At 43.1% G+C, this 52,246-nt stretch overlaps 1 protein-coding gene across 1 annotated transcript; it reads left to right on the top strand.

The window, feature by feature from the left end:
• Window positions 1-20,072: 20,072 nt before the first annotated feature.
• LOC112215013 (leucine-rich repeats and immunoglobulin-like domains protein 3) lies at window positions 20,073-45,798 on the top strand. The gene is made up of 19 exons (XM_042311265.1): window positions 20,073-20,650; window positions 24,208-24,279; window positions 24,388-24,462; window positions 30,533-30,667; window positions 32,282-32,425; window positions 32,776-32,919; window positions 33,204-33,347; window positions 34,276-34,419; window positions 38,979-39,059; window positions 39,231-39,302; window positions 39,951-40,022; window positions 40,287-40,450; window positions 40,973-41,311; window positions 41,411-41,692; window positions 41,888-42,346; window positions 42,644-42,805; window positions 42,990-43,130; window positions 43,263-43,535; window positions 45,038-45,798. The coding sequence occupies exons 1-19, from the start codon at window positions 20,448-20,450 to the stop codon at window positions 45,301-45,303; spliced, it is 3,372 nt and encodes a 1,123-aa protein (XP_042167199.1). The 5' UTR covers window positions 20,073-20,447; the 3' UTR covers window positions 45,304-45,798.
• The last annotated feature ends 6,448 nt before the right edge of the window (window positions 45,799-52,246 follow it).

The raw sequence follows: 52,246 nt of genomic DNA, 5'->3' as shown, positions 1-52,246 counted from the left end.
ATATTTCTCTGGTCGCCCCCAAAGCCAATTCCTCCTTTTGCCACCTTTCCTTCCAGTTCTTTGCTGCCAATGACTGAAACGAACTGCAAAAATCACTGAAGCTGGAGACTCATATCTCCCTCACTAACTTTAAGCACCAGCTGTCAGAGCAGCTCACAGATCACTGCACCTGTACATAGCCTATCTGTAAATATCCCATCCAACTACCTCATCCCCATACTGTTATTTATTTTACTCCTTTGCACCCCAGTATCTCTACTTGCACACTCATCTTCTGCACAACTATCACTTTTTTTCTATTGTATTATTGACTATATGTTTGTTTATTCCATGTGTAACTCTGTGTTGTTGTTTGTGTTGCAGTGCTTTGCTTTATCTTGGCCAGGTCACAGTTGTAAATGAGAGCTTATTCTCAACCAGCCTACCTGGCTAAATAAATGTGAAATAAAAATTCAATAAAAATTAGAATTCAGGTGATTGGGATCTGGAGAGTGAGCTGCGTTCAGGGGATCTAGGTGTTTGAGGGTGAGTTGGAAGCAGACGTTACATTGGGTTCATTAAATGTTGTTAACGTAGGGCTCATGAAATGTATTTAATATAGGGCTCATCAAGCTAAAGCAGCATCAGGTTTGAAATTTTCATGATGACCAAAGCTCTTATCAAATCCAGACATTTATATGCATTAAAATGCTTTCGAATGACACTTCTGGTTATGGCGGGAAATACCGGGTTACCAGGGGAAAAAAATATTTATTCTCGGCATGGAACATTTGTAAAATAAAATACCGGAAAAATAGTCAACCCTAGCCAATGGTGACTTTAAAACAGTTACAGAGTTGAATGCCTGTATTAGGAGAAAAATGAGGATGGATCAACAACATTGTAGTTACTTTACAACAAGGCGCTAAAGTAATACTACAAATAAATTGGCAAAGCAATTCACTTTTTGTCCTGAATACAAATTGTTATGTTTGTGGCAAATACAATACAACACATTACCGAGTACCACTCTCCATATTTAAAAACATAGTGGTGGCTGCATCATATTATGGGTATGCTTGTAATTGTTAAGGACTGACGAGTTTTTCCAGGATAAAAAAGAAACAGAATAGATCTAAGCACAGGCAAAATACTAGAGGAAAACCTGTTTGTCTGCTTTGCACCAAACACTGGGAGATGAATTCACCTTTGAGCAGAACAATAACCTAAAACACAAGGCCAAATCTACACTGGAGTTGATTACAAAGAAGACAGTGAATGTTGCTGAGTGGCCAAGTTAGTTTGGACTTAAATCTACTTGAAAATCTATGACAAGACCTGAATATGGTTGTCTAGCAATGATCAACAACCAATTTAAAGAATTTGAGCTGAAAGAATTTTGAAAATAATCAAATGGGCAAATGTCGCACAATCGAGGTGTGGAAAGCTCTTAGAGATTCACAGCTGTAACCACTGCCAATGGTGCTTCTACAAAATGTTGACCCAGGGGTGTGAATACTTATGTAAATGTGATATTTCTGGATTTCATTTTCAATAAACTTACAAACATTTCTAAAAATGTTTTCAAATTGTCATTCCCAGAGGATTGTATGTAGTTGGGTGAAAAGACATTTCTGTAACTCTACGTGTGGGATAAGTCAAGGGGTATGAAGACTTTCTGATGGCACTGTATACAGTATACACTGTATATAATACTATAGTAGTCTATTGATGCTAGGAAAAATGTCAGGGCTGCAGCTATCCATAACTTCGGTTGGGAATTCCTGCCCTCCCTCTACATTCTGAGGCAGTTGCTGAATAAACATGGTTAATTCAGCATTCTCAACAGAGATATGATAGTGATTACATGTAGCCAACAGTGATTATTTCAGTGCAAAAGTCTTAGACCCTTGCAGACAGGCAGTTGCTGCTCTCATTATTCCATATTTATCCTCCTGGAACCAGGTCTGCAGCTCAGTCAGATGATTTATACATTTTTTAATCATATTTAGATATTTAAAATAATTCCAAAAGTTGCTGCCCTTAACCCACTGTTCCTAGGCCGTCATTGAAAATAAGAATTTGTTCTTAACTGACTTGCCTAGTTAAATAAAGGTAAAATAAAATTAAAATAAAATATTAATTAAGGGCCTCTTCACTCTCCTTAAATCCACATAGTGTTATGTCCTGTTTGCTTTGGCATGATCACGATTCCTTTCTACAAATGAATAGTCCATGACCTCCAGGTTAAATTGATTTAAAAGTTGATTTACTCCTGGTTTGATTGCGATGATTTGCACTGTAGCCTTCAAACTGATCCAATGCAAAGTAGTGGGGTTGGCTAGCCTGGTGCTTGACGCATGCCTCGCGAAGGTACTTCCAATCATTATATCTGTCTCTTAACAAATTAGCCTTCCATAGTGGCCTCAGGGAAATGTCTACTCATGTTACAGAAAACAGTGTCCCTTTTCGAACTGCAAATAAAACTGTCCATAACACTTCCATGAGAAACACCACACTTTCCATCAATCACTGTTGTGGGGAACACTCGCATGTCATGGACTCGTGATGACATGCTCACCGTGACGAGGTGGGGCCGGGCGATGGTGAGCTAGATTGGCTGTGGAAGTCGAAGTAGTAGCCATGCTAATATCCTCATGGGCTGCCATTGACATGAGCAAATAATTGCAGAGGTTCAAAACGATTTCCACACAGTTAGCTAGCTAGTAGGCATGTTAGATCAACCAATTAGATCCCAGGAACTGCCTACTGCCTTTTCAAAAAAATAAATAACAGTCAGGAGACAATACAACACATCAAATTTGCCAAGTCTTGGTTGATCTTTGCCATGCGCAATTCAGTCATCATGCACTTTTGAAGGTTATTCCAAAAAACCTTCTCAATTAAATGTTGACTACAAAGTCTACCTGGCAGAATGATATCATGATTATTTGTATCAATCGTGGGGGCATTTGCTTTGCAAACTCTGCCATCACATGTGCACTGTAGGACTACATTGCACAGTACAGAAACACCACTAGCCAAACATCTACACAACTGAATTAAAGAGCAACTACACAATCCCAAAACATATTTTTATAGATTTTTCCCAGTCCTAAAAAATGGTCTCCTGATGTACAGTAGTTTGGGCTTTGTTGTGGACTCACATGTTTTGTATTGTTTCTATAAATAAGTGTGATTTTGAAAGTTAAATCTGAAAAAACTATAGGAAAACAGAATTTTTCACACGTTCTTCGACGGGTAGGCTGTTTGGATTTTTTTTTTGCATAATTACAGTACTGTATACCCACTTCTCCAGGCACCACTACACCACTGCACATGCCAGATAATGACAAAACACCTGATGCCTCTAATCATGCTAATTGCAATAACCTACTACAAGGTACATAACCAAACAGATTATGTTTGCCTCACACAGCGCCTGTCTGAAACTGTAATTAGGCCTACATTAATCCAAGCACAAATTTTACACTGTGCACATGGACATAAAAGTACATTTTATTCATCCATCTTGAGAAGTGATAGTCCGGCGTCCCATTGTGACATAGTTAAGCGGCTCTGAGAGCACCATCCCCAAGGGACACAGACGGACGCCACCTCCCTACAATTCCCAACCAACATGTCTCTGGTACACATCCTCTATTCATTTGAATGTGTTGACAGTTGGAGAAATTGCTTGAGCTGCGCTGAGAATGAGAAAAATATGAAAGCCAATGGTCCAATATTCTAGAACACTGCTGTGTGTACGGGTACACGGTTGGTACTCTGATAGACCCTTTAGGCTTATCCAGAATCTGTCAATGATCTATCTTTCTGTATCTGACTTGGGGAACCCCCTTAGGCCTCATAATCACTCTCAAATGTCCATCCAATCAAAATCTATTGTCATTGTTCCCACTGTTATATTAGACATAGGAACATTCCACACACTATGCTTAGCCTGTAGGCTCATGCATGAGTGAATCCTCACTGAGCAGGATACATTTCTGAAGGCAATGAACTCTAGTTTCTTGTAGTAATAACCAGGCTGTTTTTTTACAGAAGTATCACACAAACTGAGTAAAGTATTGACTGGAATAGAGAGCTACTGGTGCATGACATGTCAGTGACACAGAGATGCTTCCTGCACAGGCCCAGGTGTCACTGTGTGTGGGGAGAGAGAGAGTTACAGTTGGTGGTGGTGGGTGATATAAATAGCCTAGCATCTTATGGTGATTGATGTTTTGCTCTCTGTAGCACCAGTGTCATGGCAGGATAGATTAAATTCATTGAGTGCATTGCTTCCATCATCACTGGAGCTATACGTTAGGCTACATAGACAGTGATGAAATTGCAAGGAGTATGAACAGGCAGGAAACATTGCAGTCAGTGATACAAATCTATGTGATGTTGTTCTTCAGGAAATGACATTTGTCACAAATACATTTTCTGTATTTTGAACTGAAACCAGTCTCTCGAGTGCCATAAGCCAGTCAGCAATTATTAGTTTGGTTCCCAATTTCGTGATAGATGGTAAATACCACAAAACATTGTTTCTTCACAGCAGTTTAAATGTTTCAACGTATCAGAAAACAAAGATTTGCCCACCTTGTCTTGTATTAGACCCAATGTTTCTATAATTAATATTGTTACATAATTATTATTTTCAGTCATCCACATTGTCTTTCGCGACAGCCCATCAAACATCATTTTTGGAGTTGCCCTATCAAATCAAATCAAATCAAATTTATTTATATAGCCCTTCGTACATCAGCTGATATCTCAAAGTGCTGTACAGAAACCCAGCCTAAAACCCCAAACAGCAAGCAATGCAGGTGTAGAAGCTGTTATACACTACATGACCAAAGGTTTATGGACACCCGCTCAACGAACATCTAATTAAAAAATCATGGGCATTAATATGGAGTTGGTCCCCCCTTTGCTACTATAAAAGCCTCCACTCTTCTGGGCAGGCATTCCACTAGATGTTGGAAAATTGCTTCCATTCAGCCACAAGAGCATTTGTGAGGTACTGATGTTGGGCGATTAGGCCTAGCTTGCCGTCGCTGTACCAATTAATGCCAAAGGTGTTTGATGGGGTTGAGGTCAGGGCTCTGTGCAGGCCAGTCAAGTTATTCCACACTGACCTCAACAAACCATCTCTGTATGGACTTCACTTTGCGCACAGGGGCATTGTCATGCTGAAACAGGAAAGGGCCTTCCCCAAACTGTTGCCACAAAGTTGGAAGCACAGAAACGTCTTCAATGTCATTGTATGCTGTTGCAAAAGCCAAACGAAAACATCCAACTAGTATGTGCTTTCTATGAAGTATAGGAGAAGTTTCAAGTGAAAGCCAAGAAAAATAAATGAGCTTTTCACTGCTGTAGTAAGTATAGTTACAACAAAGGACTGTGTGTATTTTAAACGGGACCAAGAGAGAAAAATAGCATAAAAACGTTCAAGATAAGCACCTTCTTTGATGGGAAAACACCATCATAATATACAGTAAACTAGTCGCCATGGTGCATGTAATCAGAAAATAAACAGAAAGTGAAATTCACAGAACAAACATATAAACGCAACATGCAACAATTTCAAATATTTTACTGAGTTACGGTTCATATAATACAATTAAGTAAATTCTTTTGGCCCTAATCTATGGATTTCACATGACTGGAAATTCAGATATGCATCTGTTGGTGACAGATACCTTTTTTCCAGATACCTCTGGAACACGCTGTCGTACACGTCGATCCCAAACAGGCTCAATTGGTGACATGTCTGGTGAGAACTCTGACATTTTCAGCTTCCAGGAATTGTGTACAAGTATCTACTTGCGACATGGGGCCGTGCGTTATCATGCTGAAACATGAGGTAATGGCGGCGGATGAATAGCACGACAATGGGCCTCGAGCGCTCATCACGGTATCTCTGTGCATTCAAAATGCCATCGATAAAATGCTATTGTGTTTGTTGTCCGTAGCTTATGCCTGTCCATACCATAACCCCACTGTCAGCATGCCAGTTACACGCTACCCTCAAAACTTGAGAGAAATAAACTTTTATGCTTATGGAACATTTCTGGGATCTTTTATTTCAGCTCGAGAAACATGGAACCACCTTTTACATGTGGAGTATATATTTTGTTCAGTGTATATTCAAAGAGTGTGTGAAAATAGACTAAAGGCACACTGAAATGAATTATTTCAATAATCAATATTGGCTAATCTAAAATAACGAATAAATAAAAAATCTATGTAATAGTATGTATTGCCATGGGCCATGTTGACATGGGCACTATTCTTTGTATGACTGATGCCAACTGATCACCACCAGGTGGCAATATTGTCAATGAATATGTGTGTTGCCCAGCACATGAAGGGACTGCGTGATGTGTAGTAAATGCTGGAATACAATGTTGTTACTAGTAATAACCATGTAATAACAAATGTATAAGAGTAAATTATAGTAAGTTACCAACTTGGGTTCTGTGTTAACTGAAGACCTATTATTAAAGGATAAGGATTTGTGAGAATGTCAACATGCAATATGTGAGTTTTATTGCGGTGGTTGTATTATATTGGTTTTGGCATGTAGAATTCATACTATGTATCCATATTCATACTCTTCTCTTGTAGTTTTTCTGTCTTGAGGTTTCCAAACCAAGATGTTTTTGCAAGTTGGTCTGTGCTGCTTTTTTAGCAAATTGATTGCTGAACCACAGTGCTTGCTGTGCTAAGCACATACCCCTAAAGACAATTCTTAATGGCTGTGCTTCATATTGACTGTAGATAACTTCTCTTTTTACTTTCCCAATCCATTCTATCTTTCGATCTACTAATCAGTTCAGATGTTAGATAATATCGCTCTTGGTTGATTTTATGGTAGTGTACTACTGTCCCAAGACTTTCAAGTCAATTAATCTCTAACTTCTGCCCGTAGAGGTCACTAGTCACTAGAAACATCCCATGGAGGCTTCAAATAACCAGGAAGAAAATCAAGATCCCAATCAAATCAAATTTCATTGGTCGCATACACATATTTAGCAGATGTTATTGCGGGTGAAGTGAAATGCTTGTAAAAAAATATATTACTGCAAAGTTCCTAGGGAGCTAGAAGCAGAGCTGCCATGTCTATCGGCGTCATCTTCTGTTCAATTGTTGCTTACAACTTGACTTAGACAGTAGTAAAGCAACTGTGCTACTCATGACAAATGTTCTCATCCTGTCAACTCAAAATATGCAAGCCTGCTAGAGTACTGCTTAAGTGCACTGTACTTCTAATTCAAGCTTTATTTAGACACCATTTGATCCGGTGACGGATAAGACCACCGTAGGAAGCGGTTCTCTCAACACCTTAATGTTTACTGCTGTTGTCACGTTGTTCCCACAAAGGCAGGTGTACCCGTGGAAAAGACCTTGGGTGTTTTGGTGACCCTTTTGAGAAGCTGCAGCTGGGGGTATTATAGTGTTGATAGGTGGAATGGGAGATATGGAGGGCTTCCCCTTCCCCCATTCTTACCTCACTACCTCCCCCTGTGACATTGTGGGGGAAGAGAGGAGACAACCAAATCAAATCAAATTGTATTAGTCAGGTGCGCCGAATATAACAGGTGTAGACCTTACAGTGAAATGCTTATTTACTAGCCCCTAACCAACAATGAAGCTAAAGAAAAATAAGAATAAGAAATAACAGTAACAAGTGATTAAAGAGCAGCAGTAAAATAACAACAGCGAGACTATATACAAGGGGGTACCACAGAGTCAATGTGTGGCGGCACCGGTTAGTTGAGGTTATTAAAGTGACTATGCATAGATGATAACAACAGAGAGTAGCAGCAGTGTAAAAGGGGGGTGGCAACACAAATACTCTGGGTGGCCATTTCATTAGATGTTCAGGAGTCTTATGGCTTTGGGGTAGAAGCTGTTTAGAAGCCTTTTGGACCTAGACTTGGAGCTCCGGTACTGCTTACCGTGCAGTAGCAGAGAGAACAATCTATGACTAGGGTGGCTGGAGTCTTTGACAATTTTTAGGGCCTTCCTCTGACACCGCCTGGTATAGAGGTCTTGGATGGCAGAAAGCTTGTCCCCAGTGATGTACTGGGCCGCACGTACTACCCTCTGTAGTGTCTTGCGGTCAGAGGCCGAGCAGTTGCCGTACCAGGCAGTGATGCAATCAGTCAGGATGCTTTCGATGGTGCAGCTGTAGAAATCTTTGAGGATCTGAGGACCCATGACTAATCTTTTCAGTCTCCTGAGGGGGAATAGGTTTTGTCGTGCCCTCTTCACAACTGTCTTGGTGTGCTTGGACCATGTTAGTTTGTTGGTGATGTGGACACTAAGGAACTTGAAGCTCTCAACCTGCTCCACTGCAGCCCCGTCGATGAGAATGGGGGCGTGCTTTGCCCTCTTTTTCCTGTAGTTGCACAATCATCTCCTTTGTCTTGAGCAGGTGTATTCTTACCAAGCCCTCTAACCAAGGCCTTTCCATGCTTTCACATAACACACACAGAAACGGACAGGCACACATACATTCATGCACACGTACACACTCATGTGCACACACATACACACAGTTTCTGTCCTTCTAAGGAAAAAAATCAATGTATTTCTTTGCTAAAGTTCCTTATACCTACACAAAGAGTAGTGCGATTACTACTGAGGTATCCCATGCTGCCCTGAATAAACAACACTAGCCTTGCACGGTCGATCTACAAACAAAAGCTCAGGATGGAGGGAGGGATAGGGGAGGTAGGAAGATAGGAGAGGGAGGTAGGGTGCATAATCAGCACTCCACAGGGAAACCTATAGGTGTTGTCTCTGTGGAGTTCACCCCCTCTCCCCCTTGCTTTCCAGAGGTGGTAAGGCCTTTTGTCTTTTTCCCTGCCCCCAATTCACCAAGCTCCCTGCATCTTCTTTGTATTTGACCTACACAGGGAACTGGGCTGTGAAATGAGTTATGCATGGTTATTTTGTCCCTTTCCATTTACTGATGTATTGTAATTGATAGAACAGTCCTTATGTGTCACCTTGTGGTCGCCATTCACAGGAAATGCATCAGCTAGGCCTATTGTAGGTCCTCTTGCAAATGAGAAATCAGTTACATATTATTAGCTCTACATTGTTTTCCTTGACATCCCTTAACACTGCTGATCACCCTTAACACTGCTGATCACCCTTAACAATGCTGACCTGAGTGTTAGGGGGTTGCATGCCTGTCTTCAAGTCTTTGAAATGCAAATTCTACTAAACAGCAAATATCTAACTGATTTTGTCTTGAAAACCTATAGATAGTATCACATTTATCAGGCTGATATATTTTTTTGAAAAACCTTAGAGACCAATGATTTTGAAGAATGTTCTCCAATGGTCCACCATATAGGCAGACCTGGAATCAGTCTGGACTGAGACAGGGAGGTACAGTATGTCAGGATCAACCTCTGTCATGGTTCTAATATTGGCCTTCTCAGCTGTGACAGCTAGCTGGAGATTTGGTGGATCCATCATGCCTGTCAGGTTCCCTGCAGTACTGTGCTTTGCTTCACATTAAAGACTTTCTAGACCGGAGGCCCTCTATAGCAGCACATGAAGAATCACATTTTCTATAGAGGCACACATCCCGTTTTGACCATGGGCATGTTTGCCACATGTTTGCGCCATTGGTCGTATGTGCTCACAATGGAAAATGGGATATGATTCCTCCTAGACCTATGGTATGGAACAGTGCGTGACTATACAGTTAGGTTCGAGGACTAAAGGGATGATTTCATGTAAATCTCTGTTGTCATGTTAATATAATCTGACTCACATAGATGCAGTTACATTATTTTCTATACTAGGTTGTGGAACAATATTCCAGAATCCTGGCATGCATGGGTGAAATAGTGACATGGATGGATGGATTATGGCAAATCACTAGGTTAGAAAGGTTGCTCAAATATCCTGTTTATTTGAATCGGCCATACCTTGAAGATTGTGGCAGAAAGTCTGCTCCTGTTTCGGTCACGTTCACGTGTGTCAAGAAGAACACCCTAATGATACAACTCTGCCTCCCACAATGCATGTGATGGCTGCAGGGACTTGCTGTGACTATCAAAAACTGCGTGATCTTCCGTCGGTTCTGGTAAAGTTCAGGCAGTTGACATGCGGCTTTTAATACCATAATGCGGCACACTTTCAAAATTCAGTGATCACTGGGTCATTCCACCAAATGAGTAGCCTTTGGGTAGTGTGACTTCGTAAGAAAGAACAAAAAACTTTACATTAAGTTTGCCCTATTACTATGTAACTACACAGTAATTACTGTAATAATGATGTACTAATTACATAGGTGTTACTATGTAATTGCATGGTAATAAGGTTGTAGCGCTATGGGTTATTAGACAAAATGGAACAAGCACTGTGTAATTACACGTCCACTTGGTGAAGGTTATTCCACGTGTGTAATTACTGATGTTATTACACATGTTTTTGTTCCACTATGTAATTAATGTTGTTCCATAATTACACGTTTGAAAGTCACTTGTAAAATTACCATGTTAATAACTCAAGCCAAAATCTGACCTTCGTTACATGTAAATACAAGGTGCAACTACCTGGCAACAACAACTGTAACAAGGCACACCTTGTCATTAACTTCCAGTCATTTTCAATTAGTTTACTTCTATGTTATGACCTGGCTCAAAGGTTATACCGAGTCAAGAGTAAAGTAAGAACAATGTAGTTACATAGGATATAATTGTAATTATAAACTGGGTGGTTCGAGCCCTGAATGCTGTTTGGCTGACAGCCATGGTATATCAGACCGTATACCAAGGGTATGAAGAAACATTTCTTTTTACTGCTCTAATTACATTGGTAACCAGTTTATTATAGCAATAAGGCACCTCGGCGGTTTGTGGTGTATGGCCAATATACCAAGGCTAAAGCCTATATCCAAGCACTCCGCGTTGCGTAGTGTGTAAGAACAGCCCTTAACCGTGGTCTAATGGCCATATACAAAACCCCTGAGGTCCTTCTTGCTTAATTATCATGTACTTCCCCAGGAGCATGTAACTTCATGTAAAGTGAAACCCATGGGGTATAACCTTTATTATTACTATGTGGTTACAATGCAACAACCTTTGCGGACAATAGGCTAACAAGGAGAAATAAGGAGACAGCAGAACATTTGGGATTTAAGTGGGTTAAAATCTTCCTAGAAGTCACAGAGGGTACACAGAGGAACATGTCAAAATGCTGAATTCTGGCACTTTAGCGAGTCTTTATTCATATAAAAAACATATATTTGTTGAATTTTCCGTGTGGTCTATATTAAAGGGCACTTCATGTAATATAACAGGCTTGAACATTAATTTAACATACCAAAGGGATGCAACAAGTACTAATTTGGTGGAACGACCCCAATGCTGATCACTGCTGATGATGACTGGGAAGTTTGGTAAAGTTTCCACAACCAAGTGAGGACTGACCTATTTTCCAATCAATAACAATAACAATTCCATTTTTTTCTTATTTTAGTTTCCTCCTTTCACATCCCTATGTAAGAGAGAGAAAAACATAATGGACTGCACAGAGTACCTGAAGACGTCGAAGGGTTATTAAGTGTCTTGCTCAAGGGCAGATCGAAAACTGGTCCACATGCTAACCGCTAGGCTACCTGCCGCCCATTGTGAGATTGAAGGAAGTTTTAGTCCTACTAATGCTTTCTCTTTGCCTCACCAGAGGCCTGGAACCAGTTTGTCTGTCTGCCAGCCTGACCCCTGCTCTTTGATCAGAGAGCTGGCTGTGCTGAAGGAGAAACTGGGAACCACGGACCAGAAACGGAGCTGTAGAGGAGCTGAGGAGTAGGAACAAAGTTCAAGAGGAAGAACTGAAAACATTGAAGGAGGGTTTAAAGTGTCTGGTTCTGGGCGTTTGTACCGATCTCCAGCGACATCCATTTACAGTACAAGCGAGTATTCTCCAACATTGGCAGTGGCTACAACTCTGCTAAAGGCGTCTTCACAGCCATGGTGAAGTCGGTATATTTCTTCCATTACACCAGCCTTTCCCAAACTCTGTCCTGGGGAACCCAAGTGGTGCACGTTTAGTTTTTTGCCATAGCACTACACAGCTGATTTAAATAATGAACTCATCATCAAGCTTTGATTATTTGAATCAGCTGTGTAGTACTAGGGCAAAAAAATGAAATGTGCACCCCTTCGTGTCCCCAGGACCGAGTTTGGGAAACACAGCGTTACACCATGTACAACCAAGGAAGTTTACCATCTGTCATGTCTACGATGAAGAAAGGCTACCTGCGTCTACCTGGTAAAGCACCAAAGATCGTGACAATGACAGTAACACAGCTGTAGTGAAGCTGGAGGTGGGAGACTACCAGGGTTGTCTTCGATGATACTGGAATCGACAATGGTAATGCAGGTTTTAATCAAATACCTATTAAACAGTCATACTATCATAATGTATTTGTTTGTTGCTCTGCTGCATTTAGTCTTGGATGTCAGGATCTTTACTACCCTTCACCAAAATATTTATTTGGGGGTTAATTTTAGATCGTTTCTTCTTGTCATACTGTTACTGTTAAAAGTATTCACTTAAATAAATGAACAATAAAATGGATAATTAAAGGTGTGTTGCTTAAACAAAAAAAGTAGCATGAATGGGGGCTGGTGTGTAGTTTCTTGAGTCTGTCCTGAGCTGGTGAGGCTGCATTTTTATTTATTTGTAAACACGAAAAAAACTAGCTGTCTATTTACAATTCGAATCAACCCCCTTTTTTCTTCCCTGTGTGGCTCGGATCTCCAGTGGGGGTTAATCTGTGCTGATGGAACAGCTAGTGTTTCTTTATCATTGAGTTTGACTCCACTACTCATTTCTCCTGTTAGGGGAGGTTTCCTCATGTGCGAAGGGCCCAGCAGGAGAGAGATCTTGACTGACTTGACTGACGCCTCCTTGTTTGGCCAAGTGCACCAGAAACAAACAAACCACCACCGTTTTCTGGTTTATGGATAATCCCCTAAATATTGTAAAATGCTCACAATTGCTGTAGCCGTTGTTCTATCTTTATTTGACCAACAAACAAAAAAAGGGTTGTACCTTTTCACTTCATATCTGTCAGGAGACATAACAAACTACAGTAGGACAGATCTTATGGATCACCATCACTGAAGACTATGTTGTCATGGTGATGGATACATGTCTACGCACTCAAAGTATTAGTCTGAAACATGATACATGTATAGTCTCCAGCCACTGAGTGTCCCAGAAGCTATTTGTCAGAAAAACAGGCTCATTTCCTGGGACTGAAAATATTGCCTTTAACCCATCATTATAAGACGGATGAACTGTCAGGTACCTGAGTCTGTATCAAATACATTGTGATTCTATGACCCACTGCATTGTACTGGTGAGTGGGAGAGTGGAACAATTATTAAATTGGAGATAAACAACACCAAGGGAATGTAATTTAAGATAAGCTGCAAACAAAATCAGGGGGTCTTCATCCATCTAGGCTATCAATGTCCTTGTTTGAGTTGTCAACATAGAAGTTCGCTGCCTCTGGTCTGGATTTATAAGAAATAAAAGTCATGACCGTCAAAAATGTTACATCATTTGGTATGTTTTATTGGAGTAATTATAGGTCATTTGAGACAATCCCTTTTACTGTGTTCAGTGGTTATAAGAAGTAGGGCTGCCAGAACATGGAGAGTTCTAGAATCTTAGTCTACATGGTAATATGAAAAACAGTACTCTCATATATGGCAGTAAACAGGACAGATGACCTCTGTGGGACATTTCACACTCACTTGTGGGGACAGTTGTTGTTCGTGGGGACAGGCAAGCCTTATGGGGACAATTAAATGAGATGTGAGACACAGCCACATCCTGCCTGACAACTGTCACACAGCCCTTTCTGTCATAGTGAGGGAATCACACACAGATGGTTTTGTGATGAATGGTGCAGATGCCGAGCTCCACTGTAAAGCTATCTCTGCTCTTCCCATCTATCTGAGAAGGCATCAGTGATGCATCATCGTTTTCCTTCAGATTATGTCGCGAGTCATCTTTTAATAATGCTGGATTCCATTCAGACGTTCAGTGTTAACATCGTTGGCAGAGGTTCAGTCAGGGTCCTTTGGCTCTTTTTTCAGCTCAGCAGTTTTTCAAGAGGGGAAACTCAGCATCTGGGGAACTCATGTCTCCACTGTTCTTCTCATTGCCTTTTTGAACAATTAATAAGAAACCCAGGCCCTGTCAACTCTCTCACACACACACACACACACACACACACACACACACACACACACACACACACACACACACACACACACACACACATGACCATCATATTGTGAGCTGTGGAAATGTCATTAGATTTTGTCTCCCACAGTGTGAGGTATTGATTGAGGCAGGAATTAGGGCAGTCCTTCACCAGCAATACTGTAGTCATAATGTGTACTCGCACCCAGTGTCTGTGATTGCCTTATACCCTGCAATCCCAGTGTAGTAGTGACTACATTTGGACAATATCTACTTTTAGTACAGCTGTCCCCCATATCAAACAACATGACTTGTGTTTCCTTACTGCTGTAATACCACCTACTTTAGTTGTTATAAATTACTGAAATTAGAGGACAACTAGATAATTGCATATCTATAATCAATAGTGACATGAGGCTGTAGACTTTTAGCATTGAACCATAAAACATTAACACAATTTTCCACTAGCATTCTTTCAATGTACAGACATTAGCTACTAGGACCCACAATTTAACAGTAGTACACTTCTTTTTAGAGTCCCAAATTGGACAGGGAAGGTTGTGGGAATTTTATCCACTAAAAACACCTCACCTGGGATCAAACTCGGATCCCACTATGCACGCAGAGAAAGTGGTACTATGGCTTTATGGGTTATAGGGTGAGTGAGGGCTTGTTGACAAATTGCTGGGTGATCGACTGGCGACCACACTCAATGCCCACGGCTGTCATCTCATTAATTATAAGCGGCATGTATCCCTGACCACGAAATATGCATCTGCACACTGCCCTCTTTATGCCACGTCCCAGTCAGCACAACGTTTATTTTGTTTAGGGGTCTCCAACCTATAATTGGCAAAGGCCACACAACTCAGACCTGAACACAGACCACTTTTGCACCCACTCAGCCACCCATCAACAGAAACCTCACACAGTCATGGGGATAGGAGGCTTGTGTGTGTAACCTTGACAACGGCCACTCTGTTCTGACACTTGCCTGTGGTAGCGAGTCGATGAGCCGAGTAGTCTGGGAAAAGTGATGTTGTTTGTGCATTTTGGTAGTCAAGACTTTTGAGGTGAGATGAGGTATCATAAACCTGGTACGTGTCTAGATGTGTGTCTAGATGCTCCACATTCCAATGGCTGGTTTCACTCTCAGAAGCATGATGCATCAGTTTTCAGTTAGAATCTCATTTGCTATTGATCCATTTTCAATGTGACACAAACATATGTAGTCACATTTTAGTCACTCAGTCACGTTATGAGGTGAAACTGTTACTAAAATGTTCTATTTTCCCATGACTGTTTTTAACTTGTTTATTATATTTCCATTGGATGCTGTCTATCAACTATTTTCCATGTCCTCCCCCAACCCAAATTAAAGTTGTATCAAGTGCAACTGTGTCTGACATTTTAGATGGACTAGACTGCAGGTTTATACAGACACAGTACCCCATTCTGACTCTGGGTAAAGAAACGTGAATAAACAGTGTCTACCTTCTGTTGCTTGTAAAGAGACCCCTCCCTCCCATGCACACACACACAAACACACACACCCGTCAACCCTCCTCAATGTTTTTACTGGCCAACGTTGATACCTGGAGCTAGGCATGCTGGGTAGACATGTTTTAATTCTGTTACTATTCTGAGTATAATGACTGGCACCTAGCCACTTGGAGAGTCCACTGCCATCCTCTGTACGTGCTTCCGAGGACTTCCAGGTCTTCAATGCCTTTATTTTCTTACATTCCAGACACTTGTCTTATTAAACCACACTTGATGGACCTGTAGTTCTCATGTAAGAGAAGAGTACCTCAAAGCTATCCTCTGTGTGGGGTGCGGTGGATGTTCCGTGGCCAGCGAAGCATCCATCATCTAGGCGCCAAACAACTCAGCAGCCAAGGAGAGAAAATATGATTTCACCAAGTAGGGAATGCTTTAGCTGGCATGTGTTTTAGCTGAACGAGGGTCTGCTTCAGTGCTTCTCCAGACAGCAGAAAAATGTGCGTCTTTGTTGAATGTGTCTCGAATGTTTGTTTGGGAATGTGTCACAATAAATGTCACTCGCATTACACACAGCCAGATTACAAACAAAGCTCTGTTTTTGTAATGTTCTTTCGCTCTCTCACCTTTTCATAAAGGTTTGTGGAGACATGCAAAGACCTGTATTGGCTTGTGTTCACCCAGTAGTTTATATGTTAAAGAGTGTGGGTTGGTTGGTTTAACAACTGCTGTTGTTGCTCTCATCTCCTTGCTCTCAGTCTGAGAGTGAGACCACTGCAGAGTGTTGAAGCATGAGGAAGCGATCAACTGATCAGGGATTGGACTTCCTAGGGCCCTTTAGGCATGTCACCCACCATCCAGGCCTGGCTGGCCTATACGCCCCCCCTCCCCTCTTTCCACTAATCCAGAAGGGGTCCCCAGGGACCTAATAAATCACGGCAGTCATGCAGATAGGCATGCCTTTCCACCCCCAAACTCCCACACTGTGATTGTTCCAGGGTGCTATTACTAAGTCAGACGTTCTAGAAAATGTGCCGTTGTCTGCGGATTTAGTCCAATTCAATGTATTGGAATGAAGTGTTGAAGACTGTTTTTGACTGCAAAATATTCAGAATATATGCACCTTACATAATGGAAACCCACACCTCTAATGTGCCTTAGACATTTATGAATTTGGAGTGCAGAGAGCTATACTTGTAAAGATAATTAACAGGACAGTCCAAGAAGATAGCTCCTAATTTGTTGCTGAAGTTTTAGCACAGAATAAAATAATGAAGTTGCTCTCTGGCTGTACTGGCGGCAATGAGAATTGATTCTCCTGTGCCCCAGTTTGCTTGTATTCTGATTCTAGAGGCCAATTTCATTTTCAATTGACCAGGTGACCCATTTTGAATACAAATGACTAAGCTAATTGGGGCAACTGGGCCGAAGGACAAGTCTCACACCTTGCCGTTTCAATTATTGATGCAATAAAGCAGTCAAGAGACTGCTTAAAGACAACAATACACATGCCTCAACTTAATGACTTTCATTGTGAGTTGGAGGGGGAAAGCTAATACAATGTATTTTCCAAACAAGAGGTACTTTGGGGAAAAAGGAAAGATTGAGCCCATTTGGGATAACCAGAGGATGTGCAATTTTCAGATGAAATTGAGGTGAGTTTTTTTGTGTGTAATTGGGCAAAAATGGGGGAGGAAATGGAGTCAGTTATGCTGCAAGCAATCAGGACTTATTAGAAGCATGCATTATTCAAGTTGTTTTGCCTGAAGGAGTGGAGTGAACTGCAATTCATGGAAATGTAACCAACTGGTATCAGACCCTGGCCAAAGTACACCTACAGTATGTCACCAGTCACACCTAATAACATGGGAGATTGAATGATAAGCCGAAAGAGAAACAACTGAAAATAGAATTGACAGGAAACTGCTCTTTCACACTCCGCCTACAGGAAGGCTCAATACATTACAATGGGCCATGAAGTGTCATGATGTGTCTTTCACATGGTCATAAATAATGACACAGGAGTTTCTTAAATTCTCATAGTAGTTCTTGTGTGGTTTTTATTCTTACTTTTATTTTATGTTCTATTTTCTATTATCTATATTATTATCATTGTTGGAAAGAGCTCTCAAGGTGAGAATTTCACTGTACTGTTTTACACCTGTTGTATTTCACATGGTAATAAGCAAAGAGAGGGGAAAGTAGCCTTCATCTTGCTAATGTAATCATTTATCAGAGATTACACATTGCTAAGCTTTCGCGAATTTACAACCAGTAATAAGTCATAAAAACAAATGACCTTTGGCCATGCTTTCTCAAAAACCTTAGTTTTATCTGTGGTAAGACTGTCTTTGACACACATGATCAAATATTTCTGTGAAATGTCTCCATTCATCAACATTATGGTGTAAACAAAGTTGTGTAAAATTGGAATAAAATTCAACTGGAACAGTTGTAAGGTGGTTGCTGGATCGAATCCCCGAACTGACTGTCGTTCTTGCCCACAGTTCCCCGGTAGGCCAAATCAAATCAAATCAAATTTTATTTGTCACATACACATGGTTAGCAGATGTTAATGTGAGTGTAGTGAAATGCTTGTGCTTATAGTTCCGACAATGCATTAATAACCAACAAGTAATCTAACTAACAATTCCAAAACTACTGTCTTATACACAGTGTAAGGGGATAAAGAATATGTACATAAGGATATATGAATGAGTGATGGTACAGAGCAGCATAGGCAAGATACAGTAGATGGTATCGAGTACAGTGTATACATATGAGATGAGTATGTAAACAAAGTGGCATAGTTAAAGTGGCTAGTGTTACATGTATTACATAAGGATGCAGTCGATGATATAGAGTACAGTATATACGTATGCATATGAGATGAATAATGTAGGGTAAGTAACATTATATAAGGTAGCATTGTTTAAAGTGGCTAGTGATATATTTACATCATATCCCATCAATTCCCATTATTAAAGTGGCTGGAGTTGAGTCAGTGTCAGTGTGTTGGCAGCAGCCACTCAATGTTAGTGGTGGCTGTTTAACAGTCTGATGGCCTTGAGATAGAAGCTGTTTTTCAGTCTCTCGGTCCCAGCTTTGATGCACCTGTACTGACCTCGCCTTCTGGATGATAGCGGGGTGAACAGGCAGTGGCTCGGGTGGTTGATGTCCTTGATGATCTTTATGGCCTTCCTGTAACATCGGGTGGTGTAGGTGTCCTGGAGGGCAGGTAGTTTGCCCCGGTGATGCGTTGCGCAGACCTCACTACCCTCTGGAGAGCCTTACGGTTGTGGGCGGAGCAGTTGCCGTACCAGGCGGTGATACAGCCCGCCAGGATGCTCTCGATTGTGCATCTGTAGAAGTTTGTGAGTGCTTTTGGTGACAAGCCAAATTTCTTCAGCCTCCTGAGGTTGAAGAGGCGCTGCTGCGCCTTCTTCACGATGCTGTCTGTGTGAGTGGACCAATTCAGTTTGTCTGTGATGTGTATGCCGAGGAACTTAAAACTTGCTACCCTCTCCACTACTGTTCCATCGATGTGGATAGGGGGGTGTTCCCTCTGCTGTTTCCTGAAGTCCACAATCATCTCCTTAGTTTTGTTGATTTTGAGTGTGAGGTTATTTTCCTGACACCACACTCCGAGGGCCCTCACCTCCTCCCTGTAGGCCATCTCGTCGTTGTTGGTAATCAAGCCTACCACTGTTGTGTCGTCCGCAAACTTGATGATTGAGTTGGAGGCGTGCGTGGCCACGCAGTCGTGGGTGAACAGGGAGTACAGGAGAGGGCTCAGAACGCACCCTTGTGGGGCCCCAGTGTTGAGGATCAGCGGGGTGGAGATGTTGTTGCCTACCCTCACCACCTGGGGGCGGCCCGTCAGGAAGTCCAGTACCCAGTTGCACAGGGCGGGGTCGAGACCCAGGGTCTCGAGCTTGATGACGAGCTTGGAGGGTACTATGGTGTTGAATGCCGAGCTGTAGTCGATGAACAGCATTCTCACATAGGTATTCCTCTTGTCCAGATGGGTTAGGGCAGTGTGCAGTGTGGTTGAGATTGCATCGTCTGTGGACCTATTTGGGCGGTAAGCAAATTGGAGTGGGTCTTGGGTGTCAGGTAGGGTGGAGGTGATATGGTCCTTGACTAGTCTCTCAAAGCACTTCATGATGACGGAAGTGAGTGCTACGGGGCGGTAGTCGTTTAGCTCAGTTACCTTAGCTTTCTTGGGAACAGGAACAATGGTGGCCCTCTTGAAGCATGTGGGAACAGCAGACTGGTATAGGGATTGATTGAATATGTCCGTAAACACACCGGCCGTCATTGTAAATAAGAATCTGATCTTAACTGACTTGCCTAGTAAAATAAAGGTTAAATTAAAAGATAGGCCTACTATCTACACTCCCCTCCCGGTGCGCATCACTCCAACAACCAATAGAGGGGCAGGCTGTTGGGAGCCTTGGAAGTAGTGGCTGCTGCGAGGGCAAAGCAAAAAGTATGCTTAGTACAGGCAAAAACTTTTACAGAGGTATGGAGAAGTTTAGGTCCCGTAAAAATATTTTACATGTTCGTAGTGTCAAAGGAATACGGTCGAGGAATTGGATTTAAGGACTAAACCGGACAACATTGTCCTTGGGTTGTAACTTTTACTATATTGTATTTTCTCGCGCTTTTCTCTAAAACTTGGGGAGGACTTCAGTGTGGCTAAAATGTCCGCATCTATGCAGCCTCTCAACGCTGCGATGTATGCGGTCGTTTTCTTACTGTTTTCCCGAATAGAACTTATACTTGGATATGATGAAAACACAAGGACGTGTCCGTCTCCATGCACATGTTTTGGAGACCTGTTGGACTGCAGTCGGTTGAAAAGGCGTGGAATTCCTGAAAATCTTCCCGAATGGACCGTACAATTGTAAGTCAATTTAGAAAGCTTTTGTTGACTTGCCATTTTATCTTCACTACCCATATATACGAACAGCTATTTTAATTACTTTCACACCTATGTTTGAAATGAGTAATTTGATATATACAGGTTTTAACATAGTTACAACAAGTGTATGAATGGAATACTCGAATAGATAAATTACATATATGCAGAGAAGTACGTGATTTGTTACATTGTTGCCAACTTTGTTAAGTTGTTGCTTGCTGACGATTCGAAGAGAATGAAACCGTTTGAAAACAAAGCTCATTTCCCTTCACATCGACAAGAAAGGGAAATCAGTCCTAAATCCTTACTTTTTATTCCCAAAGACTGGTTTGCTGTTTAGAAAGTACTTCGCAATGACGCAGGATAGGCCACTCCATTTGCCAAGGTGCAAGCGTTTCGTTTTTTTGTAATTCAGCAGACGCTGTAATCCAGAGAGATTTGATACATTTTTGTACCGTTTCCCTTACTGCCCCCCTGTGGGACTCGAACCCACAACCCCGGCGTTGCAAGCGCCATGTTCTACCAACTGAGCCATAAAGATATTTACTGAATAAAAGTCGTGTTTGTCACATTTAGAATTATATTATTGTTTTCTTTATATTTATTTATGGTCATTTCGAATTCTGAAAGATGTAGTGATATATTGGGTCACTTTACCCCATTGTTTACCATTCCTTAGCAGCATTTGGTGTTATTTCAGATATAGACAAATACTGTAAACATCAAGGAAATAGGGATTTTGCACTCGAACTACACTGTAATTTAAATCAAACGTATTTCTTGCAATGTCACACTGCCTACAATTATTCCATGTGAATACCTATAGGATATGTGAGCCATACTCCTCAGGAACAAGAGGGAAGCTCAGTCTTGTAAATAATAAAGCAGGCCGTTTTAGAAGAAGATATAACACTAATGACCTTTGTACAGCAATGTCCCATTATCAGTCGTTCTACACTAGTGAATCATTAGTTGGCCTACCTACTGCATGGAGTTTTTTTATTAGGATTTTTCCAATCACCCATTAGGCCCAACAAGACATGCCAACATCAGTAGGCTAGTGAGTTGGTATAACTGTTTGCTTTTGAGTTTGTTGTTAGTGCAGTGAGGTACAATAATTTGCCAACATTATATAGTTCATGGAAAACTTTCAACAGGCTTTTGGGATTTTGGAGCTATCACAATTTCCATGACCGAAGAGCATAAAATGCCATCATAAACAATTGATTACAATTCATTTTGACAACTTGTTGAACCTGAAGAGGTTGGTCAACTGTTTTTTCAGCATGTAAATATCAGGTGACATCATGATAAGGAGCTAATGCAGAATACAGATGTCCATTACAATAGGCCCTAGATGAGACCAACTGCTGAATGACAATTGTTTTCCTTTTGTTATTGAGGTGATACCATCATTGGGCCTTTCCATATTATGTGAGCTCAGAAGTTCTTCAGGCCCCAGGGCTATTAAGACAATAAATACATAATGTCAAATGAAGTCATAGTCACTCCAGGCCAATCTCCCATGGTAATGCCTCAAATAGTTGTTTAACATGTATTAATAAGCAGATGTTCATAGGTCTGCCTGCCTGGCTTCCATTCAGACTGCACCATGTTGATATATCCTCACTACTAGCTTGTGTTTTTTCTAGTTCATATTTCACAACACAGCTAGGCTAGTTAGTCTCCTGTTAGAATGTTTGTTTGGCATTTACAAAATGTGTGCTGCCTGCTCTGGAAATTTTACGTTGCCAGAAAACACAGGCACAGCCTCGTAACCGACCAAAATGGGAGAAAAAAAGTTCCACATGGGGGGAAAATTCTTTGCACTCCGGCATGCTAATTTACGAGTGTCTCTCCAGCACATCTTAAACTGCCCGGCCCTTTGTTTTCCAGCACCCCATTATTTCTGCTGAATTAGCATCTCCAGAGCCACCGATGGTACTGATTACGGAGCCACTGTTGGATTAGTTCGTACAAACTCTCTGAAAGAGAGCGAAAGCGAGGGAAGGAGGGATGGATGGAGGGAGGGAGGGAATGTGGGAGGGAGAAGCATTTATTTTGAGCTTCAGATTTCTCAGTGAGTGAGCGAGGGGTACAGGTTTTACAATTCAAATGTAGACAAGTTTTAATTTTCCCAAGTTTTTTAGGGTTTATAGGAATGTAGCATAATATGCATTTGAGGAGGTAAGCACTCTCAGGAGACTCACTCAACATTGCTGTATTACCAGACCATTCCACCCACAGCCAGTTCTCACCTCACTAAAAGCAGATGTGATTAACTATTAGAATAACTTGGCATTATAAAATAACTTTACGTTTTCACAGATTTACATGAGCGAGACGGGCTTCAGTGTCTACTGAAAAAAATCCAAGTTAAAGTGTGATATCAAGCCCTTACGTTATGGCACTTCAGAGATAAGGAGAGAAAGCGCTCTGGATTATAATGTGAGAGCTTTAGCTGGTGGGAAAGGGTATGCCTTGTATCAGTTTGGAAGTCAATGACCTATTTTCCCTTGTGAATCTGTATTAGTCCAAGTGCTTTATAACCACATCAAAGAACCAGCGGGTCTATCTTATCTCATTACTAAGAGGATGGATAACTTGGTTTCATTCACTCGTCAGACACGGATAAATGTGTGGCGCACATTTTCAAGTCTAATAGACACAGGCCAAGGCCTATATAGCTGTACCGATTTAATCTGGTCCACTTCTGGACCTGGATTTTTGAAGGAAGTGTAAGTGTCAGAAACCCTCAGGGTTTATCTGGACATTTTTGATACGACACATCTACACTTTTCCCATATGGCCCAATTAGTGGAACAAAAACATACAGCTGCGTGTTGGGAAGGGAAAAAAGTTTCAGAGAGAGAAGTAAAACTCTTGTTGAAGAGTTGAAGGAACTATTTGCTGAAGAATAAAACCAGGGCCAGATCTAGAAAATGGCTTAGAAACTCGCTTTCCCGGCATTGTGAATAGATTACCAGTTGTTCGGTTTTTTCCCTCCCTCCTCTCAGCTCCAGTTGATGGATTCCAGATGGGGGGCAATCCAAAAAAAGGGTCTGGCACCACAATGTTGATCGTGCGCAGCAGCGTCAATAACTCCACAGCTTTATAACACTCTGGGACAGGCAGGCTTCTCTAGGCATGTTTTCCACCCCCTCTTAAAAATGGAGAGAAAAAATGGAATCTCTCCCTTCTGTAACTTAGCTGGTTGTCTGTTTTGGCTCGGTGATTCAAGAGCGGATTGGATCCATGAGCTTGTCTGGCTGGATTTTCTCTCAATGTTTAAAAAAAAGGCTGCTATGCCAAAACTAGGCCTATAGCTAGTTAGCTTTACTTTTTTGCATACAGTGGTTTGTTTTGAAAATGACTCAGTTGCTTTCCGACATTACTTCAGTTGGAGCTGTATAGGCTAGGCTCACTCAGACAAGTTATGTCTCCTGTTTAAAAACAGAAAGGCCAGTATATGATTGGTTGTGAAGCGAACAGCCCTCCATGTTGTGTAACTTTCCTCTAACAAACGTCTTTCTTCACAGGGACCTGAGCCATAATAAATTGCAGTCGCTCGACAGCACTGTGTTTAGGAAACTGCGGTACCTAAGTGAGATGTAAGTATACTCTGTGTTCTGTACTTCCTAGAGTAAACAACGTCAGTCACAAACACTCTCCCTCCACACCACATGTGACAAACAACCTTTGTGCCTGTGTGTTTACAGAAAGCTAAACAACAATGAATTTGAGACGGTACCTGATTTGGGCCCTCATGCGGCAAACATCACCACCCTCATTCTGTAAGTATTACTTTTGAAACAACCCTCCCCCCACCAACCCACCCATCAGAGTTGTCAGTACTAGTTAACAGTGTAGAGCTGCTAAGCCCTGCTCCTCCCTCCTTGGTGGAACCCCTTTTGGCTGAGTTGGTTCCCAGACTGGGTTGTCCCAGGCATGGCAGCCAGTTTGAGACAAGTCAGTCACATGTCTGAAAATGAATGTCATCGTTAAAAAAATGGAATCGCCAGAGGTGGTTCCAGTGTTTCCATAAGTGCTGATCCAGGATCTGTAAGATTAGAGTTTTCTGTCTGTCCATCTCATTTCCGTTATAGATAGTCTGTATGAATAGTGTGGTATTTCATCCATCTGGAGGTTGAGTGTTTGTATACACTCCTAGTAGGATGGCCCCAGAACATGATGGAGCAATGTGGGGCTTTCATGTGTTTTCAAAGACAAATAGACCCATCAGTGTCAGAGGTTTCAAAGCATTGATTTTAAACTTTTCCCCCGGCACAATGTCTCACAAAATCTATGGATAGGACATTTCTCCCCCACAAGAATGCATCCATCTCAAAAACTAGAAGAGGCATATTGCTCATCAAGCCTGAACTTGACAAGCAGTAACACCAGAGAAAGAAGCCAACAGCCAAAGGGGATTCAGAAGTCGGCTATTAGTCAATTTGTCTTCAGACTTTTAGGTGTATAGCCTATAGGCCACAGATGTGGCTGGCGGTATTACCTGGAACTAAAACAAAATACAGTACACCAGGGTATGTTTGATTTGGTTTGATTTCCAGTAGGGCTGATTCATTTATGAACTTATGAACATCATCCGTCAGACAACATTCAGAGGTTTTAGGAGTTGTACAATAGTATTCCCCTCTACTCTCAATTCTCCACTCAAGATGCATATTTGGTTGCTGTTGCTTATTGAAACATATCATGTATGAATAGGAAAACAATTCCAATAGATTTCACCGTTGAATGTTCCAAAGTATGTCAGCCAGCCTAGTTGTCATCCTCAATGTGCTTTTGGGAATGATCAATTCATATTCAATTCATTCACTTTCTTACCACGACGTGCGTTCATTTGTGTCTGTGGGTGCGTGCATAGTATTCCCAGTTGCATTGCTTAGTGTCTACTTGGCAACTAAAATCTCTGAGGGGGGGATTTAAATACAAAATCCCTCTCCCCACTCTTTCTTTTTGTTGCTGGTATTGGCATCATTGATGGAGAATATGTGTGTGGTATTTCCTATTGGAAAAAGAACAGAGTTTTGAGAAGCCATCAGATGACTTATTTTTCAGACTGGCGCCTGTAATGAGAAGCAGGGCTGCTGCTTTAGCATCTGACCCAAATGGCTAATAACACAGTTTACACATCATCACAACTTTGTTCCTGTACATTGTCAGGTTGCAGTAGGACCGCATCAACTACAGTGCTATAACTGATACATAATACACAACGTCTACCTGAAGGGAAACATGGTTGAACGATGAGAGAAAGAGTTATAATGTTGGTTTCATACAGTGTTTTCAAACCCTGTCCTCGAGTACCCCCCAACAGTACACATTTCTGTTGTAGCCCTGTACAAACACACCTGATTCTTGCTAATTGAGGGCTTGATGATTAGTTGACCAGTTGAATCAGGTGTGTTTGTCCAGAGTTACAATACAAATGTGTACTGTTGGAGGTACTTGAGGACCAGGGTTGGGAAACACTGGTTTAGTAGATTTTAGGTTATTGCAGTATTGAGTTACAAAGTTACAATGTTTGTTGCCAAAAGCTTTGTAAGCAAGACATCCAGGTATATCTGTCAGCTTAGTTACCCACAGAACTAACACTTTATAAGAAATAATGAATTGGTAGATAAGCAGAATATGAAGCTCTTTCCAGTTCCAACTTCCAACCAGTTCCAACCTTTTCCATACAAAGAGATTGCATCAAACCGTCTTCTCCAAATACCTAATCAGCCCTGGAATCACCAGATAATTTGTAGAGCCCACCAAACTCAACGAGAGGTGGTTTCACAGCAATCTGGTTTAAGCCCCCACCCCCTACCATAAATTCCTGGGAAATTGTTCAATTAATTAAGATGATCACGACTCAATTACTACCAGCTGCAGGGTTATTGCCGTTTGTTTTTACTCTGGGCTGTGGGGTCAAGGAAGTTGACGAGAGCTGCCGCTATGTCTGCCTGGCTGTTTGAATAAGTGGCATTCGATACCCCGGGGCTTTTTTCCCCCTTACTCCCCTCCCAGTCTAGAGTAATGAAGGAAGGGGAAGAAAATCTCCAGTATGTGCGAATGGAAGGGAAAAATCAGACTGTACTAAATAGAGAAAAAAAAGGGGGGTTCAGGATTAGGAAGCCTCCGTTGTTGATCCAATGTCATTGCGTTATTAAAAAGTAGAGTGTTGCTGCCTTTGGTGTAACTTGTTTGTGCATGTGTGTTTCTGACTGACAGCGGCCTCTGCGGTTTAGCTGTAATTTATGTGGATTTTTTTATTCTTTTAATTCAAAAAGGAACATTTCTGTTGCAGCGTCACCTGTCTATAATCGTCTCACACTGTGGTCTTGTTTATGTAGGTCATATTTCTTCAGATAAACAAATTCAGAGTGTGAAGGCAACTCAGTCCAAAAATATGGAGTAGATTTGCTCGAAAACAGCCAAATTAGACACAAGTGTAAATCAAATTGAGATGTGCTGCTGTGTGGTCTTATTTTTTTAATGTTTGCTTTTTTTTACTGATATCAATAAAATTCCTTAGAGTACACTTAATGGTTCTGGCAGCACATTTCAGCGGATCTAGGATCAGCTTACCATTAATGTAGAGTACACCGCCTTCTATTCAAATAGTTATTAAGTTGTCTACTATACCCAAAGGCTTGGAGTTTCCTCAAGTTGGGAGACATGCATGTGCTACCTGCTTAAGTTCATGAATAAACAAAGCACAGTTTGATAGATGCTTTAAATTCACCTGGTCGTACATTTTAATGTGTGTTAAAAAGAGATGTGTGTGTACAATGTGTGTTAAAATGAGAACCTGAAGAGACCCAAACAAGAATGACAGGCAGGTCTTGAAACTATTAACATAGTAACCTTATTTGTGAGAAAATTGGTTAAACAAATTTGAAGTGTGTGCCGTCCAAATGGACAATGCTCCGCTTGTTTGTCCGTGGAGTTGGCCCGACGGGTGGAGATCAACAGATAAGCACATGGAGCTCTCCGGTACACAGCGTTTAGGTTGGCCTTTCAAAAGCTCTCATTAGATCTCTGGGCAGATATAGGGGAGTAGAGAAAGATGGAGAGAAACTGTCTTGTTGAATGGACCGTAGCCAAGTTCTCCTCCACGTCTATCCCTGTAGGCCTCAACTGCACAGTCTCAGTTGATATCACAGTCCTCATCTGCCACAATGTTTAAAGTTAGAGTTGGCTGGGTGTTGAGATTCTGTAGTATGTTGTACTTACAGGTTAATACAACAGGGTTCAATTAATTGCTCAGTGGTCTCTGAGATTCAAGCAAGTGAAGCCATTACACTTCCTGTAGGTCCTCACCTAGCCTATCTCTCTGTTTATCTGGAGAGGGCTGGCCTCTGCTGTGTGTAGTCCATGTTTTGCCAGATGGTCTTGACCACATCCTTCAAAATAGGGGTCCTCATGAGGGTTATAAAAGGCGTTGACTTGTGTGGTCTCTGATTCAGACACATTTCGGTTGAAGGCATTCAGTTGTATAACTGACTAGGTATCCTCCTTTCCCTTTCTTTGTACTTCCCATGACATTACTTTTTTGTGGATTCTTATGCTCCATATGGGTCATGTCAAGTTTTCAAAGCCATACGAGAGGCTCGTTTGTAGCAGCACACTGGGTTCAAGTGGGAAGTGTGTCAGAGAGTAAGCATTAACAACATCAGCTTGGGACACCATGTTTTATTTGGGGCTTCTCCGATGGAGGGGCTGCTCATTCTCCACAACTTAGCCGAGGGTTAGCATCACATGCAGCTCAACGGAATCCTTGATGTATCTGGCCCATTTGCACTCAAGCTAAAAGGGTTTGTTCATATATGAGTTGTCTGGTGGTGGAGTCTAGGCTTCAGGGTGATGCTCCACAGCTGGCCAGATGTTTACTGTGTGGGGAAGGGAGAGGGGGTTGGGGTACAAAGACCAGGGACTCATCATCATCATCACCACCACATCACACCTCCCTCCAGCTGACAGGCCCCAGGGTCAGTCCGTCTTTTGTAGAGGAACATGGACTGAGCAGCCAGCGTTGACAGTTGCTTTCCAACTGCCCCCTCCCCTCAAAATATATTGAAGTCCGGGGCTCCACAAAACTGGAAATACAGGTTCTTTATTTTTTTTCTCGCAGCCCGTCTTCTCCTCTTCTCTCAGCGACCAGTCAGGGGAACATGTAAACCCAGGCCCAGGGGGTGTGTGCCCCTTTTGTTTGGGACCACAGAGGCCGTGGTGCGTGGAAAGACCTTTGCAAATCTGCACACAAAAGGCTGTCTTGTACCCTCTCTACTGCGGGTGGTGTGCTGCACTGCACCTAGCTCAGCCTGTGGCTGTTGCCTAAATTGTGTTATTATAAAAATTTAAAAAATTAAATAATTTTTTTAGGCAGTGACTGAGTGTTTAAAATGAAAAAAGGGGGATTGGGTTTCAGCCTCCCAGAACCTACCCTTTACCCCCACCCTCAGCCCCACACTCTTACAGTCGGTTGGCATAGAACCAAGCTTTGAGTCTTGGCCTTGACGGAGGCTAGGCAGAGGGACGTGCTGTGGCAGGTTCTACCCCTACGTGCCCCAGAAACCCCATCAGCCTCTCCTCCCTGGGCCTCTATCCATATATCCTCCTGGTACTGCCTTTGTTCCAGGTTGGACTGACTGACAGACACACTCGTCTGTTTTCCTCTGTATGTTTTGGTGGTAAGGCTGCCAAGGGGTGTCTTTGTCTCAACGTGGGGAGCCTAGTCATAAGAGAGGTATGGATGGCATATTTAGGGAAATGTGTGGAAAATGACTGCTCCGTCCAAGTCAAAGATCCCCCTTTCTGAGGCTTCATGATGGACTGAGAAGCTATGTTGCCACTGTGCTCAATTTCTCGCTTGATTGTATCTTCAGTGCTTTTTTAGTCTCGCTTTGGCCAGGCGTACAGCGGAGCTGAGCCAGTTTGAGACTTTGTGCCTGGCTCTCGACTAGTGCTGGTTCCGTGTGTCCGTTTCATTGTTGTTTTCTTATTGGCAGCTTCTTGAAGGGTAGTAGTGTTCACATAAAGCAGTACTTCTCAGCCATGTCAATGTTCATCCATTTCTCCAAAGAATGCACAAAAAACATGTATCATAAAGAAGATACATTTAAGAACTGATGCATTAATACAAGTTATCATTTTTGGGGGGGGGGGGGTTGTTGTTATGTTAGCCTTGCAATTAATACTGAAATGGGGCCTGCAGTCTGGTGTATTAGAGGGAATTCCTACTCTTTTCCCTCACTCTCCCTTTCCCTCGCTCTCCCTTTCTCTACCCGTCAAGGCCCATACACAAAGACGGCTCTGTACAGACACTGTTTATAACTAAGCAGTCCCTGCACTGCAATTTAGGAGGCGTGCAGCTCAGGAAATTGCCAGCCTCTGCTGAGGCATGCTTTCACTGAGGGAATGGTATTAATCATCCAAGTAATTGGCAGGTTATTTTTTTAAATACCTTGTTAGTAATTACCTTATAAACAAAATAACACAGCACTAAACCAAACGGCTGTTTTGACCTTTTGAGATGAGTAGTGACATTGGTTAGCCCAAGTATTGCCCCGTCCTCCCCCCTTTCCTAGACAACCAGGGAACTGTGTTATTTTTCATGGTTCAGGGAGAGACTCAATGTTCTAGGAAAAATGTATAATATTAACATAATAATAATGGGAAAACATCGAAGGGTCGAAGGGAATGCTTGGGCGAGGTTGGTCATTTTTAAATACCACCCGCTAATTGACTGCTCTGAGTGTTTGTATGTCTGGAAACGTTAGATTGGTGACCCGCGTTGTTAAAATACACCGTATTTTCTATCGTTCATTGGAGCCGTTCGATCTGTGTTTTCAGAGCAAACAACAGGATCACAAAGATCTCTCTGGAGCAGCTGAGGCCCCTGCAACGCCTGGAGACCCTGGACCTCAGCAATAACAGCATAGTGGATATCAAGGCTGACTCCTTCCCTGCGCTGCCTCTCAAGAACCTGTGAGTCTGTCCATTTGGACTTTTTAACTAAAATGCATGGTTAAACTCCGTCCAAGAATACTATATAAGTGTGTTGTGTCTTTGGCTATGCCGGATTAAGTGATATGACATGCTATTCTATAAAATCATTTTCCTGTAATTAATATTACCTGATTGAGCTAATCATGTAAATGTAATTAACTAGAGAGTCGGGCACCACAAAATAATATTTATAGAGCTGTTGTCTTCTGAATAAACTCTTAAAGACCTAGTAATATTTTACATCAATAGCAATCAATATTAATCGTCATCTTAATTCAGTCTCATCTGAAAGTTGTAAATTCTTAGTTATCTGCACGAACCCTGGCTAACAAGTTGAATCAGCAATACAAAATTGGGTTTAATTATTTACTAAATACCTAACTAATCACACAGAATTACACATACACATATTTAAATCATAACTTGATTACAAATTACGTCATAAAGGAAAACGTCCCTAGCGGGCGGAACAGATATGACAGCTTGTTACACAAAATAAAAGGGGCTGGGTTTGAGTGAAAGAGCGGGAAGACTGAGGAACAAAGGGCGAAGCTGTGCTATCGTAAATACAGTATCTTATGCATTCTAAATTACCGCCCATTTGGAAAAGGAAAATGCAATAAATATTTACTCTGAGCTGCGCTTCGGTAGGTTGGTGGTAGATGGAAGGCCGTGTTGCCCAACCGAGTCCATTGTCCTTTGAAGAATGTCTCTGGTGGTCAATTGGGTACATTGTAGTAACGTAGTTGTGTGATAGACGGGATACTCGGTTTGTTCCTTCCTAACACTCATTTGCAGCGGCTGTTGCTAACTCAACGGCTAGGAGGTATCACTTCTGCAGTGAATAAGAGTTCAAAGTTCATACCATTCGCAACCAAAGCTCATGCTAATGTTGGCTTCGTTCTGTAGTTATTATCTGAACCATTCTGACATCGGGCCGTCGTCCTCACGTCCTCGGAACAGGAGGTTATGTTGTCGTCAAGAGCTTATATAGGAAGGGAGAGGAGGGCGTGTTTGAAAAGTTTTATAGCCCATGTCCCTTCACAGGGGCGGGCCACTGATTGAGCAGAGCCCTATCGTATGAAAACCCAAATCTCATTTTAGAAGCTAAAATCACATTTCATCCCAACACAAATAATTTCACATTCAAACATTTAAATTGAACAACAATTCCATGTGAATGCGATAACTCTGATGTGTAGACTTTCCACTGTAGAGTTTATGTCATCTTATCATTGATGAGAATGTCTCAGATGACAACCGAACTGACATCATATTCATTAAGTACCACCGCATATGTTCAATTGGTCGGAATATAGCCAGAATATAGTTCATTTCCCCCCACCTTCTGATGTTCCCAGAATCTCTATGTTAACCAAGGGTTTTGCAAATGTAACATCAGTAGGGTAGAGAGAGGAAAAACGGGGGAAGAGTTATTTATGACTGTCATAAACCTATCCCCAGGCCAACGTCATGACAAGTGTTTGGATCAAATAGTACAATTTTGGCGGAAGTACTACAATGTTTGGTCATTTTCCTCTTTGCAATTAATTATGTGATCAATATCTCATTATGTATTTTCTTCTCCTCTAGTATCATGAACAACAATCGCATTTCCACCCTGGAAACGGGCTGTTTTGTCAACCTGTCCAGCACTCTGCAGGTCCTCAGGCTCAACCGCAACCGCCTCTCAACCATCCCTGCCAAGATCTTCCAGCTCCCCAACCTCCAGCACCTGTAAGTGACAATTTCTCTTTGAGCACTGTTGGGGTTGACCACAAACTATACTATGACTGCTCTTTGAACGGTTGTGTAACAGTCCACGACTTTTCGCTACTCTTTGAAGTTTCTCTGACTGCTCTGTGAACTTCCTGAAAACACATTGTGACTGCACTCATTGACAGTGTGTTGACGTGTTCAACCACTCTTTGACCACTCTTCCAACAGTCATTGACATCTTCTTGGCTTCTCTTGGATGAATTAGATTCCGTTTCAGCCGCACTTCTTGACTTGAGTGAACTCTTCATCCTTCCCTGCATATATGATGCTGCAGTTATCTTACGGTCTGGTTGTGGTCCAACCTGCAGGGAGCTGAACAGGAACCGGGTGCGCAGGGTGGAAGGCCTGACGTTCCACGGTCTGCACGCGCTGCGCTCGCTGAAGATCCAGAGGAACGGTATCAGCCGCCTGATGGATGGAGCCTTCTGGGGCCTCAGTAACATGGAGGTCCTGTAAGTAACTGTCCTCTGTGACAAGAAAGTGTGTATTTTTTTACTAGTGTACATTGGTGGATTTAACAGCATATGTCTGGGTGCAAGTGTCTGCATACTATCTTTTGATACATATTTGTAGCCGTATGTCTAGACAACGATAGTTGACTATAGCATATACAGTGTGGTATCAGTGTGGTATCAGTCCAAGCTAACATACGTCTTCATCTCTGTCTGTCTGTGTGTGTCTATATGTCTATGTTGATGACTGATCTCTGTTTGTATGTCTCTGTGTGTCCCTGCAGGCAGCTGGACTACAACAACCTGACGGAGGTGAGTAAGGGCTGGCTGTACGGCCTGCTGACTCTGCAGCAGCTCCACCTGGGCCACAACGCCATCAGCCGGATCCGGCCTGACGCCTGGGAGTTCTGCCAGAAACTCAGCGAGCTGTGAGTGACCCTTTTTTCATCTTTTTCTTGTTCTCCCTCCCTCTCTTTTCCCTCTCACTTTCTCTCCTATTCACACTGTGAACTCCCAACACCTCTCTCTTTCTCTCTCTCCCTTGCTCTCACCCACCTTCCTCACAGTCTCCAACTCTCCACTCCCCCCCTCTCTTCCCCCACCCTTAGTGCTCAGTGCCAACACCAATGCAGGGCTCCTGACAAACTATTACTCCCCCTCTTCACCCCCGCCACTATAGCCCCCTTCCTTTAATGCCTCGTCACGTCTATAGGGGAGAAAGGGGGGAGAAGGAGGGGGGATTTCACAACCAGAGTGTCTGCAGAGACATATTGTTTCCTTTGTTGTTAACATTGTTTATGGCACTGGCCAATTCCTAAGTCCGCCATGTTTTGTTGGTTTCTGAAAGGGGAGTTTTTTTTTTCTTCCCATTTCTCTTATCAAGTGAACATGAGAGTTAACCAAATTGGCAGTTGACTGATCTTTTTTGCCCACTCTTTGGTAAATAGCCTTCTTCCAGGTTTGTTCGTTTCTTCGTCTGATGCTTGCGTTTGAGGATTTCTAGTACAAAGTTAATACTTTTTATACTGTCTGCATACGGTTAAACAAAGTAGACCAGCGGTGCAAGGTACAATCTACCTTTCAAAACGTTTAAAATAGTCTATAACCCAAAGGTTTTTTTTACTGGATATGCCTTGATAATAATTAGATAATATGTTTTAGTAGTGGTTATTAATGCTTATTACAAAGTACTTATTGGTAATTCACAGACTTATCTGGCTAGATTTGGTGCACGTTCCTAGTGATCTGAGGCCAATTTATCCTCTACCTCAACTGTTTATTTATACCCCCCTTTTCCATTTGCCCTTGGGGTTTGAACTGTGTGATGCTGATGCTCCTTCTCTCTCCACCTGACAGGGACATCTCGTCCAACCACTTGACAAGACTGGAGGAGTCCAGCTTTGTGGGCCTCAGCCTGCTTGACGAACTCCACATCGGGAACAACCGTGTGAGCTTCATCGCAGACGGAGCCTTCCGAGGACTCTCCCACCTACAGATGCTGTAAGTTTGAATCATTACATTTCATTGAATTACTTGTCAGAGATGGCAGCTCTATTGTATAATAGTGCTGAAGCATTAAATACTTATTTTCAACGTCCCACTGGCAGTGAGTGTATTAGCCATGGTTAATATCACTAATCCTGGTTCTTAGTTTCCCCTAAAGTTGTTTGAGAAGCCTCAAGGCTCATGCGAGTTTAGGGATGAACTTGATTTAAACTCGTCAGTGACATGGTTATAACAGTCATCAGTCTACACTTTTTAAAATATATATTTGACCCCTTTTGGTAGTTACAGTTTTGTCCCATTGCTGCAACTCCCGTACGGACTCGGGAGAGGTGAAGGTCGAGAGCCATTGACACACTGCTCGCTTAAGCCAGCCGCACCAATGTGTTGGAGGAAACACCGTACAGCTGGCGACCGAAATCAGCATACATGTGCCTGGCCCGCCAAAAGGAGTCGCTAGAGTGCAATGGGACAAGGACATCCTGGCCCACCAAACTTTCACGTCACTGGGCCAATTGCGCGCTGCCTCATGGGTCTCCCGGCCGTGGCTGGTTGCGACACAGCCTGGGATCAAACCCGGGTCTGTATTGACATCTCGCCTTAGACTGCTACTCCACTCGGGAGGCCTCATCAGCCTACCCTTTATCATTGTTTTGTGTTCTATAAGAGAAGCTCTATCTCACATCTATGAGAGTACATTAGCAGCTAGCTAACTTCTCAGATGCTGCCTGCTTGTTGGATTTCGCTCCCTGTCCCTCTCCACACTCATCGAGGCGTGAGTGGAAATATTCTGCCTTGTTTGTTTTCGGTATGTGAAATAGCTGAATGTACTGCCTGTGGTCCCCCCCCCCTCCCCCCACACACATAAAAACCTCAACAAGCCAGCAGAGTGAGACTGAGTCCACCGCTCCATCCCCCCATCTCCAGACCGGCTCCATAACATTGCCCCTTGTCCCTCTCTTAAATGGAACCAAATGTTAACTGTGCGTGAAAGGTCAACAGAGGGCAGGTGTGTAGGTAGGTGGATGGGGAGTTGGGGTGGCTTAGAGGGCTTTTACCGCCCAGCCCAGCCCCTCTCCACAACCCACTCCTCTACCCTCTCCACCCCTCCTCAACCCCAATCATTTGTAACCAGGCATGCAGAGGAGGAAACTAGCTGTTTGAAAGTATTTAAAGAGACTTGAGAGAGAAGGAGTGGGGGAAGGGCGAAGACGTCCAGCAAATCTCTAACAGACATGATGTACTGCTGTGTGCACATGACATTCAGTTAGTTTGAAAGATATTTCAGATTTTTCAAAACCCTTTGATATTTAGTTTAAAAAAACAATTCCCCGGGGCGGAGCTAGCATGTTGGAGTGAACGGCTGTGTGTGAGAGGCTCCTGCAACTTTTTTGAGAAATAATCTAATGTAACCTACTTCATGGCACTTTTTACAACAAACATTTCTTTCTAATACAAGATTGTAACTTTCTATGTGAAAATGCCGAGTAATAACGCCACCAAAGGACAGTAAATCCACTGTGGAGGCCTACTCCCCACTAAACAACGAGACAGACATGGCGGAAGGCACAGGCAACAACGTGACACTTACAGAACTTACCCGGGCTTTGGGGGAGCTACGTGTTGCTATAGCTGAGGATCTTAATACTACTATTGCTGAATTGGACACCAAAATCGAGAGCATCATTCGAACGGTCGCTTCGCATGGCCAGAGTATTGTGGACCTTGAGAAAGCTTCTGAATTCAACGCTGGTAGGATCGACGAGTTAGAGAAGCTATGCACGTCATTGCAGGATAGTGTGCAGAGGCTTTCTGTGAAAGTGGTCGACCTGGAGGGACGATCCAGACGTAATAACCTTTGCGTTGTTGGTCTGGCAGAGGGGATAGAGGCAGGCTCTCGCCCCACTGACTTCTTTGCCAAGCAATTGAAGGATGCAATGGGATCGGATGTTTCGATTCCTTACATTATTCTTATTACCATTTATTTATTGCTTGCAGGGGACTGGGGGTGATGGTTGGTAAGGGGCAGATGCAGACACCTGGTTAGCAAGTTGATGTTTTGTGCCGTTCTGCCTTTGTCTAGCCGTGGGCCGCTCTCCCGACTAGAGTCCCACCAGCCCTCTGTAGTGCTTGTGTCTGTGTAGGTGTGCGTACATATAATTACTATCTGTACTTTATTATTATTTTCTCTTAGCATTTTAGTATTATGTATGTGTATATTTTAAATCAGTGTAGATTGTTATTCTGGGGTATGAATGTTTGTATGTGTATATGTGCATATGGATGTATATACGTGTGTATATACATATATATATTTTAAATATATATTTTTATATACGCATTTTTTTGTGTGGGTGTGTATGGATGTGTATATGTATGTGTGTATATGTGAATATGTGTATATATGTGTATGTATATATACAGTGCCTTGCGAAAGTATTCGGCCCCCTTGAACTTTGCGACCTTTTGCCACATTTCAGGCTTCAAACATAAAGATATAAAACTGTATTTTTTTGTGAAGAATCAACAACCAGTGGGACACAATCATGAAGTGGAATGACATTTATTGGATATTTCAAACGTTTTTAACAAATCAAAAACTGAAAAATTGGGCGTGCAAAATTATTATAAGATTTCCCTATACGCAGATGACATCCTCCTCTATGTAACAGAACCCCAGGCTAGTATTCTAGCTATTCTTGATGTGATCAATTTGTTTGGTACCTTCTCGGGATACAGAATAAATTGGAACAAGAGTGAATTAATGCCCATACGGTTGCAAAACACCTCCTGGCTAGAACATCTCCCAGTTAAGTTATCTTCAGAAAAATGTGCCTACCTAGGAATTATAGTTACCAAACAATACTCCTTACTATTTAAAGAGAATTTCCCCTCTCTGATGCAAAAACTCAAGGCAAACTCCCAATTTCTCTGCTCGGAAGAATTAATGCCATTAAAATGGTCTTCATCCCACAACTGCTCTACCTACCTATACCAGAACATCCCACTATTCATACCTAAATTCTTTCACAAACAAATGGACTCAATTATCAATCCTTTAATCTGGGATTATAAAACACACAGGATAGGTAAAAAACACCTCTGTAAATCCAAGATGGAAGGAGGATTGTCTCTCCCAAATTGTATATTTTATTACTAGGCCGCTAACCTCCTGGCGCTGTTACGTTTCTGCTGGATGACGCACTTCCGGCATCCAGCTGGCTTAGTATGGAGCGTGAGGAGAGTCACCCCTTCTCTATTGGAGCTGTGATTTTGTCGCCTGTCAATCTGAAGATGTCACTTTATTGTAACAATCCTATTATACATAGCACAGTCCGAATCTGGAAGCAAATTAAAGTCCACTTTGAGCGTAGACCAATGTCATTCATGCTCCCTGTCGCCAGGAATCACCCTTGATAACACCTTTGAGCGATGGGGAGAGTTGGGGATAAGTACCATAGGGGATTTATATAAAGAAGGGACCTTTGCTTCCTTTGAGTTGCTGAGGGAAACTTATAATCTTCCCAGAAGTAATATTTTCAGATACCTACAAATTAGAGACTATGTTAGAAAACACCTCCCAACATTTGGGAATGCTAAACCTTCCATGTTTGACGGATGCATAAAAATATGCCCCACCTCAGACAAATTGATATTGCTTCTATATGATGCTTTTCAATCTGTTAGCACACCTTCTACAGATGCCATTCAGGCAAAATGGGAGGAAGAACTAGGGACTGACATTTCGGTGGCAGACTGGGAATTCAAGGTATTACACAGATTACACTATTCCAAAACTTCCAAAACTAAACTGCATAGGATATTTCCTGATACATCCCCTATGTGTGATAAATGTCAGACTGCGCAGGGTACACTACTCAACTGCTTTGCCCTATGCTCTAGCTTGCATGGTTATCAGTGTGGAATTTTTGGGATCCTCTCTGAAGTTTTGGAGACTTCAATAGACCCAGACCCGCTTCTGATAATCCTGGGAGTGTCTGAGTCCCTAAACGGATTAACCAACCCCCCAAAACAACTCATCTCTTACAGTCTCATTTTGGCAAAAGAAAATAATCTTGTTGTTTTGGAAAAGGAGGGAAGCGCCCTGAACAATAAATGATCAACATTTGAGGGGGGTGACATCTACCCTCTTTCTTTCTACATGTCCTTGTTCTGTATGGGGGAAAAAATAACAATAATAATTCCTCAGCCATTAAACTCATGACTAAAAATGTATCATTTTTCACTAAATCTAGTAGCACCAACGTGTGGGTTTGAGTTCCTCCCTGTTAAACACGTTGTATTGCATATGAAGCAGTATTATGCTGCGAGACACGGAGAAACCATCGCAGAAATGTTAAAAACCTCGAAGTTAACGAGAAACATCCTCCAGTGATGGGACCACTTTGAATACAAATGTAAAGACTTTGACTTCTTTCTCGTCCGTCAGACGAAACGCAGAGCCGCACCAAGGTTTGCTAAGACTATAATAAGTGCAGTTGTTTTCTGGGTGTGGATTTTTACAATGTGGTTTGTCTTTGTTTCTCTGGAAATAGAGATCTGCAGAACAACGAAATCTCCTGGACCATTGAAGATATGAACGGACCATTTTCTGCTCTGGACAAACTGAGGAAACTGTGAGTAGGCTTGACTTTACCTTGGCGTTGTCTTCTAACTTGTTGGTTTTCAGAAGATAGATTAGAAACTATAAAATGGACCATGGGAACAGATTTTAACTGGAAGTATTTGCTTCTTATCATAAAATAAATGACTGTATTTGAATGAAAACTCAAATATCCTTTTCTCAGGTTCCTTCAAGGAAATCAAATCCGCTCGGTGACCAAGAAATCGTTCTCTGGTCTGGACACACTGGAGCACCTGTGAGTTGACCTTCAAATCAATATCATCATCCGTCTGTCTCAACTGTCCTAAAGCTGTTAACTAAATATGGGAGAATTCATAACCATGAGAAACAACGCCTGTTAGTGAGAACCACACGACCTTATTGTCTCTGCTTCTTGTCCCTGCTTCTTGTCCATACTTTGATGAAAAACAGAGCTGTCTGGTATTCACCACCTCCAAATGTGGGGAGACTATTGATCACTAACTGCTTAGGCATGGCGAGAGGTGTGTGTGTGTGTGTGTGTGTGTGTGTGTGTGTGTGTGTGTGTGAGTGCCTGTGTGTTCGTGCTCATGTGTGCAGCTTTCTGTGTACAAGTGTGTGTGTATGTGCACATCTGTGTGTGTTTTTCTATCTGTGAAACAGCTGCATTTGATTGTAATTAACTTTTTTTCCCAGTCGTGTCTGAGCTCAAAGGAGCTGAAGTCGGGCCCCTCTTGATTAACAAAGCACGGTGCTGCCCAGATTTCTATTGTTCTCAAGACCTTTTCTTCCCTCTCTCTCTCTCTGATTATTGAAGTTTTTAGCAGTCTTCCTCCAGATAGGCCTAGACGGAGGGGAAAGTCTGCCATCTTTCTGTGTGCATTCCCATGGTTCTGATCCATCCGTTCTTCCCTCCCCTCCTCAGAGATTTGAGTAACAATGCGATCATGTCAGTCCAAGGGAATGCCTTTGTGCAGATGAAGAAGGTTGAGGAACTGTAAGTATCTCTGGGTTCAGTCACACTGTATTCATATTCTGCAATGCCAATAGACCAGAGTCACTGTTCTGGACTAACTGAGGAAAGGAAAGAATCTTTCATAGACAATTCCTTCAAAAGCACCTATACTGATAAAAGTGATTATCTTCAAATGGAACGACTATAAAACTGTTCAAGTATTATGGATCATCTTTGTGCTGGGTCTCTCTTGTGATTCCTGGCTCTAATGCAGTACCCCCCCCCCCCCACACACACACACCCCAGGCACCTGAACACATCCAGCCTGCTGTGTGACTGCCAGCTCAAGTGGTTTCCTCTGTGGGTGGCGGAGCAGGCCTTCCTGCCCTACGTGAACGCCAGCTGTGCCCATCCCCTGATGCTGAAGGGCAAGAGCGTGTTCACCGTCAGACAGGAGGACTTTGTGTGTGGTGAGTGTGACTGACACACACACACACACACACACACACACACACACACACACAAGCCTCTTAATGTAGCCCTTGTTAAAAACAACCATTTAGCCGTGACAGGTTTTCCATTTTATGAACTGACCCAGATTGTTCCATATTTTCCTTCAACTCATGGACACTCTGATGGAGCCAGCATTGTAATGGGACCATGTGGAAACTCAGTGAGTTAACAGCTTGGCCGGGTGGAGTCAGAGAGCAGGGAGAAAATAAATAATTGTTGAGGAATTTCTGGGATCAGTTTCTTTAAGTAATGACTACTATTAGAGCTGAGGTGCTTTGCCTTCTGAGCTTTCAACATTTCTCCAGTCAGGTAGTTTGAATCTTGGCGGATAAAATAGTATAATTTCCATATTTAAGCTGTTTGTCGACCATCACGGTTTAAACAAAAACTGGTTAGCCTCAAAATGAATGTCAATTTGAGTTTAGCCCCATTCACATCAAATGGAAACTAATGTTTTTCCCCTCTTGTCTTCCAACCAGACGACTTCCCCAAACCTCAGATCACGGTGCAACCTGAGACCCAGTCGGCCATCAAAAGCGCCAACGTCACCTTCGTGTGCTCGGCGGCCAGCTCCAGCGACTCACCCATGACCTTTGCCTGGAAGAAGGACAATGAGGTCCTGAATGACGCTGAAATCCACAACCAGGCACACCTCAGAGCCCAGGGGGGAGGCCAAGGCCGTGAAACAGAGGTTACAGAGTACACCACCACACTGCAGCTACGCAGTGTAGAGTTCACTAGCGAGGGGAAGTACCAGTGTGTCATCTCAAACCACTTTGGTTCCTCCTACTCCACCAAGGCCAAGCTCACTGTCAACAGTAAGTTAAATAACCTACTGGTATTGATTTTGATGTTCGTCTTGAACTGGTGCTGCCGTTAGATGTCAAATAAAATGTCCATCCCTTTTGTCCCTCCAGTGCTTCCGTCCTTCACCAAGATGCCCATGGACCTGAGCATCCGGGCCGGTGCCACGGCCAGACTGGAGTGTGCCTCCGTGGGTCACCCGTCTCCGCAGATCGCCTGGCAGAAAGACGGCGGCACGGACTTCCCCGCTGCCCGGGAGCGCCGTATGCACGTGATGCCTGAGGACGATGTGTTCTTCATCGTGGATGTGAAGACAGAGGACATCGGGTTGTACAGCTGCACCGCCCAGAACACCGCCGGAGCCATATCAGCTAACGCTACGCTAACTGTGCTAGGTGAGAATTATTCTTTCTATTTTCACCTGCTGTCAAAGAACTTTGCATTTATATGTGGGCGCCACTTCATTTTGACACAGATCAATTTTATTTTATGGTATTCCATGAGTGTTTTCCCCCACAAATCGACATATAAATCAGGCGTTTTGAGACTGTAAGGTAGCTAACACTCCCCCTTACCCCATTCTCCTCCAGAAACGCCCTCCTTCCTGCGCCCTCTCATGGACCGCACCGTGGCCAAAGGGGAGACTGCGGTCCTCCAGTGTATCGCCGGTGGCAGCCCTTCCCCCAGGCTCAACTGGACCAAAGATGACAACCCCCTTGTGGTCACAGAGCGCCACTTCTTTGCCGCCGGCAACCAGCTGCTCATAATCGTGGACGCAGCGGAGGACGACGCCGGGATGTACACGTGCGAGATGTCCAACACGCTGGGCACCCAGCGGGGCAACGTGCGCCTAGCCGTACTGCCCAACCCCAACTGTGACGTGGGGGTGGGCGCCTCGGGAGGCGTAGGCTCGGACGAGGACGGCTGGACCACAGTGGGTATCGTCATCATCGCGGTGGTGTGCTGCGTGGTGGGCACCTCGCTGGTCTGGGTGGTCATCATCTACCATACGCGTCGGCGCAACGAGGACTGCAGCGTCACCAACACAGGTGAAGAGAGGGTGTCATTTTATTTTGTCAGCACGGGATTGGTTTTGAGGAGTTCAGTACTTGCATGCCCATGTTGCCTCCTCCTTCAAACAGAAAATAACATTTTGAGGGAGCTTGAGTTTTGGGCTCCAGCTCCACATACTTTGGCTGCCATGTTGTTAAAACCACACCTTTTCCGAATGCTTTGAAATGAATCAGTGACAGACCATGCATGGCCTTGAACAGATTATTATAATTATTGTATTTCTCTATGAAAACATTTCTGAGACTTTTCCCTCCCTGGTGTTTTCCCTGCAGATGAGACCAACCTGCCTGCAGACATCCCCAGCTACCTGTCCTCTCAGGGCACGCTGGCCGACAGACAAGACGGCTATATCCCCTCAGAGAGTGGCAGTGGCAACCACCAGTTCATGGCTTCCTCCATGAGTGGATTCTACATGCAGCCTAAAGACATGAATGGTAGAAGAGGAGCTCTTTCATTGGAAATGCATGGGGACTTTTTATGTTATGAATATATGCATCAGTCAACTATATTCTGAGCATTTTTCTATGTGTATTGTTTCACCTGAATACATATTGGAATAGTTTAAGTAATTTGAGGCAAGTACCAATGCGTTACTAATGTGTCATGTGACTCGTACAGGTCTGTGTCAGCTAGACACAGGAAGTGAAGCAGACATGGAGGCGGCCATAGATCCCCTGCTCTGCCATTACCAAGGACCCATCAGCTCTCTCCTCAGGAGAGGCAACATGTACACCGGAGAACCCTCAGAGGCTTTCACAGGTTGGTGCAACAGATATATCTTTTTTAAATATTGTAGCATAAGAAGTATTTTCCCCTAAATTAAACAATATCATCATGTGCTGCTGTCATACTGATCTGATTTCCCATGGCTCACTGTAACCCCCCCCACAGGCTGTGCTATGGACCAGCGGCCCATCTGCATAGATTCCTACAGTGGCAGCCTGACCAGCTCCAAGAGGAGAGACTACTATCCATGTGGCGGGGCCCTCCAGGACCCCTTTGACCACGGGAGCCCCAGTGTGCTGATGCAGATGCCCAACAGCAGCAGCTTCCACAGGCCACCCCACCTACAGGGCGAGGGCCCCCCCTCCATGGACGAGGGAGATGGAAGCGAGTACGGCCGACCTCGGGAGACAAGGCTCTCCTCCTCCAATACTTTCATGGGTATGTCTGAGGATGGGTATGTCTGAGGATGGGTATGTCTGAGGATGGGTATGTCTGAAGATGGGTATGTCTGAAGATGGGTATGTCTGAGGATGGGTATGTCTGAGGATGGGTATGTCTGAAGATGGGTATGTCTGAAGATGGGTATGTCTGAGGATGGGTATGTCTGAGGATGGGTATGTCTGAGGATGGGTATGTCTGAAGATGGGTATGTCTGAAGATGGGTATGTCTGAGGATGGGTATGTCTGAAGATGGGTATGTCTGAGGATGGGTATGTCTGAGGATGGGTATGTCTGAAGATGGGTATGTCTGAGGATGGGTATGTCTGAGGATGGGTATGTCTGAGGATGGGTATGTCTGAAGATGGGTATGTCTGAGGATGGGTATGTCTGAGGATGGGTATGTCTGAGGATGGGTATGTCTGAGGATGGGTATGTCTGAGGATGGGTATGTCTGAAGATGGGTATGTCTGAGGATGGGTATGTCTGAGGATGGGTATGTCTGAAGATGGGTATGTCTGAGGATGGGTATGTCTGAGGATGGGTATGTCTGAAGATGGGTATGTCTGAGGATGGGTATGTCTGAAGATGGGTATGTCTGAGGATGGGTATGTCTGAAGATGGGTATGTCTGAGGATGGGTATGTCTGAAGATGGGTATGTCTGAGGATGGGTATGTCTGAAGATGGGTATGTCTGAGGATATGTATGTCTGAGGATGGGTATGTCTGAGGATGGGTATGTCTGAGGATGGGTATGTCTGAGGATGGGTATGTCTGAGGATGGGTATGTCTGAAGATGGGTATGTCTGAGGATGGGTATGTCTGAAGATGGGTATGTCTGAGGATGGGTATGTCTGAGGATGGGTATGTCTGAAGATGGGTATGTCTGAGGATGGGTATGTCTGAGGATGGGTATGTCTGAAGATGGGTATGTCTGAGGATGGGTATGTCTGAGGATGGGTATGTCTGAGGATGGGTATGTCTGAAGATGGGTATGTCTGAGGATGGGTATGTCTGAAGATGGGTATGTCTGAGGATGGGTATGTCTGAGGATGGGTATGTCTGAGGATGGGTATGTCTGAGGATGGGTATGTCTGAGGATGGGTATGTCTGAGGATGAGGATGGGTATGTCTGAAGATGGGTATGTCTGAAGATGGGTATGTCTGAAGATGGGTATGTCTGAGGATGGGTATGTCTGAGGATGGGTATGTCTGAAGATGGGTATGTCTGAAGATGGGTATGTCTGAGGATGGGTATGTCTGAAGATGGGTATGTCTGAGGATGGGTATGTCTGAGGATGGGTATGTCTGAGGATGGGTATGTCTGAGGACATTTCTATGTTTGGATTTGGGTCAAGTCAAGCACATTTTAAATCCACTCAGAAATGTAATTCACTCAATCAGTAAGTGATTTATTGAATATTCATTTTCTTGACAACTAGCACAACATGTGAATGTCTCAGGCTTTACCCTGTATCTCCCTCCGTCTTTCCCTCTCGCAGGAACGTTTGGGAAAGCCCCCTGGAGACCTCAACAGGAATTATACCCCGGATTTGGACCACCGCCACTGGCCCTGCACAACAGCATGATGCTACACGAGAATCCCTACGCAGCCCTGGACACAGACTCGGAACGCGAGGAAGACAAGAACAGCGTGCAGTCGAAGAATTCTAACTCGGAATCGGAAAAGAGCGGCAATAATATCTATGAACAACCATATGATCTCCACAGGACTGCTACTAGTCAGCACGGTCGAGCGAGCACATAGCTGAATATGTGCGTTCAAACAAACGGACATTCCTTTGAGTTTTTGTTCGTTATGATGGTGGCCCCAAAAAAATACTACCTCAGTGAATTGACACTTTCTCAATGATGGACACTGCAAATGTGCAACGCTTGAATGTAAAAGGATAATAATGCATTGTGCCTACAAAATGCTGAAAAATTATATGAGGAGATATTGACAGTGAGGACTGTTCTTTTTTTAAGAAAGAAAAATGGGAAACATCTTCAATTGAAGATAGATATTGAATATATATATACGTTTTTATACAAAGTTTATTATATTTTGTAAATTAAGTGTAAAAGTAGAATCCATTATTTTTGCTGTACTTTTTCCCGTAAATTAGTATTTTGTGTTGTGCGACCGACCACGCCTGTTCAGTTATTCTAGCTTTTGTTTTGCTTTGAGTTAAGCACCCCTTTGCACATACCTATACATAATAAAACACCATAACATGTGCTGCTACGTACATTAAAAGTACTGTGACTCCTTCCTATCTTTAAATGGCTGTACCATGCACAGACACCACTGTTCTGTAATGGAGGACGAAGAGAATAGAGGTATACGAGAGTATTGCTGAAGCCGGGAATGAGAAGGGGGGGTTGATGTGGCTTTTCCGAGCCGAACCACAGACCTCCAAGGACGGCTTGCGCCTGTCATGAGGCCCCCCACCATGCTGTCCAAATAGAATCCAACAAGTGTACACTGGGAAAGTGTGTGTGTGTGTGTGTGTGTGTGTGCGTGTACGTTTGGCATTTGTCTGTGTGTGTGGGAAGTTCAGGGCTAGCTTCTTCAGTCTTTGGCTCAGTGTAGACTCAGTACCCTGGAGACAATCGATGGAAGGCCAAATTAGGGCAGACATGTCAAGGAAAGGAACAGTCACATGAGGTCTCTGGAACTGTTGGAGCTGGCCGTCTGGTCTGGTCCTGCTCTCTCCCATCCAGCCAGTCACAGGGCTCCCCTCTCCCCCTCTTTGGGCCTTCGTCTCTGGGAAGGAGGGTGGGGGTTGCTGCGCTTGCTGTATCCAGCACATGGAAGCTTTTCACCAGATGATTCACTCCCCAAGCCTGTCCCCTTCTGGCTTTTTCACATCTTGGGTTTGTTTTTTCAGGCCTCTCCTTTTCAACGTGGAGGAAAAAGGTGTTATTGTCCGCTAGCTGTCGAAACTTGCACTTGGAAAGTGTCTTGCGGCCTCTCTCACTGCCACACTGGAGATGTGTGTATAAAATGGCTGATTCACTGAGTTCGGATGGTGGTGCCAGTATTTTGAGGTGGGCTTATAGAAAGACACCTTACTAAGGGCATTCAATTCAGCCGTCCACTTCATCTGCCAATCTTCCAATGTGGAATATATTACAAAAGCTTATAAAGACCTCATTGAGTTACAACACATTTTCAAAATGTATTCAAATGTTTTGTTTAAACCTTTTGTTTGATGGAATCATATTCAGAGTGGTTTGTTTGAAAACCCATCCATGTCCTTGAGCCTCAGCGACACACCTTGTTATTCACTGAGTGCTTATTGGGGAGTATACATTCACCCCAGTGTGAAGGAATGAAATAATCTGTTGGAAGTCTTGCCAGCTCTTTGAGGAACTTGGGATAAGCACAAGATGGTGGAACCAGAACCACACACATTTAAACACCTGGAAGACAGCTGCTGAAGCTAGTCCTCAAACCCAAGGCCTCCCATTGGTTTAGAGAACCTTGTGGGGTCTAACAAACATGACCCGATACAGATGAGGTGGTGCAGAAAGATTTGATGTTTGATCAACTTGGAGAATTACCAAAGCCTGCAAGCATTCACTTCAAACCTTCCGGAATTTAAACAGTGTAGTGAATTCATGGCTAGATAATTGATGTTTGATGAACACAAAGAATGCTGAGGTTGATGTTATTAGTCAGTAAAACCAAACTTCAACTCATGTCTTTTTCATTGATCTAGGAAATGTTTATGTTGTTCCCATTACTGAGTTAGTTAGCTGCCCGTGTAAATAAAAAATCCTAGTTCTTGAACTATCACCAAGGGTTTCTTTATGTTATACCTTGTCGAATTCCCCACTATGTTATTCAGATGAGACTTCTCACTAGCAAACATAGTTTTGCACTTAACTATTACTATGTATTACTATAACTACACACCAAACTACTATGCATGTAGCAATTACCTGTGTGGATGTAATTTACCTCCACATATTTGGGTGAGGCCAAAATTGTTTATTCATTCCTCTGGGAAAGTTTCGAAAACAACTACAATCGAGAAACAATTTGTGCCATAACAAGGGGCTGAGGGGGGTTTAAAAGGTTTACTTGAGAAAAAAAAGAAATGATTTAGAGCCAGTAAACTCCTGCAGAGACTGCAGCCAGCGAGAACCTTCACGTTTCCAGCCGGGGGAAAAAAGAAATGATTTAGAGCCAGTAAACTCCTGCAGAGACTGCAGCCAGCGAGAACCTTCACGTTTCCAGCCGGGGGAAAAAAGAAATGATTTAGAGCCAGTAAACTCCTGCAGAGACTGCAGCCAGCGAGAACCTTCACGTTTCCAGCCGGGGAAAAAAGAAATGATTTAGAGCCAGTAAACTCCTGCAGAGACTGCAGCCAGCGAGAACCTTCACGTTTCCAGCCGGGGGAAAAAAGAAATGATTTAGAGCCAGTAAACTCCTGCAGAGACTGCAGCCAGCGAGAACCTTCACGTTTCCAGCCGGGGAAAAAATAAATGATTTAGAGCCAGTAAACTCCTGCAGAGACTGCAGCCAGCGAGAACCTTCACGTTTCCAGTCGGGGGAAAAAATAAATGATTTAGAGCCAGTAAACTCCTGCAGAGACTGCAGCCAGCGAGAACCTTCACGTTTCCAGCCGGGGAAAAAAGAAATGATTTAGAGCCAGTAAACTCCTGCAGAGACTGCAGCCAGCGAGAACCTTCACGTTTCCAGCCGGGGAAAAAATAAATGATTTAGAGCCAGTAAACTCCTGCAGAGACTGCAGCCAGCGAGAACCTTCACGTTTCCAGTCGGGGGAAAAAATAAATGATTTAGAGCCAGTAAACTCCTGCAGAGACTGCAGCCAGCGAGAACCTTCACGTTTCCAGTCGGGGGAAAAAATAAATGATTTAGAGCCAGTAAACTCCTGCAGAGACTGCAGCCAGCGAGAACCTTCACGTTTCCAGTCGGGGGAAAAAAGAAAACACTGGTCAGATTGCAGAATAATTTCCCCTCTTTGATTTCGGCTCCAGAGAAACGAGACAGGAAGTCGACTATTCCTCAGACCACCAATGACTTACAGTAGGGGTTAGTGAGTCCCCCCCAACCCCTGGTCCTGGATCAGCTTCTGAGCCCCACACATTGACCCACACCAGTTTACTGGGAGCAATCGAACACTGATCTTGGGATCAGTTCCTTAGGCCAGCATTGGACTCCCCACCCCTGTGAATGAGCCCAGAAAATGAATTTAGCATGCCAGAGCCTTATCTCATTGCCAGACACTCTGAAATTCGTAACTAATTTGTCTTCATTGTTGCCAGATGTGGCAACATGGATACAGATGTTTATGATATTAAATGGCCACGGGCGGCTCGCTGAAATTGTATTCTTTTGTTGTGAAGCTCAGAAAATCTGCTGGGGGAATGGAGCCTAACTCTTACTATCTACCTCAACATCCCTATGTTCAGTTTTTAAACTCTGTCGGTGAGAAGTGTTCAGACACCGTGCATAGAGAAAATCATGTTTATTCAATGACATGAGTAATTATAATTTTTTAGAAATATTCTCTTAAAAAATGTTTTTTCCTTTATCTGCTTCTGAACATGGTGAGGTCATACATTCACTGGTCAGTGGATATTCTTTCAAGCCCTTCCAGACAACTTGAAAACAAACTGATGAGCGCTTGCTTCTACCACGCATCATGTAATTTCTCAGCAACAGTACTACCCCTAAACCAACGCAAATTTGACTTTGTTTGCAAGTTTGGTCATGCAGTCACAGTTTACCCTTCTCAAGTAACTCAAACACACTGCTGATTTTGCCTGAAGGACGTTCTCGGTTTTTGGCTGATTGTCATTAACCGCATGATAAAATGTAGATCTTCCACAAGCGGGGAGCTAGCTGTAGCATCTTGAGAGTTGGCTGATAACAATGGAGTAGTGGCCAGTGAGAGATACCTCCTGACCAAAGACTTTGACTGTTCTCTCCGCTACCGCACGGCAAGCGGTACCAGAGCGCCAAGTCTAGGTCCAAAAGGCTCCTTAACAGGAGCCCCCCCCCCCCTTTGTTTTTACACTGCTGCTACTCGCTGTTTATTATCTATGCATTGTCACTTTACTCCTACCTACATGTACAAATGACCTTCGACTAACCTGTATGCCGCACATATACTCGGTACCAGTATCACCTGTATATAGCCTCATTATTGTTATTTTATTGTGTAACTTTTTTTAATAACTTTTTTTAACTTTAGTTTATTTAGTAAATATTTACTTAGTTATATTTTCCTAAAACTGCATTGTTGGTTAAGGGCTTGTAAGTAAGTATTTCACTGTTGTATTCGGCGCATTTGACAAATACAATTTGATTTGGTCAATTATGCAGCAGCATACAATACATTTTTAGATTCACCTTGTTGTGCTGTGCTCACTTGAACAGGAAGGTGGCGCAGCTGTCCTTCTTGTGGGCTCTAGAAAGAGGCCTGAAATCCCGACTTGGAATTCAGAGTTGGATGACCGTTCAAAATTATTTTCCGTATTTTGAACTCACTGTAGTCTGAGATTTCCTAGATCTGAGATTCCAGTTGTTTTGAACACAGCAGAAGTCATGCTGGATAGACAGCCAATCTATTCAAACTTTTCTGGCCCATGGCGTTACCCCCTTTTTCGTGATATCCAATTGGTAGTTACGATTTTGTCTCATCACTGCAATTCCCCAGCAGAAGGTCGAGAGCCAAGCCGCACTGCTTCTTGACACACTGCTCAATTAACCCGGAAGCCAGCCGCACCAATGTGTCGGAGAAAACACTGTCGAACTACGACTGAAGTCGACCAACTGGCCCGCCGTAAGGAGTCGCTAGCGCATGATGTGACAAGGACATCCTGGTCGGCCAAACTCTGCCCTAACCCGGGGGACGCTGGGCCAATTGTGCGCTGTCCCATTGGTCTCCCGGTCACGGCCGGCTGTGACACAAGCTGGGATCGATCCGGGGTTGCAGTGGTGCCTTAGCACTCATTGTTGAATTTGTGATTTCCAACTTGTTGTGTAACGTTTATGTCCAATGGCCGATGAGAACCGATACGTTTTATCTATCATTTCTCATCATATGACAAGGATTGAAAAGGATTTGCCAGTAGATTGCCGACTTGATGCATGATGATAACTTCTTGTCTAGCTTGCTTGCTAAGATTTTGAAAGTATGATGTTGACATGCTCAGTCCAATCAAAGCTAAGCTAGATATAACGTGATTTTATCTCTGACCAATGACCTTGAGCCTCCTTGGATGGGCACTTCTAATGTAAGTCTGTGGCAGCACCCAAGGGGCCTGAATTGTCGAGCTCTACTTGTAGATTTTGCAGTGACATAGTGTCCCCATGAGCGACAGAACACTGAGTCAATCACGGTGCAACTAAAGAACATTACCAACCCATACGCTCCGTATTTTCCTCTGGCTGCCCCACCACCACAAAAAGCACTGCTCTAGGCTGAAACACCTGCATTTTGGAGCTGCCTTACTCAAGAAGGCAAAAAAAGACCATGTTTGTATGCGGCTTTATTAACTCAATTATTATTTTTAGTTTTTGCCCCACCTGTCCTGAATGATGCGTTGTCACTGTAAGACTGTTATAATGCTCATAGATTATGCATGTATGAACTACATATTGACAAATCGAGCCCAAAGCGGGAGGTTTAAAAAATACTTCCGTAGTCGCCAAAGTTCCGGAACGTCTCTTTAAGTTAACCATCAGTGAACCCCACCCTCTCCGCCACTAAAAAGCTCTCCTTTGGCTCTCCCATCGAACCATAGGGGCTCATATGATTAAAAGCAGATACAAGCATTTTTGTCTTGCAGATGTTGTAATAAATCACTAGTTGGCCCTGCCTAGGCAACTGGCTGTCTGACAAATGTTCAACAATAACTAAGCCCCCCACCCCACCCTTCCCGTAAAAACTATTTGAAGAAAAAAGTCTGGAATTTCTGCCAGGTTGCTTGTAACTCTTTCGGGACAATTGTAAACTCCCAGCCATGTCAGCACAGGTGAAAACCTGAAGGAACCATAAAGGAAGGAAACAACGCCCACAGCCGGCTTTCTCTTTCTCTCACACTGGGTTATTTTCACCATGGAGGCTACGGTCTTAAAGTCCCTTGTCTCCAATGCAGTCTCCACTGTGACTAATTCCACACAAAACGATGATGGCTGAACCAGCCAGACTGCCTAAGCCTCCATGGATGGTGTTAGCTAACACCCCCACCCCATTAAAAAAAAAAGCCATAATGGCTGAGACGACGGCCAAGGCCATGAATCAGTCCCTTGAAGAAGATGCTGTCTCACCATAGCCTCAAAGCCACACTACTCACTACTCCCATCCCATTGCATTTCACACTGATAATGGTGGATTAGGACAGGGTCCCAGAGGATTTTATGTTTATAACCCAGGGGAGAAGACATCTTGCTATGCAGACACAAATACAAGAATAGTGACTAACACTGTACTGTCTACACAACTAATCTACTGTTAATTAGACTAAAATGCAGTAAAACATCTTGTCTTCAGACCTTCAAACTCTAGATGGATTTGAATTCCAGTTCTCCCCATCAATTAAACCAAGACGTGTCTTATTCATCACCGTTTAAACTTTCTGTGCTTTAGTGTACAGTTACATGCCCCCATTATAGTTGACACAAACCCTGAAGGTTAAATATAGTCTAACTAACTCATAGTGGTGTG

This window comes from Oncorhynchus tshawytscha, linkage group LG33 (assembly GCF_018296145.1).
Source record: "Oncorhynchus tshawytscha isolate Ot180627B linkage group LG33, Otsh_v2.0, whole genome shotgun sequence".
Lineage (NCBI taxonomy): Eukaryota > Metazoa > Chordata > Actinopteri > Salmoniformes > Salmonidae > Oncorhynchus > Oncorhynchus tshawytscha.
This window is presented reverse-complemented; position numbering and strand designations above follow the sequence as displayed.

What these genes read in the sequence shown, in the direction of transcription:
- LOC112215013 (XM_042311265.1), top strand. Translation starts at nt 20,448, where the DNA reads ATGTCCGCATCTATGCAGCCTCTCAACGCTGCGATGTATGCGGTCGTT. An exon ending in AACATCACCACCCTCATTCT is followed by an intron (nt 24,463 to 30,532) that starts GTAAGTATTACT and finishes CTGTGTTTTCAG; the next exon opens with AGCAAACAACAGGATCACAA. An exon ending in CTCAGTAACATGGAGGTCCT is followed by an intron (nt 32,920 to 33,203) that starts GTAAGTAACTGT and finishes GTGTCCCTGCAG; the next exon opens with GCAGCTGGACTACAACAACC.